The following is a 72,089-nucleotide window of genomic DNA, read 5'->3' as shown; positions in this document are numbered from 1 at the left end:
GCCCTGCCCACAGCTTCTCTCTGGGCCTAAAATATTTCCTCCCAGGCACAAGCATATCTTGAACTCAGTCATTGTCTGTATAAACTTCCAGATCAACTCCCTGGATCCAGAAAGCATTCAGGTGCTCAGAAACTCTATCTAGGACCAGACTTCCTACCTCCAGAACCATGCTCCTCCACCCTATGAGTTCTTGGGTTGCTGACTCACATTGATGCCCTACTCCCCCACCACCCCGGGGTTTTCTCCTCTTTGAATTCTGCCCTTACCCTAGATTTCTTTTTCCTTCACATTTCCTTTTCTTCCCATTGTTTTTAATCATTAAATTCTAACTTATCTTCTATTTCTCTTTCCCCCTCTCTATTTTTGTTTATTGAATTATTTTTTTCTTATTCTTTTTCCTCTTCCTTTGGTTTTATTTTCACTTCCTTTTTTCTTAGGGGGAATTAGTTTCTTTTTATTGTCATTGTTTGCCCGACTCCCTTGCTTCATTTTCATTACTATATTCTTTTTCATTGTTTTTTATTTTGTTATCTTACTAAATGGGAGAGGCAACTGTACCCACACAGGCAAGCCGTATCCATACTTCCTGCAGACCCATCTACTAGACAAGGACCTACTCCTGTACCACATGATCCCAAATCAACAGTAACCAACACCAGTCAAACGCACCCTTAACTGTGCCCAATGAACAGCAAGCACAGAAATTCACAAACATCATATTCTTTAGGACATCCACCAGGACACAGGGTAACTAAGATCACATCAACATACAATCGTCAAATAAATCCAAGTGCAATAATACCACGTTATTTTAGAAACAGTTTCAGTTCACAACATGGCTCAGACTACTGCAGAGTCAGAAGATTATTTCTCAGTATAAAAGCATTGGGACTACTGGATAAAGGATTCAATAGAATAGTATTCAGAATTTATCAACATATTGACAGAAAGACCAAGAAAGCTGCAGAAGAAGTAATGAAAACAGAAAAAGGAAGGAAAAAGAAGAAAAAACCTTAGAAGAAGTTGATAAAACACCAAAGGAAAAAATTAGCAAAACATATGAAAAATTCAAAATGCTACAAAAAGAGGAACCACAAATGCAGAATATTAATAGTAATATTTCAAAGAAATTTTATTACATTGAAAGGGCAAAGGAAAAGAGCAGAATCAATAGAAGTTTAAATGGTAAGTATGAAGACAAATATCTCAGTATTAATCTGCCAGAGGAACTATCACACAAAAAGAAGAAAAATCTAAAGAGAGCCTAAGAATGATGTAGGATGCTATCAAGAAAAATAAATTACATGTGATCAGAGTTACAGAATAGGAAGTTATCCCCCCCAAAAAAAGCACAGAGAAAATGGTCAGACTTGTGGGGATAGAGCTTCCCTGAAAATATGAAAGGTGAGCAGTGTGGTAGGCAGGGTTCTCTAGAAAAGCAAAACCAGAGCACTTATGATTTTACAGAGGGCTCAGATCAACTCACTTTCATAGAACAGTTAATACACTGAAGGTCCTTCAATTCATGATAGTTGCCAAAACCAGGTCAATGAAGAAGATAGTTCAGTCTTCTCTCAGGCAGCAGACAGCAGAGTGGGGCAACAACAGTCAGTAGGGCAAGAGCTTAGCAAAGCAGGCCCTGATGGGATCTTGAACTCAAACAATGCAAGGCAATATTGCCTTGATCCACCTGCCTCAAGCATGGTGAAGCAGGTCTCAAAGGAGCCTCAAGCTCTAGCAACACGACTCTTGGGTTGGCTCAGTCCACAAGTAGTGCAGCACACAGTTGATGAAAAGAACTTACTCATGCAGCAACAAGCTGGTCTGTTCACCAAGGAGGAAGTGAGGTGATGCTGGCCAAGGAAGGTATTTATCTCAGTTGCCCTCCAATCAAGCTGCAACCAGATTAACCTACACCCACATAATCCCATGGAGGCTTAGTTGGCACAATAAACCTAACTATCACAAGTAGATATCCATTCAAGAGGATGAATAAATGATAAACTGTATAGACCACAAAATAAAATAACCAAGACATATAATAATCAAACTGTCCAAAACCAAAGACAAGGAAGTAATACTGACAGAAGTTGGCAAAAACAAAAAGTATCTACAATGGAGAGTCAATAAAACTAAGCTATGATTGCTCAGCAGAAGCCAAAGACAAGAAGGCAATTGAATCACAATATAAACCCTGTAAGGAAAAAAATCTAACAAAGAATCAAATACACAGTGTTAGGCCGGGTTGATGAGAGAAAAAATCCAAGAATACTCATGTATGTAATAAAGAGCTTTATATCAAAGATTAATTGGGTCTCAGGAAAATATCCCAGCCCAGTCAAAGTCAAGTGCATAAGTCCCCTACTAGTCCATAAATCCCTCTTTAGACTCATGCGGCTACATGCAATGATGGAGAATGCAGGAAGATCACAGTCAGAATCTTGTGGATCCAATGGTGGGGAAATCATCAAAAGGCTCTGGCAGATATCAGCCACATGTCTCGCCAACAGGAAGGTAAAGCAGAAATAGAGTGTGGCCCACCTCCAGAGAGAGAGAGAGGCCAGTCTCAGACAACCACTTATCTTGGTCACCCTCCAATCAAACTGTGACCTGATTGGCAGGCTAAACTCCACCCACATGTTCCTATAGGAGCCAGGTTGGCACAAAAAAAAAACCTAACTATTAAACACACACTTAAAATTATCACTCAATTATGATGACAAATTAGAACATATCCTGATAAACAGAAATTAAAGACATTTGTGAAAACTAAGTCAACCTTTGGACAGAGTAACAATAACACTAGACAAAAGTTTGATATTAACATACATGACATCACTGCCCAGAAGTCAATACAGATATACCCAGATGCAAACCCACTGTTTTAGGTCAATTCTGACTCATAGAGACCCTATAGAGTTTTCCATGACTAAAAATCTATACAGGAGCAGATACCCTCATCTTTCTCCAATGGGTTTGAACCACTGACCTTGTAGTCAGCAGTCCAGTGGCTGCCCAACAATTCCACCAAGGCTTCTTCAACACAGATATCAGAGTAAACAATTCTACGAAACTGAAAAGAGAGACCAAAGATACCAATTTGTAATGGAAACAATTATAAAGTAGACAAAGGGATTAGTGGAATTACAGAAGTTATAGGTGGAGATAAGATCAAAGAAATTTCAAGATAAAATAGATGTTTAAACTTTGGAGGGTTAGAGGGAATTTATAAACTACAGGGTAACCCAAAGAAAATAAGTACACTTTGTCATCAAAAAATAAATAAATCTAATAAACCATAAGAATCAGTACTCAATAAAACAATAGCAACAGAGAAAATGGCAAGAAAGCCCACAAATAAAATTAATTATACATTGAAACAAAGAGACCAAAAGCACAACACACGCACATTGAGTAAAATGGCAGTAACAAATTCATACTTACTGTGCTAGTCTGGGTTGACTATAAAAACAAATGCAGGACACTCATAGGTGTATAAGAGAAAACATTATATCAAAGAACAATTGTATATTAAGAAAACATCCCAGACCAGTCCAGATCAAGTTCATAAGTCTGATATCATATATTGATACTAGTCCATACATTCCTCTTTAGACACATGCAGCTATGCAATGACACCAAATGCAGGAAGACCACAGGCCAGTGGGTGGAAAGTCTTGTGGATCCAGTGGTGGTGGACACATCTCAGCCCTAGCAAGTTAAACTCTACCCATGCACAAGTTGACAGAGGAGAAAGGAGGATATTATAATCTACTTAGAAAAAAATCAACTGATAGGTCATTACCTGTCATAAGAAAATGTTAGCTTTCTAGAAAAAAATTAGAATTTTAGAAAACTTGTCTGTTACTGCACATTTCTTAGCTTTCTAATATTTTTGGAGATTGGTAATGACAATAGTGAGTGTATTTTTGTGGTTAAAATTAATTGTTCAAAGTGTACGGGTAGGTCAACAAAATGTAATGTGACAGAGAAAGTGTAATATGGTTTTAGATTCCATATTGCAACTAAACTTTACAAAATTTCCACTCGATGTGAAATAAAACACAATAACTATAAATATCTGAAAAAGCTATTAAAGTCCTCTATTCTTAACTACTTGTCTATGGAGGTCAAATTTTCCTCGGCTACTTCAGCCAAGACAAGGCATCCTAAAAGAGAGAATGCAGAATCAGACGAATCTAATTGTCTTCTCCTAAGCCAGACACTGCAGAGACTAGAGTAATACAACACTCAACATTAATTCTATTTTGCTTTGGCCAATATAATTATATTTTAGTACAATGTGTTATTTATGTTAACATATCATGGATTCATCACATCACTGTTTTAAAGAAATTAAATAAATGTTTGCAATCTCTCTATTTTAATTTTTTTTCTATTTTAATTTTTAACATGATAAATATCCTCAGAGCAAGGTTGAACAGAACCTACATCTAAAAAGTTCTCTGAGGGGTACTACAAATCTTGCAGAGTGCAAAGTTATCTTGAGGGCAAAAGATTAGAGAACTTAAGTGTATATTCAATCAATGTTTTTCCTGAGGAATTGTGGCAGTTACATAATCTATTGTCAACTTGAATGAAGGAGTGGAGTCTAGCCTGTCAATCAGGTCATCGCCAATAAAGGCCTCTGGGTGGTCATGGCCTTCTCCTGAGGATTCTGTGAACTCCTATCTTCCTCCTGGGAGGTGGGACACACACTTTCCCTGCAAGATATTCCTGTTGACAGCCACATGGAGGTACAGTGATGGAACCAGAGCCCTGGTGCTGGAGGAGCCACACGGAGACCCACGCCAGTGCTGAGATGCTTTCATTGCCACTGGATCCACAAGACTGTCTACTTAGTGGCTTGTGATCTTCCTGCATTTGGTGTCATTGCATGAGGTTAAAGAGGAATTTATAGATTGGTATTGGACATAAAGACTAATATCAGACTTATGGACTTGATCTGAACTACGCTGGGATGTTTACTTAATATACAATAACTCTTTATATAAACTCTTATACACATGAGTGTCTATGAATTTGTTTCTCCAGTCAACCCAGACTAACACAGGAACCAAGGGCAAGGTATAAGTGGTATACATACTACATCTGGATGTAGGAGACTTAGTGTCCTGCCTTTGCACAAATCTTTTATTCTTTCTACGGTCACTAAAAGACCCTACTTAAACTAATGAATTACTCCATTTACCATGAAAATGTGTGCCCATTTCCTTCCAAAATTGTTTGTTGCTATACTGTATCTACTATATGAGCAGTGACGGGTGTGGGAGTGCTATATGCAGAATGAAGGCTACATTTAAACTGTAGTGTAAAAAAATGAAGTCAAATAATAAATCTCCAGCATTGGAAGGAGTTTGGAGTTCATGGAACCTACATCTATTTTCTTTCAAGGTTTGAAACAGATTCATAAAATTAAAGTTTTAAGGGTCCGCAATGGCATGATGGTTAAACACTTACCTACTAGCTCAAAGGTTGAGGGTAAGAAGTCACCAGGCACTGCTCAGGAAAAAAGTTACAACGGTCTGCTTCTATAGATATGACTCACTGCCACAGAGTTGATCCTGACTCATAGTGACTCTGTGTAGGTTTCCAAGATTGTAAATCATCCTGAGAGCAAACAACTCTTCCTCTTTCTTCTGAGGAGCAATTAGTGGGTTTAAAAAGTTCACCTTGAATCCAGGGCAGATGATACCTTCAGGACCAGGAGTATGAGGGGCAATACTGGGAGGGTAGAGGGTGAGTGGGTTGGAAAGAGGGAACCGATTACAATTATCTTCATGTGACCTCCTCTCTGGGGAACGGACAACAGAAAAGGGGGGGGGGGGTGAAGGGAGACGCCGGACAGGGAAAGATATGACAAAATAATAATTTATAAATTATCAAGGGCTCATGAGGGATGGGGGAGCGGGGAGGGAAGGGCAAAAAGAGGACCTGATGCAAAGGGCTTAAGTGGAGAGCAAATGCTGTGAAAGTGATGAGGGCAAAGAATGTACAGATGTGCTTTATACAATTGATGTATGCATGGATTGTGATAAGAGTTGTATGAGTCCCTAATAAAATGTTTTAAATAAACAAGCAAAGAAATAAATAAAATGTCCACCTTGCTCTAAGCAGTCCAGTGTCCTCCCTGTAAAGCTTATTGTCTTGGCAGTCTAAGGGAGGCAGTTGTACTCTGTCCCGTAGGGTTGTTAGGATCAGAACCTGCTATAAATCTTTAGAAAAACAGATTTTCAAATATTTCTCCTAAGGAGCTACTGTTGGGTTCAAGCCTTTCACTTACCAGCCAGTGATTGACCCATGTACCACCGACAGGCCTCGAAATATTCACTAGCAGGCAGTGACTTCATTTGACAACCGTGGTTGACCATCATTTCATTCCAAACAAAAACTTTTTCAAGAGCATAAAAACCATGTACATCTGTAGAACTCAAAGCCAAATAAAATGTAACTTGGTTGGCATAAATATATAAACACTGTGAACACATAAAACAAAAAATACTTATGTCCACAGATATGTGTGATATATATACTTTTATAAATACCTTAACTATCTCTTTTTCTAATACCATATCATTGATTTTTAAAGAAAATATGTTTTCTAGTGTTATGCTTTTTATTTTCCTATAATTGCCTGAAATTAAATTTAAAAGATGTTTTACTTACGATATTTGACACTGTTAATACTTTCCATCGACTCTTTTCTACAGAAGAGAGAAATTGTGCTTGGGAAAAGAGCCCATTCACATGTGCTGAAGAGCCTAGCATTCTGGGGCCAGTATTTCACAAGTAGTATAACTTCACCTCCATTGAGAGTAATATCAACCTTACAAAGACAAGAGGATAACTTGCCCTCAATTGCCCTGAATTTCAGGAACTCTTATTCTGTCCCTCCTCCAGATATGTGACTCCATATCAAACAAAGAGCCATGCCCTCCCAGATCTCATGTGCCCTTGTATAAATCCATACCCATGTGGTGTTATTAGTCCTATTGACAAAACAGGTGTGGCTTCTTCCAGGATCTTTGCAGCCAAACATCGACCATCATGCTTGGATGCTTGGGACTGAGTGGCCAAGGAGGTGGCCGTTTGCATAGAGAGAAGATGGCCAGAGCCGTCATGCACACACTCGTATGAGCTTGAAGCCTCTTTGGAACAAGTAGGTACCAGGAGTGGAGGAGAAAAGGGTGGACAAGGGCTTTCCAGATCTATCTGTCAATATTTTATAGAACATTTATTTTATCAGCAGGATTTACAACTTAAATACTTAGAAGTGCTTTCTGTAGTTTCTCTTTGTACTCTTATCCCGGACACCACAAATGTTGGGAATAGATGGCCAGCTTCAGCGTGTACTTCTCTGGCAATGTTTTTATAAACCAACTTGCCAGATGAGCTATCTTTATTTATAATATCTTAAAGTGATTTGTCAGTTTTAAATGCTGAAAATCCTGGACCTGCATTCAAGTACAGTGTGGTTGAACTATGTCTTTCCATTGATTCAAACGCATTCAGAATTAAGAAAATTGCTTAATAAAGGTCTGATACCATACGGGGATAAAACAAGTTGCTGTCTAGTTCCTTCCAATCCATGGCTACCCCATGTGTCAGACTAGAACCGTGGTCCATAGTTTTCAAAGGTTAACATTTGGAAGTAGATCACAAAGTTCCCTTTCAAGATGCGTCTGAATAGACCAGCACTATCACCCCATCAGCCAGCAGCCGAGGGTGCTGATGGCGTGCACCATCCAGGGCCTCCTCCCGGGTAGGATAGTCAAGTTGATTTATGGCAAAACTAAATTAAAAACACACCATGGCAGAAAGCAGATTCAAAAACAGTGTTTTCTGTCATGTGGTTCAGTTATCCTGATGGATCATATGGCAAAAATATCTTCATTTGTGACAAGAGCTTTTGTTTTAATTGATCAAATACCGCAGCTTATTTGAACACAAGTACAAATTGGGGATGCACCACAGGTTCTTCCAAGAGCATTTCTGCAGCATAAGAGTATACATTTGGTAGGAACAAGATTTTTACCATCGAACTGTGCTCCACTAAAATTTTTTAGTTATGTTACCACCTCAGCAACAGGCTTACCATTAGAGCACATTCAGCCTAGCCCCCATTGCTAAAAGGCAGAGGGATATGTTTTCCCAGGAGAGGGTGGCAAAAGGCCAGGACTGTCACCTCCCAAGGCTAACCACATATCCGAATGAGAACTCGGCTCACCGTACATGTATCTCACACGCCGAAAACCAGTCAAACTAAACCCGTTGCTATTGATTCATTCCCAACTCATAGATATCATTTGCTGGGAGCGGCAAGACCACAGCACAAGCTGAAAGGATAAAATAGAGATTTAGAAAATCTATCCAGGCTGATTTTAAAGTGACTGTTAATACTACCCCATGGCATGGAAAATACAAGAACAATGCTAAACTAAATAGGACAACAGGGCCAATAAAATACAAACTGGGACTCTTCCAGGCAAACTGGCACTCATTCATTAGTTCTATCATCTTTTCTCCAGTAACCATATACATATGAATATTTTCATTCGTTTTTATTTCATATAGCATAAGTCTAATTTATCCCTAAATAAACAATGGCTGCAATTAATCGTTGTATACAATTGATTAATTTATATTTTAAGTTCTGAGAATTGTTATAATTAAAATGTTAAATGTTACTGGGCTCGCAATTCGTATTGAGATGGATGCTAATTTATTTTTCCCCAAAACAGTTTTCTTAATGACTGCTTTATTTCCAGAATGAGACCTCAAGTTCATTGCTATTTTCTTTTCTTTGTATGCACTGAGAAAACTTGTTCACATACAAGTGGAGATGGGAATTTAAGAGTGTTGGCACAGCTGTGTCACTCAATTCTTTAACCTTCTTCCAAGTTAAACCCTAAAAAATATTTCGTGTTTTACAATCACTAATTAATTTTTAATCATTTTTCAGTTGACATCTCCTTCAATTTTGAGGAAAATAAACAATGAAAACTACCTAGCTTTTGGAATAAGCTGTATCTTTGTCAATGTCTGGGAAGTAGATCAAAAGGTTTTACCAAAATACATCATGTCCTAATTATATCTGTTCTTCCATTTAGAGACATTTTGTTGATTACAAATCATTACATAACAGCAACTTATTTATCTGTGCCAACATTCTGTTTCCTGTTCATCTCAAAGCAATATACAAAGACATGCTGACAGAAAGAATGGTACCTGGAAATTATAATATAATGTCGTGTTAGCAATTAGTTTTCATATCTGTAAATGACTAACTTTGTAACTAGACCTTTAACAGAATTAGGATTGGGATGATAACATACGAGGAAAATCTTAATGAAGTGAACTCGGCATGCTAAACTTCAGAGTAATCTAGATTATATTTTAGGAGCATTTTGTCCATTCCCAGGCTTTCAAGAGTTCAGTTTAATCTACCATGTAGAAATTAACAGCAAGAGAAGGGTAAAACTTATCAAATGAATTATGTTATTTAAATATATGATTAATAGTAAAACTCACCAAAAACCTGATGAAAAAAGACATCTACTCCCATAAAGTTTAATAATAATATAGAACTAAATCAACAAGCAAAAAAAATAATGAGTGATAAACAACAGAGCACATTAAAGATTAGTATCTACATTTAAAAACAAGTGAGTATGTTTACTTCTGTGTATAAAAACCCAAAATAACTGAAAGTAGACATGCAAATGTTGGAGCAGTATTCACAATGATCAAACAGTGGAACCGGCCTAAATGTCCATCACAGATTAATGTTAAGCAAAAAAGAGGTGCACTCATATATATCAAAGGAGAAAGACTGGGTTTTCTATTCCCGTAAAGACTTACAGTCGTGGAAACCCACAGGGGGTTGCTATGAGCCAGCATTGACTCCACGGCCATGAGTTTGGTTTCATTTTTTGGTATACAGTGGGATAATATGCTCACTGCTATCGAGTGCATTGATTCTGACTTGTAGCAATCCTATAAGACAGGGTAGCAATCCTATAAGAAGCCCTTTGGGCTTCAGAGACTGTAACTTTTATGGGAGTGGAAAGCCTCATCTATCTCTCCAGGTGTGGTTGGTGGTTTCAAACAGTTGACCTTGCAGTTAGTAGCCCAGTAACTAACCCACTACGTCACCAAAGATCCTTCCATATTCCCTTAATTCTCACATGAATTTGGATCAATCAGAGGTAGACCATAGTTGCTGGAATATGGGAATCTGTGGGATATTAAACACAGGGCACAGGAATGGAGATGACTATAGAGAGGTCAGAGTTCATGGGCCCCATCCAAGTGCTTCAGGAACCTGTAGGTGGCTAGGCCTGGCCTGGAGCTGCCCCTGAGGATGTAGAAAGCTGGTCAAGCCTGCACAAGGAGGACCTACCCAGGTAGACTTCATCCTTCAGTTTAATATCCCAAGATCCTGTGCAGGACATCTCCCTAAGGAGACCACAGAGGATGCTGGTTGGCCTCATGGAAACCCAATGCAAATCGTGCAGACTCACCAACATGTCTTAACATTGTCTCCACTGCTACTTTATGACCCTCATTCCAAGTTTCTTAAAAATTGCTTTTGAAGACACTGTATTTCTGTTCCTCATATTCAGGTGTACCTCATGTCCAAGGCATACTTATTGGGAATTCCAGATTTCCTGTCATTTCAAGGTTCAAATAGCTGGTCTGAGCACTTCCATTGTCCCTGAGTTCCTTTTTCCTCCTTTACTTCCCGGGGATTTCTAGTAATTTCCCTCTGAGGTATCACGTCCTTGTATTTCACATGAGTTTGGGATCCAGATTCATAATTGTTCATATGTTCAGGATCCAGATTAGTCACAGGTTGACAACAGCTGATGAGATTCAGGGCCTCCGGGACAAACACAGAACCCAGGCATGGACTAATACTCAATCACAAAGAGAAATGAAGACTTGATGTATACATATCACAACCTGGATAAATCATGCTGAATGAAACAAGTCAGAGAGAGAAATAACAAATACTATATTATCCCACTTAGATAAAATATGTAAAATAAAGAAGTATATATACAAATCTGAGTTCATTAGTGATCACTAGGGACAGAAGGGAGGGAAGGGGAGAGAAGTCAATACTAAGGAGGACTGAACTCCTGTTCAAAGAAGCACCTAGAAACAGATGTTTAAACAAGATGAATCTAATATATATGTAAAAAAATTGAAGTTGCAAGTGGTTTGATACATGTATATTAAATACACACACGCATGCGCACAACACACCCCTGAATATGCATCGCCCTGAGTCAAGTGTAACATCGAGATGACCCCCACATGGCCTCTGGCTATTCATGGCCTGTGGAACCTCCTCAGAAATTGTACCAAAGTGGATCCATAGAACCAATAAAATACAGTAGAAATGATCATATGTGACCACTAAGGTTAGGTTATAATAGATATTGTCACTTCTACATAGCTCTCTAAGATGACTCACTCAGGGAATCCAATGGGCATGTTATAAAGACATGGCAGCAGCCCTATGGAGCTGGCTTCCAGTCAATAGCTAGCACCAACTTACCAACCATACGAGGCAGAACTCTTGGAAGAACATCATCTAGACCCAGTAAAGATGTCTTAAGATGTCAGCAGCCCTAGCCAGGACCTTGACCCCCAACCTCACGGAGTCCCTAAAACAGAACAACTCCAAAGATATTCCCGAATTATTGATCCATAAAAACTGTGTGAAATAATTAACATCTTGATGTTGAAGTCACTTTGTTTTGTGATATTTTTTACACAACAATAAATAAATAATATGATACACATTTAATAGTCTTTTAGCAAAAGTAAGTGAAAATGTTCTACACCGAAATCTTTAAGATTAACTTAGAAATAATTATTTATTTACAGATACTATTTAAGTAAAGCAACGCAATGATTTATTTCTTGTTCTTAGTTAAGACATGAAATTGGTCTATTTGAATAAATGCAGGACTTTAAAGCTGAGCTTGTTTTTGTTTTGTTTTTCTTAGTAATTCAAAATATGGAACGCAGATCAGACACAGAAATGAGAAAAATTTACCAGTAATACTGGAAACAGAAAAACGCAAAATGACCATGCACTAACATACAGTAATATTTCTTCAGCAGGCAGATTGCTAATCTTGAATATTCTGATTCTAAAATAAATGGCAGAGGTAGAGGGAGGGAGGGAAGGAAAGACACAGGGCCTGACCATTTATTTTCCAGGAGAAGAAATAAAATCTTATTACCTTCCCTTTTTCTTATTTCTCTCTGTGCTTTGCTCTGCGAGACTCTCCTGGAGGAGTAATAAATTCTTCGACAATTTTCAGAGGGAGCAAGCAACAAACTCATTAAAGATTTCCATCACTCCTGCCACCTTACTCTAAAATATACCAGGATTCTGAATATCCCAATACAACCCAAAATATCCTATTTCTAGTATCATGTTTTATGCATAACAAAAATATGTACAGTCAGGAAAAGACATTAAGTGCTTCTAGGGGCTTATGGGGGCTTGGATTATAAGATTATAAGAGGTTTTGAACACCAACCCTGGATTTTACATTGTCCTATTGATTAGCATCCTGAGGGGGCCTACATGACAGGGCAAGATACTTCTGTAAGATTCCATCCAGAAGGATGAGAGGTGCACCTCTCCTTCCTTAACTGAGAGGATGTGGACTAGATGGGAGGTGAAGAAGGAGAATCAGCAAGACCTCTAGGCAGTCAACTTTCCAGGCAGATGGTTTTAGAACAGTGGTTCTCAACCTTCCTAATGTCGTGACCCTTTAATACAGTTCCTCATGTTGTGGTGACCCCTAACCATAAAATTATTTTCATTGCTGCTTCATAACTATAATTTTGCTACTGTTATGAATCATAATGTAAATATCTGATATGCAGGATATACTATTTTCATTGTTACAAATTGAACATAATTAAACATAAGGCATAGTGATTAATCACAAAACAATATGTAATTATACATTGTGAAATATTTGTTTGTTTTCCAATAGTCTTAGGCGACCCCTGTGAAAGTGTCGTTTGATTCCCAAAGGGGTCGCGACCTACAGGTTGAGAACAGCTGTTTTAGAAGAATGGTTAGGAAAGTTAGGAATTACAAAATGAATTGCCTTGAAGCCATTCATTCCTGGCATCTCTTGGAAAGTTTTCATGTACACCACAGATAATAATTCTTAAATTGAAGACTAATGACTCAAGGCATAATCAAGTGGATCCCACCCGATTTTTCCCCCTCAGCAAGCATTGTTTTCATAATATCAATCTTTATTCATTCCTTTTTCTTATACAAATGTGTCAATGGCTAAATACAGCCAAATCATTAACCTCACTCTCTAAATGTATATGTATACTCAGTGCCATTATCCTATTTTATATTATTTTATTTTTATTAATTGGGATTTAATGGCTATATCACATCTTTCTATAGGTCAATCACATCCAGTAGAAATGTACAATTGCTACTACAATCCGTTTCCAAACATTCTTTTTCTTAATGGACTCCTTCGGGTTATCTCCCTATTATCCCACCACCACCACTGTACCCGCTCCTCCTGGAACCTTATTCTACTTGCTGTCCCCATGGTAAGTGACAAAATAGTTGACGAGGGCCGACTAGACATAAGACACTTCTGTGGATCAAACAAATTCATCAAAAGAATTGAAAAAGAGCCAATGGAGTGGGGAGGCGGGGCACAGAAAATCTTTGACAATGACACAATGGACAAGGGTCTAATTTCTAAAATCTATAGAAAACTGCAACACCCCAATAAGAAAAAGACTAGCAACCCAAAGGAGTTAAAGCACTTACTGATGAATTTCAAGAATGTCAGGCTTCAGTAGAAACTGTTGTGAATCAAGGTAAAGAAAACCAAAATCCTCACAAGTGGAGCAATAAGCAAGTACATGATAAATGGAGAAAAGATAGAAGTTGTCAAGGATTTCATCTTGCTTGGATCCACAATCGATGCTCGTGAAAGCAGCAGTCAAGAGCTCAGAAGACAAGTTGCATTAGGTCAATCTGCTGCACAAGATGTCTTGGAGTATTGAAAAGCAAGGATGGTACTTTGTGCACTAAGCTGCGCCTGACCCAAACCATGGTATTTTTCGATTGTCTCATATGCATGTGAAAGTTGGACGTTGAATAAGAAAGATTGAAGGAGAATTGATGTGTCTGTCTTGTGGTTCTGGAGAATATTGAAAGTACCATGGAGTGCTAAAAGAGCAGACCCATCTGTCTTGGAAGAAGTAAGGCCAAAGTGCTGCTTAGAAGCAAAGATGGCAAGACTTCATCTTGCATTCTTTGGACATCTTTTCAGGAGAGATGAGTCTCTGGAGAAGGACATCACGCTTGGTAAAGTGGAGGGCAGAGAAAGAGAGGAAGGCCCTCGGCGAGATGGGCTGACACAGAGGAACAAGTGTGAGGGCAGAGTGAGACAGCCATGTTGTGTTCTGTTGTGCATGGGACCACTGTGGGTTGGAATGGACTTGGTGACACCTAACAATAACAGTCACCCTCATTCAAACTGGGCAAAGGACATGAACAGACAGTTCACCAAAGAGGACATCCTAATTCCCAACAAAGCTATGAAGAAACGCTCTTTAGCATTAGCCATCCAGGAGAAGCAGATCCAAGCAGGGAAGAGAGCCCACCTTTTAAATAAAACAGAAAACAACTAATATTGGGGAGGGCGCGGAGAGATCGGAGCCATCATATACTGCTGGAGGGACGGTGTACAGCCACTGTGGATAGTGATGTAGTGCTACTTCAAACGCCTGGGAATGAAAACCCCACAGGATCCAGCAAACCCTCTGCTGGGTATGTAACCTCAAGAAGTAAGTCACAATATCAACAGACGTACGCACACCTATGTTCACTGCAGCACTGCACACAAAAGCAAGAAGATGTCTGTTGCTGCTGCTGTTGATTCCCTGTCCAAAGAGCTCTCCTTAGTAATTTGTGTATGTTTGCTTTTGTCTTACAAATTCCCTTAATGTCTCCTTATTTGGAAGAGCTCTTTGTAGACAACTTTTCTTGTTCTCTAAGCTTCCCTCGGGGTTCTTTCCTTGCCCTTAATATTGGAACGTTTGACTAAGACAGGTCATGGTAATTTGGCGGGCGGGGGGGGGGGGGGGGGGGCGGGGGTGAGGGGCCCATATCCTGTGTGGGATTCTTTCAGCTTCTTGATTGGTTACTTTCTCCTGGTGTGATGTTAAGTTAATAGTATAGCTATTACATTTTGGCCTGCTAACCACGGGCTAGTCGTTTGAAACATCAGCTTCTCTGTGGAGAAAAGATTGGGCTTTCCACTTCTGCAGGGTTTCAGTCTCAAAAGCCCACAGAGGAGTTCGATACTTTTCTATAGGGTCGCTATGAGTTGGAATCAACTCAATAACAGTGTTTGAGTTTTATGATATGAGGGAAATTTTCTTCTAGTCATTCTTAGACTATCTTCTCTATGATTTTTTATTACTTCCTGCTCTGGAATGTCTATCACATGTAATGTAGTCCACTTGATAGTGTCCCACATAATTCTTAGACTTCTTTTGCTCTTACTGATTTTTCTTCTTATAGGTTGCTATGGAAAGATTTGTTTTGAGCTCCCTAATTCAGCTTTCCATTGCTTCAATTCTATTGCTTTGCTCTTTGAAAATGTTGTCTAATTCTAACGTCATAATAGTAATCTTCTGGACTTCTATTTGGAGTTCTGTATGGTTTCTAATTTTTTATCTATTTTGTCAGAGAGCTCTTGTAATGTTTTCCTCAATTCTTCAATAATATTTTCTGGGTGTTTCCCCATAGCTCTCTTGATCTTTTTGTCCATCCATTGTAATTGCTTAAGAATGATTCATCTGAGTTCTTTTTCTTGAAGTCAAATGCCTTATCTCCTTCAGTAAAATATTTTGAATCTAAAAAAAATTATTTTGACTCTATAGATTGGCCATTTGTTGGCACCTTCTCTCTTCCTTGTATTGGTGCAAATGCCTGTTGCCCCAGGCATCATGGGTTTGGTTTTTTGTTTTACTTTGCTTTCTTTTGTTCATCAAGTGCTTATTATATTGGGTGAAGGTGTTAGTGGTGCAAGGGTGGCTGGGTCCTGTGCAGATAGTTGTCTCTGTCAGGGACAGTGATAAAAGAATGATGATTCTTTTTTTTTAAAGGCAAATCTACAACTTAGCCAACAAAGAAACATGCCAATGAAAAGCAAGAATTTTAAGAGAAAAGCAAAAATCGACTTGAAATTTAAAAAATTAAAAATAATAAAGTAGATCTAAATCCAAATAAAAAAAGATCCAGGCCAGTTACAGCAGCGACTTCCTGTTTTCCATCACCAGTATCTGCTTATTAAAATCCCTTTCTCATTTTCACTGTAGAAATGTAGCCTGTAAGTATGCCTGCCCCTCTGCTCGGCTGGTTTAAAAGTATCCTGAACTAGCACGCTCACGCCCAGAGCCTCCTCATCCATGAAGGTGTGTACTACTATTCTACAGCTTAAAGAAATTTAAAGACCTAAACTGGTCGGCTCAGGCCCAGGGCCCCAAGCCCTCAAATATGTGATCCCTAAGTGCTCTGCCACTTTGAAACAAGACTCTAGGCCAGCTGGTGCAGGGGCGCATGCAGATTTGTGCAACTCAGCTGACACCCCACTTTCCAAGATGGCTGTAGGCCAACGACTGAGGCCAGTGCTGGGGAACCTGCAAGTGGGTGCACCTGGCTGCTCCACACTTCCAAACATAGCTCTAAGCAGTCACTCTGGGCCCAGGGCGCTGGTAGCCTCTTCCAGCTCCCTCCTCCCCGAGCATGGCCCTGCAGTCACTGCTGGTGTGTGAACATGACTTTGAGATCCCTCTCTGCACCAAGGCGCTGTGGAGAACTGAGATGAGTCCGTTCATCCTGCAAAAACTTCCTGCGCCACAGGTGTTTAGTTCACCCAGCTTTTAATTTCTTTCTTCTTTCTGGATTTCAGGGCTCTAGATTTTTCTTCTCTATCTTTTTTTGAATCCCCTTTTCATTAAAGAGGGATCATTCATCTGAGTGTGTGTGCAAAGCATGTCTGCGTGCATTGCCTTCTTTACCAAAAGTCTACACTGCCTTTTGAAGAGCAAATTTTCTATCATGAAAAATGGCCTGTTTCTAGGAGAATCTAGTGAACAATTTTAAGGATACTTATCAAATATATAATGAAATTCTTCAAATTAGTGATTTTTTTCCTGTTCACTTCCTACAAGAGCATAGGAATCTGAGAGAGTTCAAAATGAATTACTCTTCTTATGTTTTCTAGAAATTATTTCATAGGGTAGAAATGGAAGATCAATATCCAGGAGTATAAAGTTGCATCAATGAACACTGCTTTCCTTCTGAATTTGCATTCTCGGTAAACAAGCAGAAACAGATGATGTTAATGGTATTTGTAGTTTGGGCCGTCTCCTTTATATCAGCAAGCAAGGTTTTCGCATCATAGATTCGCAGATGATTCACATTCTTGTGACTCATAACTCCAAAGTCTCGGTGTATCTTTGAGTTTGCATTGTCCTCCTGGCCACCCCCATATTGGAATGGAGGCACAGAGTTCTAAAGGGATTTAGTCAAGTCATTTCCTAGCAGAGCTGAGTGTAGAATTAGTCCCCTGACTGTCATTATATAGCTGTTCTCCTTTTTGCTGCTTCTCTGTCTATTTAGAAACACAGACGGAATGTAGAGATTATTCAAGCAGTAGCATTTTCCTGAGCAACATTTATGTAGCAAAAGAGCTTGCATTTAGTAATACTGGAATTTATCTGGCTCTGAAGATTTGACTTCACAATTGGTTCCATACGGCCACAAAAGTACAAGATTTCAACAACTTTTCTCTCTAATTCAATGTTTCACTTATCATTGCCAAAGCTGAGTACTCATTACCCATCACTGAATCAAACACTTCAGCCACACTCAAGATATTCAGCAATTAAAATGATCTTCTTAAAAGCAGTGTGGGCATTTGAAATGATTATGCCCATCTAAGAGCACAAAATATCTTACTAAGGGAGACATTAATAAAAACATCTGGTACTAATAAGTGAATTTCAATCAGAGAAAATAAATTTGAACAACTTAATATATGTGTCAGAGATTATATAATTTTCTAAATTTATAATATCTCATTTTAAGATTTATAGCTATTACCAGGCAATACAAGGAAAGTTTACTCTTACTGTTGATGAAACCCACCCATGTTTAGGGTCTGAACAGTGGTTGGGGACTAGCTGACTTGGCTTCAATAGACAAAGATACCTTGACAAAGAGTGGCATCCAGGAAAATTGGAATGATGGGTCACGTACAATCTGTAAAATACAAAATGCCTGATCTGTAAAAAAAATAAATAATAGAAAAAGAAGAGTTACCTACTGAAGTTAGAAAATTAAAACCATTTCTCTTGTTTTGATCTGCTGACTCATGGCAACCCCATGTGTTACAGAACAGGACTCCACAGGGTTCTCGTGATGGCAATAGTTACAGAAGCAAGTCATCATGTCTTTCTTCAGTAGCAACACTAGACGGGAAGAACCACCAATCTTTTTGATAGTATCTGACTGAGTGAGAACCATCTACATTTCCCATGCACCTACTGACAAGAAGCACAAATAAACTGCATTTGGCCAGACTTGAGAGACCATCATTTGCTGTTTCAAAAATTATCACTGAAATGGTTAAACAAGATGATAAACGTAAGTACTGCCATTGAACTTTATGTTGAAGAACATCAAAATGGCAATCGTTACCACAATTTTTAAGAAGCAAAAAATTACTGAATGTTAGACTTCGTGGATAATAAAAAAGGAGTAAATACTTTAGTAAATTACCATTTACACTTATCATATTGGATTGGAAATACAGACTTTATAAGACCCTCTCTTGATAGGGTTGAGGCAGACCAACATTCACTGATGAAGGATGTATAACTCGATGTAACTGTTTCAGCATACAACATGGGAATATCTGGAACAATTTTACATGACATACACCTTGACCCAGAATTTTACTTCTAAGAATTTCTTCCATGTGCATATTCCCACGGATAAATTTTTAAAGCATATATGCAGATATAAATGATAACAATGTTTGTAAGTGCAAACACAGGAAACAGTATATTTATTTTTTAATCGAGCCAGCTAAACCATGAAATATCTTTCCACCATATACATATGAGGGGGTAGCCCCCCAAAATGGATTTTCCCCCCAAAGCAATGTATTTAAATTTTTTACAAAACGACCATATCTCCATTACACTTAATACACTTGTCAAATCTGCTATTCCATTCTTGGAAACATTTTTCAAATTTATCTATTTGGATGGCTGACAGCACCTCCTTGTTTTTTTCTTCACCTCTTCTCTGTTGTCAAATCCCTGTCCTTTCATGTCCCTCTACACTCACGGAAACAAAAAGAAGTCACACAGAGTGAGGGCAGGTGAATGAGGTGAATGAGGCAAGAGCAGCTTGCTGTTTTTGTGAAAAAACAGCACACTGAAATGGTTGCGTGAGAAGGTGCACTGTTGTGGTGGCAAAACCAGTCCCCCATCTGCCATAAATCAGGCTTTTTTTGTCGCACATTGTTACATAATCTTTTCAGAACCTCTAAAAAGAAACCTTGACTACCAGTCTGATCTCGTGGAACACACTCCAAATGCACTACTAGTAAACATTGCCATCTCTTCAGGAGGTTGACAGATGTCCGAAACAAAGTTTGTCATCAATCGACTTTTTACCTTTTTTGAAATGTGAAAACCACATGTACAGTTAAGTTTTTCCAACAACTTTGTCCTTGTAAGCTGTGCTCAGCATCACAACAGTTTCTGTGGCAGAACACAAAATTTCACAGGCTCACGCTGTGTTCTTAAATTGGCCATCACAAAAAAATGAGGTTTCAGCAAAATTGCTTTCCTGAAAAAAAAATTCACTCTGACCAGAGAGAACCTTCCCAGGCAATGTCACTGGGTGCACTATCTCTGAGTAATTTGCTTGATGCTCACCTAGTGGGAAAAATGCATACTACAAAAGATCCACTCAACAGTGCTTTTTCCCAGTGTTGAGTGAGTCCTCCCTGATATATTAATATGTATTATTATGGTAAAATATTTAAGATTCTTTATTAAGTTAAAAAGTAGATGTAAATACTATAATTGGTTGCTCCAATTTAGATTGATATGTGACTTTGGTATTTTACATATAATACATCTCATGTACATGTATATTTAATAATCTGAGGAGCAGGATAATATGAAGAAAATTGTGGCATCAATATTAAAAGAAGGCTTCTTAACAACCTTCCATATGCAAATGACATTACCTTGCTTGCTGAAAGTGAGGAGAACTTGAAGCACCTGCTGATGAAGATCTAGTATTGTAGTCTTCAGTGTGCATTATATAACTAAATAGAAAGAAAACCAAAATTCTCACAATTAGACCAGGAGACAACATCATGATAAATGGAGAAAAGATTAAATTTGTCAAGTAATTCACTTTGCTTGGATCCACAATGGATCGATGCTCCTGGAAGTAGCAGTCAACCGATGCATTGCATTGACTCGATCTACTGCACAGACCTCTTTAAAGTGTTGGAGATCAAGGATTCTTTGAGAACTAATGTGCACATACTCAAGGCATAGTATTTTTCAATCATGTTCTATGTATGTGCAAGTTAGATACGGAATAAGGAATACCAAGAAGAATCGATGCATTTGCATTACGGTGCTTAGTCAATATTCAGTAGGAATATTGAAAGTGCCATGGATGGCCAAAACAAGAACAAACAGGTCTGTCTTGAAGGAAGTACCATAGAAGGGATGATGGGAAGACTTTGTCTCTTTTACTTTGGACATATTATCAAGAGAGGTCAGTCACTGGAAAAAGGACATCAAGCTTGATAAAGTAGAAGGGCAGCAAAAGAGAGGAAAAATCTTGACCGATGAGATGGATTGACACAGTGGCTTCAACAATGGGCTCAAACATACAATTGTGAGCATAGTGCAGGAACAGGCAGTGTTTTGTTCCAGAGTATGTAGGTTCTCCGTGCATCAGGACCAACTCAACAGCATCTAATAACAATACAACATTACATTTGACACCCACTTGTCTGTCAGTGTGTCACACTGAGGTGTTCTAACACAAAAAGAGAATACTGTGTGGCTTAAAATCAGGAAGGTTGAGAGCTGTAAGAGTCCCCAACAAAATGATCTTAAATACACATAGATATAATGTCTGATACACAGTGGTAGAAGTAGTAGTGATAATAAATGTTATGTCATTCTTTAAGATAAAATAAAACCAGGAAGGTGTGCATCAGAATTGTATCCTTTCACCTACCATACATACTTGAATATAAGCCGACCCGAGTATAAGCCACGGTACCTAATTATTACCTGGGGAACCAGAAAACTGATTGACTTGAGTATAAGCCTAGGGTGGGAAACGCAGGATGTGAATTAACACAGAGACCAGAGGGGAGAGACGGAGCGCAGCCACAGACACATCCTTACCAGTTCAGCTGCCAGCCTAAGTGAATCACTACAGGTGCTTCTGTGAATTGGATCCGTCCAAGTCATAGGACGGCTCTGATTGGTTAGATGTGAGTAAACAAACATTCAAAGCCCTGCAGTGTCAGCGGGGCTTTGAATGAACAGAGGGGGAACGGCAATCACCTTTGAGATGTTACACTTCGCTGGGGTACCACTGACCCGTGTATAAGCCAAACCCCAGTTTTTCAGCACATTTTTTGTGCTGAAAAACTCGGCTTATACATGAGTTTATATGGTATTTATTCAATTTATATGCTGAGCAAATAATCCAAGAAGTGGAACTATATGGATACGATGTGGCACCTGGATTGGAGACTGGCTTTTTAAACCCCTTCCATATCCAAATGACAGCAGAAATTGAGATGGACTTGAAGCGTTTGCTAATGAATATTAAAGATTGTAGTCATTAATAGGGATCACGACTCAATGTAAAAAAAATCCTCACAAATGGACCAATAGACACCATCATGATCAATGGAGAAAAGATTGAAGTTGTGTCAATGATTTCATCTTGCTTGGATACACAATCAATGCTCATGGAAGCAGCAGTCCAAAAATCAAACCATGTATAGCATTGTCCAAATATATCATATGAAAATAAAATTTGATGAAGATCATCCAACAGTTGTAGCAATACATGCACAGAAAATGGTCAGAGGTTCAGACTGGGTTCAGAAGAGGACGAGGAACAAGAGATATTATCGTTGATGTCAGATCTTGGATGGAAGCAGAGACTACCAGAATGCTGTTCCCTTGTGTTTTATTGGCTATGCGTAGCCTTCAACTGTAGATCATTAAAAAAAATACATGGATGGCCTTGTATAACCTGGACATGGATCAAGTGGCAGTTGTGTGAACAGAACAAGGACATACTGCGTGGTTTAAAATCAGGAAGTGTGTGCATCAAAGTTGTCTCCTGTCAACATACTTAACAAATCATTGGGCTGAGCAAATAATCAGAGATGTTGTATTCTATGAAGAAAAATGTGGCATCGGGATTGATGGAAAGCTTATTAACAACTTAAGGTGTGAAGATGATACAACCATCCCTGAGGAGGACATGAAGTACTTGCTAATGAACATCCAGGATAGCAGCCTTTAGGATGGATGACAACTCAACGTAAAGAAGACCAAAATCTTCACAACTGGGCCAGTAGGTGACATCATGGCAGAAGAAGAAAAGATCGAAGTCGTGAAGGATGTCGTCTTGCTTAGATCAACAACCAGTGCTCATGGAAGCAGTAGTCAGCAGATCAAATGTCGCATTATATTGGGTAAATTTCCCACACAAGACCTCTCGAAGTGTTGAAACGCAAGGAGAGTACTTTGAGGGCGAAGGCGCGCCTGACCCAAGCCATGGTATTTTCAATCGCCTCATCTCCATGACCACTTGTCTGGCAATTTGTCATACTGTGGTGGTTTATGTGTGATTGTGATGGTAGAAGCTGGGCCACTGATATCTCAAACGCTACCAGAACCCCCCAAAGTGAGCAGGTGTTAGCAGAGGTTTCAGATGACAAACAGATTAAGAAGAAGGAATCGGCTTCCCACACAGAGGAAGTAGCCTCTGAAAACCTTATGAATAGAATCAAAACATTGTCAGATGCTGAGACTTCATGAACAAAAGCAGAGCATTGTCAGAGGGAATGCTGGAGGACGGGTCCATGGGGTCAGAAGACACTGTCAATGTGACGGACGAGGAGCTGCTTTCTCAAAGCGCCATGGTGATGTGAATGGAATAAGGTCTACGTGACTGGAGCCTTCTGGACCTTCATTTGCTGTTGAGCACGACTGGATATTAAAAAATATAGCTGAAAAATTCTACTAGTAATCAGAATATGGAATGTATGAAGTACGAATCTAGGAAAATTCGAAGTCATCAAAAATGAAATGGAGTCCATAAAGGTCAATATCCTAGGCATTTGTGAGCTGAAATGAACTGGCATGGGCCATCTTGGATCAGAAAAGTGTGTGGTTTACTTTGCTGTGAATGACACGGTCACAAGAAATGGCATTGCACCCACTGTCAGAAAGAACATCTCAAGATCTTTTCTGAAGCACATGCTGCTTGTGATTGTATGATATCTGTCCAGGTGCAGGTTATTTGCTCAGTTTACAAATTGAATAACTCAGATGCACACCTTTCCAAATTTTAAGTCAAACAGTATTCCTTTGTTCTGACACTCTTGTTTGTGTGCAGATTTCACGTGTGCCCAATGAAGTGTTCTGAGATGTTTATTTTTCTCAACCTCACCCATAGTTTGCTATCGTCCATGTATTCAAAAGCCTCTGCATGGTCAATAAAACATAAGCAGACATCTTTCTGATATTCTCTGCTTTCAGCCAAGATGCATCTGACATCAGCACATCCTCTTCTGAGTCTGGCCTGAACTTCGGGCAACTCCCTGTCAATATACTGTTTGCAACCATTGTTGGATGATCCTCAGCAAAATTTCTCTTCCGTGTTATGTCAATGCTGTTGTTCTATCGTTTCAGCATTCAGATGGGTCACTTTGCTTGGGAATGGGTACAAATATAGATCTCTTCCAGTCAGTTGGCCAAATAACTCTTCCCAATTTTCTGGCACAGACAAGTAAATGCTTCCAGTGCTTCATTGACTTGTTGAAACATTGCATTGGGCATTCTGTCAGTTCCTGGAGCCTTATTTTTGGTTCATACCTTCAGTACCATTGACTCTTGGTCACATGATACCACTTGAATGTGGTATCACATGTTGACCAATTAAATGTTCATCAAAATTGTCTTGGTACAAAATTGTCTTGGTACAGTACTCTTTGTATTTCTTCAATCTTTTTTAGTTTATTTTATTAAAATTTCATTTTATTGGGGGCTCTTACAGCTCTTACACCAATCCACACATCAGTTGTATCAAGCATATGTGTACATATGTTGCCATCATTATTTTCTAGACATTTACTTTCTTGCTTTAAAAAAATCATTTTATTGGGGCTCATACAACTCTTATCAGAACCCATACATACATCCATTATGTCAAACACTTTTGTATATTTGTTTCTCTCATCATTCTCAAAACATTTGCTTTCTACTTGAGCCCTAGGTGTCAGCTCCTCATTTTCCCCCTCCCTCCCTGTTCCCCCCTCCCCCATGAATCCTTGATAATTTATAAATTATTATTTTGTCATATCTTACACCATCCGGCATCTCCCTTCACCCACTTCTCCACTGTCCATCCCCAGGGAGGAGGTTATATGTAGATCCTTGTAATATGTTCCCCTTTTCTCCATCACCTTGAGGGTGGAGACATTTACTTTCTATTGAGCCCTTGGTATCAGCTCCTCCTTTTTCCCTCCCTCCCACCCCAAGACTCATGAGCCCTTAATAAATGATAAATTATTTTCATATCTTACACCTACTGCTGTCTCCCTTACGCTAAGGTTTCTGTTGTTCACCCCCCTGGAGTTGGAGGGTAGGGGTAGTTATGTGTCAATCATTGCAATCAGTTCTCCCTTCCTCCCCTACCGTTCCCCAACCCTTCTGGTACCGCTACTCACATTCCTGTTCTTGGATTCCGTGTGTCTTGAGTTCTTATCTCTTATCTGTACCTGTGCATACACTCCGGTCTAGCCTTCAGTGAAAGGCAGGACTGGGGTCATGATAGTGGGGTGAGGTAACCTCAAGGAACCAGAGGAATAATGTGTGTTTCTTCGGTTCTTTACTGTGTCCTGGTTGACTCATTCCTTTGTTGTGACCCTTTTGTGAGGGGATGGCCCTTTGAATACAGGTGGGTTTTGGGTCTCTGCTCTGACCCCCCTCATTCTCAACAATATGGTTTTGTTTGTTTGTTAGTTTGTCACTTCGTTTGTTTGGGGTTTTTGATGTTGGTTTCCTAGCCTCAATGACACCTCCTCATGATCACACAGGCCAGTATGCTTCTTCCATGTGAGCTTGTTTCTTCTCTACTAGATACCTGGTTGTTTAGCTTCAAGCCTTTTAGACCCCAGATGCTATACCTTTTGGTAGCCAGGCACCATCAGCTTGCTTCACCACATTTTCTTATGCACCTATTTTGTCTTCAGTGATTGTGCTGGGAGGGTGAGCAACACAGAATGCCAGTTTGTTAGAACAGTGTTCTTGCACTGATGAGGGTATGAGCAGAGGCCTGAAGCCCATTCGGTACTTCAGTACATAGCCATGTAAATATATGTACCAAGGCCAATATCTGTGTATATGATGATGTTACTCTACTGTTCTCCTCTTCATGGTTTCTGCTGATAGATGTGAGCATATTCTTACCTGAGCTCCATTGTATGTGACCGGCTTTTTTCCTCTTGCTGCTCTTAAAATTTTCTCTTTTTCCTCAAAGTTGGATAATTTAACTATTATATGATTTGGTGAGTTCTTCCTGGAGTTTTGTCTCATTGGTGTCCTCTCTTCTTCCTGTATGAGTATTTGATTCTCATTCATTTAGGTGGGGAAATTTGCTTCCAGAAATTCCCTTGCTAATTTAGCTGTTGACTGCTTCATTGTGACTTGTTCCAGTAGACCTATTATTCAAATATTGCTCCTATTCATAGTATCTGTCATTGATCTCAGGTTTTCTTCCCCGGCTCTGATTATCTTGTTTGACTGTCTTTCCCATTTTTTGAAGTCTGCCTGATTGTCTTCAAGATCGCTGGTATGATTCTCTGACCCTTTCTTTTCTGTTTATGAGATCTGTGGTCTTCTGTTTTGCTTCTGTTACCTCCTCCATTAGCTCTTGTATTTCCTTTGGTGTGTGGACTTCATCCCTCTATCATTGCATCCTTATTCTGTGTTGCTTCCGTCATTTCCTGTGTTACTCCAATCAGCCTTCTGAAGATATCTTTTTGTGGCAAATCCATGTCTGGTTCTTCTATAAACATTGTAGAGTTTTGTTTTTCTTGTTTTCTTGTTGAGGGTGTTGCAGTATGTTGCTGTCTGTATGTCACTTTGGGAAGAATTGGGCATTGTGTTTCTGGGAGAACAAGGGGCCTGAGCTCTTTCTCTGTGTGAGTGTTTTTGAGGACGGCCTGTGGCCTACTATGGTGGTGGGTCAGACTGATATGTAGGCAGGCTGCCATGAAGACTCGTTTGCTGGTAGCAGTGGGGGGCCTCAGAGACTTGGGTGTGGCTGATGACTATAGGTTTGCCCCTGTGCCTAGTTGAGGAAGGCTTGTAGCTTGGGCCCAGGTCTGATTGGGACTGTCAGGCCACATTTTGCAGTCTTTCAAAGAGTGTTTTGGCCTGTTGGCTTATCCCATTTTGTTATGTCAAAAACTCTAGACTATACTTCTGAAATTGGCTCTGGCTACCTTGTTATGTTCATGGATGGTAATGGACAGAGTTCTGCAGGCTTACATTCAAAATTACACAAAGGACCACACTCTGGAATTGAGAACATTTCTACAAAGAAAATTTTGTTCACTGTTTATAATGGGCTTGTGGGGTGCCCTGGTAATGGGGCTATTCCACGCTGTCCCCCAGGGTAGGAGGACCAGCGCAAAGTGAGTTTGTGGCTGACTGGATCTTAATTCACCCCCAGCTTCCCTTTTGTGTCCCTCCAGCTATATCCTGTCTATACTGCCAGGTGTTCTCTGTGGAACTGAGTTTTGTCACAGGTAAATATCCCATTTTGGGGGATATTTGAATTGCAATTGCAAAAGTGGCTCTGTAATTACAACAAATTATTGTCTAATTACCTATTGTTACCCACACTATCAGGTGTGGAACTGGGGAGAGTTGAAAGGGGATGGCTGATGTAGTCACTCTGTTCCTGGCTGGGGAGGGGTGTTGCAAGCCCTAGACTGGGCGTCTAGCAGTGCAGGGAACTCTGGTGGGAGGTCTGTGGCTAGCTTTCAGAGGCTCTCTGCTAGCCTGTGATTATGACCACTTTTAGGCAGCAGTTGGAGGCATTACTGCTCACCATGGGACTAGGGCACAGGAAGGGGTGACAGACATTCCTAGGAGTTAGCAGAGTGCACAGGCAGACCCAACACACTTAGAGAATTTCAGTGTATTCTAGAATCACTTCGTGGATAAAAACCAAAAGGGGAGGTCTGAACCAGAACTTAGTGCACTGAATCTGTTTTTAACACCCACCCTTCCAGTATTGACCTCCTTACCTCTTAATTTTCTGGTCTGACAGCAACAGTGCTAGGCAGGTGATTCTACCTGGATGCCATCTTGACTCCAAAAGCCCCTCTTCGATCGTTTTTTGATGTTGCCCACATTGTTCACCATTTTGCTCTTGAATCTTTCAATATTTCAACTGGAGCCTTGAAAATTTTATACAGTTCTTTAGACTTGAGGTCTTCTGAGTATTTTTCCTTTTTGATTTTCTAACCCCAGTTCTTTGCACCTTTCATTAATATTTTCATATAAATTACTTTAAGTTACAGTAGTTATTAGACCCAAATCTAATCTTGATATTTAATGTGTTAGTAAAGAACCACATAAATTATGCACTCACAAATCTGTTTCATATTTTACTAACTTTTTAATTTTAATATTTCAATATCATTTTTAAAAACATCTGTACATTTTGTTTTGTGAGTTTTAAACTTTATTCTGAGAAGAGTCCATGGGCATCACCAAACTATCAAAAAGTTTATGGAACAAAAAACGGTAAGAATTTCATATAACCACACCAAACTCACTGTCATCAAGTAGATTCCAGCTCAAGCACAGAGTAGAACTGACCTCTGTGGGCTTCCAAGACTGTAACTCTTTATGGGGGTGGAAAGCCTCATCTTTTGTCCATAGATTGCCTAATGGTTTCAAACAGCTGACCTTGGGGCTAGCAATCTATCTTGTAATCACTATGCCACCAGGGCCCCTACTCTCTAGCAATTATTTGGCTCTGATCTCATGTTATTTCCAGTAACCACATGACTCCCCTTGACTGACCTTCATTTGTCCTGAGCACCCCAAACCATTTAGCAAATCAGTAGTATTTTAGCATTCCATACGAGTTTCACATAAACTACAATTTAATAGGTCGATTTTATTTAGGCATCATTTTGTATCCTGTTATTTACTAGTCATGCACAATCAATGAAAGGGCTAAATGAATGGGTAAGTGGTGATCTGAAACACTCAAACCAGGAGTCTTAACCAATAATTGTACCAATCCATTTCAGATAGGTCAAATTTTTCTTTTTAAAAATGAATGTTTGCAACTTCAGAATAAACCAAATGTTTTACTTATGGATTAATTGTCATGCACACAGTTTTATTTAATGATTGACTTTCATTTTAGAAATAACAATGGGACTGTGTATAACACTGATATGGTAAGTTTTTAGTATCAAATCCTTCTGATAAATGAATGGTGACCCCTTCCCATGACATCTCACTAGCCATCAAGGCAACCCAATGGACGCAACTGAGCTTTAGTCTCAGCGTGGGTGCTCATTTTTCTGCTTCATTCTCAGGCTGTCTCAGTGGTAAACTGGTTGAAGAGAATGCTTCATAAGTGTTTTTACAAAGCTTTTGTCATTCTCACTCACTGCCACCGAGTCAGTGCTGATTCTAAGCAAACTCCTGTGGGTTTCTGAGACTGTAACTGTTTACAGGAGTAGAAAGCCCAGTCTTTCTCCCGAGGAGCTGTTGGTGGCTTCCAACTGCTGACCATGCAGATCGCAGGCCAACGTGTAACCAGTACACCACCAGAGCTTTAGTTGAAATAAACCACTATTGCTATCTAGTTGCCATACAATTAAGAGACAAGAGACCTGATATAAAAGCAAGTTCTGCCATTTCTTCAATAATTGTTGTCAAAGTCTGCTCTGTCTTTATTAAACATTCTAGTCTCATTCTTGGATATCAATTATCTCTTCAAGCTCTATACTGGAATTGAACAAAGAATTCTGTCAAAGCTCTCACTATAAAGCAGTGGTTTCCAAGCTTCCTAATGCCATGACCCTTTAATACAGTTCCTCACATTGTGGTGACCCCTCCCAACCATAAAATTATTTTCATTGCTACTTTTTAACTGTAAATTTACTACTGTTATGAATTGGGTGACTCATGTGAAAGGGTATTTCGACCCCCAAAGGGGTCACAACTCACTGGTTGAGAACAATTACTCTAAAGGCATATGTGATAGGTAGGTTTATTGTGCCAACATGGCCAGTGAACACATGAAGCATTAATTGAAGGGTGGAGACGTAAATGGCTCGGTGAGCCTCATCTTTCTTGTCTCTTGCTCTTTGATGATCAGACCAGTATGCAATTGCCTTAGCTTGATTTCTGTCTCAATTTGCAAGTTACACTACCTGTGGGACACCGAACCCATGGACTATGTCACTGTAGTTTGAGGTTCCTTCAAGACCTGCTTTGCCATGTTATTGAAGCATACATCACTTTAGATGGGGACTGCTGGACCCTGTCATTTGGCTGACTATTGGTGACCTGCCTGCCTATGCCAGGATAGCCTGAATTGCTCTTCAGAGGACTACCCAGCAGCCCCCAAGACTTGAAGGACTGCCAGTGTATTAGCTCACTCACGGGAGTGAGTTGCACTGAGCCATTTGTACTGCTTTATAAATTAACTGTTTATTTCTTATGTTATATATATATATGATTATTAGTGTCCTGGTTCTGTTTCTCTAGAGAACCCTGTCTAACATAGCATATATTTTCTTTGTTGTTGTTTTTGTTTTCTCCACACTTGCTGCTTTCTGTCTTTGGTATCTGGCTGACAGGTACTGAACTAGGCTTCCACATACATACATCACATCCTGGGCCTTCCATCTGCTTAGATCCATGTGATAGCTGACAGACATTTATGTTGTTGGAAAAAAGATTATTGCAGAGAAGAAGTCACTGGTCTTGCAAAATCCTATTATGTGATCTATCACTGAAACCATGTTTTCCAACTACTGATCCTTCCTCTTTTTTCTAAATTACATATTCCAGTTACCAATTATTATCAATGCATCTTGATGGCATGCTTGATCAATTTCAGATGAAAGATATTAGTAGAATTCTTCCATTTGTATCACTAGTTTAGTGGTTTCTGTGTAAATTTAAATAACAGTTGTATTAACTTGACTTCCTTGTACAAGTATAGATATTATTGTATCACAGATAGCATTGCACCTCAGGCCAGATCTTGAAATGTTCTTATTGACGATGATTGTCCACCATTCCTCCTGAATTTGACATTCTTGGCACAGTACATGGTATAATTTTCCCAAATGACCGACAGCAGTCCATTTCAATTCACTAATACCTAAGCTCTTGTTCCATATAGGTTCCAGCACATTGTTTATGACTTCCAGTTTTTCTAGAGTCATACATCACACATCACAGATTCTGACTATTCATGGGTGTTTGCAGCTGTTTCCTCTCATTTTAAGTCGTGCTTCTTCTGCAAATTAAGGTCTTGAAAGCTTTCCTCCATCCAAGTTGACTCTACTTTGAGGAGGTAGCTCTTTCCAAGTCATACTTTGAGTGCCTTCCAACCTGAGGGACTCATCTGCTGGTACTATAGTTGACAAGCTTCCTTTGCTATTCATAGATTCTGAGTTTCTAATCCCTCCGAAGTGGACAGCTCATTCCTTTTTCCTAGTCCACGATTAGTCTGGAAGCTTCTTTGAAACATATTCAGCATGGTGACCATTACGGTATTTACAGCAACATGCAGCCACTCAGTCGAGCAGACAGATGAGTAGAGGGTCTCATTTCTCCAACTGTGTTTCCCCATGGGTCCTGAGGACCCAGGAACTGTACTTGGAAATATACAAATTCTCCACAAGAATTTTATTTCAGTACAGGGAGATTTTAAAATTTACCCTTGTGCTTTCATGTTAATGAAAATCCAAAGCATTACTGACAGTTACCATGATAAGTATCCATTTCTGAGTGCTTTCAATGTGCCAGGCATGGTTCTAAATGATTCACAGAGAATAGTACACATTTAGTCCTTCCGTCAATATATGTCCCAGGCCCTGTGGTGGTCATGAAAGTGTTCTCATTTCTCCAGCTGCAGGGACATAGCTGATTGGCAGTCCTGGTTGATGGCCTCTGGATCCACCAGTGTGTTTGCACTAGAACCACATTTCCCAGGACATTCCCAACCAATAGCTTGGCATCTCAAGGGCACCAGTACCAGTGCAGCCCTGTTCCTGCAGGACATGGGACTTCCCTGCCATTTACACTTAGCTTGGGGCCTCTCCCTAGGCCTGCCTCAAGCTTTGTTAGCAATACATTCTAGTCAGACAATTTCGTCCCTAGACTCCTTCATTCCCCTCTTTTTATGAATGCACTTCTACATCCCTGCCTGCCCCTGGGCCTTCCATTTTTCCTTGCTAAGAAATCTCCTCCATATCTAATCTTCTTAGTGTTTGCTTATCAAAGGACCAAACTAACATAATACCATTACTATCTAGATTTTAAATGTGATAAAAACGGAGTGCAGAGAAATGAAGAAATTTATCCAAATTGACAGAAGAAAACCTGCTGCAGGGCTTGAGTGTATATAACCACTGTCTAGCTCCAGACAGGTAACAGGTTTATACTGCAAAAGATTATTCCCTTTCAGCAAAACAATAGCATGTGTCACATAAACTAATGTTAATTTGAATTCCATTGGGTCTGTGTATATATATAATTTGTACATTTATTTCAGTCACAGGTTAATAAGCATAAGAAATGTTATATTACTTATATAGGACCACACTAAGTTCTTATTGTTAGGCGTCATCATCAGTCAATTCTGATTCATAATGGTCCTTTGCACAATAGAATGAAATACCACCTGGCCCTGCACTATCCTCACAATTGTCGTTAGATCTGAACCCACTGTAACAGCCACTGTGTCAAACTGTCTTGTTGAAATGCAATTGAAAGCTATTGTTATATCATATTTACCAATGGAAATTTTAAGAATTCAACATTTGTAATCTACTTCATATGATTTTCCAGACAGTAGCTGAAAGATAAGTGGATGCTCATCAAAATAGCTCATTCCAGTAACCTGTATTATAAAACTATGCTAATATGGAGCGATAGGCCCACCTTACTTATTTTAATTACTTTTCTTTCTCACAAGGCAGAATGTGCTCCTTAGGCAGAACAAGTCTCTGAACATGTGATCTGGCACGTATCAGAACAATAAATAAAGTATTTCTGGATAACCACATCAAACATATGAAGCATATGGTGCCCATGCGTGTGAATTTTAGGATAGAGAATGAAGTAGTTCCGCAGGAAGGGTGCAAGGGATCGTCTGGTGGGATATTGCTTAGCTCTGAATCTAGGGCTTTGACTCATCAAGTAAACATTCATGCCTACTATCTCTCAGCTGGCTGTTCCCATGGCCAAAGCCGGATCACTTTTTATCCTTTTATCCCCTAGTCATGCCCCATCTCTGGAATCTTAAACAGCTCCATATGAATCTCTAATCACACTCCCCCAATTATTTGCTTCTTATCTTCTAGTGCATCAAGTACATTCTATCTATTTATCACTCACCTCTTATGGTTTCTATCCTCACAAACACAGATTCCATGGAATCGTGTGACACTATTTAACCATTCTCTTTACTGGTTCCGAGTTGGGAGTCATCAAGTAGATGAGGCAGAAGGGAAAACTGCAGACACTGTGCTCCCTTGTTTCTTTCCATCTCAGGGCATAACACCGGCTAGATGCTGAAAAAATGTGCTGACTTAATGATCTGATGAGTAAATGCTTTTAATACATCAGCATCATTTTATAATAATTCCTTTTTCCACAAATGCTTTGATTTTCAATCCTTCTTCAACAATCACTTATTAAATGCCATATAGTGACTACATGTACATTTTCTTATTTGCATCATTACATCCATTTTGGAAAACACACTTCTTACATGAAGGTAGCTAATCAAAATGAATGAAATATCAACTAACGTGGTCACAAAAATCCGATTCTTCTTTTTTAATGTGTAACCTCTGGACTTTGTCTTTCTTTAGACTTGCTCCCTTCCCAGTAACCTCTCCACTTCCGATATCAGTAGACTGTCTTGATGCATGCCTTGGGACCTTCCATTTGAGGTGAATTACACAGGCTGGGGGTGGGGGTGGGAAATGAAGGAGAGCAAGTATTTGGCAGCATCTGTTAAGCTGTTTTCAGCTCTTCCTGACACTTACAATGTATGGGAAGCCCAGGGAATTGAAGTGGGAGCTATCAAAGAAGGCCCGGGGTGACCTTTGCTCTCCTCTAGCCCCTGGGAAAGAAGCCGTCTATTCTCTTCACACAGAACTCCAATTGGTGCTAGAGAGAGCTAGAGGGGCATTCAGAGTGTGTTCTTTGGTGCCTTCTAGGCCCAGCCCTTTGAACTACTCTGTGGTTTTCATCCTTTATTGTCTACAGCAAGGAAGGAAGCCGCCCTTCAAAAGCATCAGAGAACTTCTGGGTTCGTGCAAGAGAAACTAGTCATTTGGAAATAAGTAAATCTTCAGAAAATGGGCAAAATCACATATGGAACTAATTTTATTGCAGTCAAGGCCATGAAAGATATATGGCTGGAAAAGAAAAAACCGACCCACAGCTCTGAGGAAAATCAATACTCCACATGTCGCCGTGTTCGGAGCGAATACACTCGCACATTTTGTCACTGGCATAAACGAACTCTAGCTTTTTCTCCCAGTTTCTCTCTCCTCCCCTACGAATACACAAACACAGGCATTTGCCTTCTTTTCAATGTTTGGTTTCTGAGGGGCATCTTTCTGTGCCTCATTTCACCCTTCCCCTCAAATAACAAATGTATTGGTACATAAGCACATAAAATTTTGATTCCTCTCCCCGGGGGCACACTCCCATTCGCCTCTAGTTGGCTCCGACCAAGAGGTCTATCCATTAGCACAGCCTGGCCCATAGCACTAGCTGGCAATAAACAAGTTAATCAGTAAAGAGACAGAACTCACCCAACAGGTAGTGTTACCTTAAAATCAGTGAAGCAATTGCCAGCTAAACAGAGCTCTGCCAAGAGTCAGCATAGCAAAGCAGGACATGCAGCACACATGTGACTTTCCATAGCAACATTGGATCAGCCAAAAACTCTGGGCAAACCTAGATTGTCTTTCTTTTTTTGAAAAAAGCATCAGTTATTTGAATGCATAACAATTTCTTATTTTTAAAACCCCATTGGCATAAAGGATTTCTGGTCAGTAACATGATGCCTACGTGGCTTTCCAAGTGTGGAGTGATGGTTGAAAGGCAGCCTGCACCTTGCCCTGCTCTTTGCACGTTTATCACACAGTTCAGGGTTGTCCGTGAGTTCAACAAGGAGTTGAGGCCCTAGATCACAAGCTTCGGATTCTCACTGCCTCCAGAGTCTGGCCTCCTTGACAAGCACAAGAGATCCAAGCTCTTTCTTCAAGTCAATTGAGGCATGAATCACCCCTGATATAGAAAACCTCTCAAAAGAGTGAAGTGGTGGACGAGCCCCCTCTTCAGAGGACGTGGCACACAGTTTGATTTTAGAGGTGCCCGGTCTATTTTATCCCCAAATCCTAGCCAACAACGTGCAGGTGTTCAAGGGAGAGGTGACAAACCCAACTGAGGGAAGGATCTAGGGGGAGGGATGCCAGCCTAGAATAGCCTCTGCTCAGCTCTTGACCTGATGGACAGATTTTGAAAACAAACAAATAATGTGAAAGCTCTCGAGTTTTCAAACATGAACAACTAATTTCAAGGTTTTAAAAAAATTATGTGAATTCAAACAAACAAAACCCAATGTTCACTTCTTTAATGTTTAGGTTTGCAAGTCCTCAGTTAAGGCTCTGAGACTTGCATAACATCCATGTTCTGAGAGAGCAACATTTTATACAAGTATTGGCCAGCCATATGTCTCTTAGTCTATTGTACAAAGATCTAAGTGGTGGACAAGGTGAGGCTCCACAGGGATCCCCCTTCTTTAGCTCATGCGCCCAACAACGAAGATTAGAGAATGTTCCTGGTGGGCTCTCAGATGCCTCTCCCACTAGAATTGCCTTGGCCCACTGGTAATCTCCACACCTAAGTTTACGTTCCCTTTATTGGGTCCCCTCCCCAAGACCACCGCCTTGTTAATAAGGCAGGGCAAAGCCCTAATCCCTCTGCCCAGTTTGGATCTCTGAAATGCCATGGCAGCTACAGTGCTCCCAGCTGAGCCAGTTGATAGCTGAGTCCCCATCCTGACTTCACTGCCAAGGCCACCTCCCCAAACACCTTCTGATAGTCAGTTTCCATCTCAGAGTTGGTTTCCAGGGACCCAATGTAAGACTGTCCTGGAATCTGATTTTTTTATGTGCTATCTATCTGACTGTTAAGAAGTCAGCCTATTTGAGCCTCAATTTTCTCATTTGTAAAGTTTGGATCATAGTTTGTAACATGCTAACTGTTCTAAGGCCTTGGCATTGCAAAGCGTTTTCCTCTACGAACTTACATTTTCAAACCAACTTTTGAATCAGACCTATTTTAATATGCAAGACAAGTCCACTTACCCAATTTCACAGATAGTAAATGGCTAGCCATGATTTGTACTCATGAAGTTTGACTCTGGAGCCCCTAAGAACAGACTTCATACAGTTGATGTGAAGATGGAGACAGTGTAAGTATATTGTGTAGCGCTCAAACTCACTGCCATCAAGTCAATTCTGACTCATAGCGGCCTTGCAGAGCAGGGTGGAACTGCCTCTGTGGGTTCCTGAGACTATAACTCCTCACCGTGCAGTGTCTGGTGATTTTGTACTGCTGACCTTGGCATTAGCAGCCAAAAGCCTAACCCGCTGAGCCAGATAGCAGCACAATGGTTTGCACAGTGCCTAGCAAATACTAACTTCTCAGTGTTAACTCCCACCGCCATGATTTTTAGTACAAACTGATTTATTTAAGTGGTAAAAGGACACATCTTGAGGAAAGGGGACCCGAGTCAAGTAAGTGATGACGAGACAAGGGACCCATCTGTGGGTCCTTGTGTGTTTGAGCAGCTGGATAGCGATATGAGAGCAGGGCCCCCTGGAGGAGGCGAGAGGGTGCAAAGGGAGATGGAGGAGGGCCAAATATAAGTGCACCACTTGTTCAATATTCTCTTTTGAAAGTCTTGAGCACAGCGCGCCTAGGATGGCCCACTTCATGGTCCCTCCTCAGGTACTCAGATGGACCAACTCACCAAAAACCACTGTCTCTTCCTCAAGCAAGAGAATGGAGAGGGTAGGATGCGTCCTCTGAGTGCACCATGACCTTCACCGAAGGCATGAGAGCAGATGGAAGAGTGGGGAAGCAGAACACTGAATTACATGGGGCATGGCGGTGAAATTCAACCTGCCCCCACTTCCTTATTCCCTCAGCCATGTGTGTGCCCTGCCACGTCGATCCATGCGCCGTGAATCATCTGCACCCATGAAGATGACAGCCGAGGAAACCGTGCAGGCCTTTCTATTCCATCATATAAAGTCACAAGGAGATGGGATCGACTCAAGGGTGTGCAACAAGCGCAGCAACACATCTGGTTTGCACATGCACGGGACTCGGAGTTTACATTGCCTCAGCCAAAGGAACTGGAAAGGAAATTTCCAATTTGGAAGTCCAAAGCCAAGCATCTCCTTCATTATTCAGTGGCTCACTCCCACTCTCACTTTCTCCCTTTGTCTCATCAGCTAGTTCAAAAAAAAATCAAGTCTAAAGAACATAAGTTTTCCCATTTTATATTACATAAGCAACCTCTTACAAGGACATCTTTGTAGTACTAAGAAAGATGAATAAAAATCAAGCAAACCTGGCAGTTTAGAATGGAAAGATGGGACAGGGAAGAGTGTTCACAACCATTCAAAAGGCACTGTGGGAGAAAATGGTTAACATGGGTTAGCAGAAGCATTGTTGTTCATGAAGGCAGCTCACCATCTGAGATGAAGACCCCGGGGAAGAGCAGGACAAAAAGAGGTCGAGTCTCTTCCTATCAGGTATTAGGTATAGTTGTCTGTCAAAAACAAAACACGCCCAAAAACCAACTATCCATTTCATCAAACTGCAGGTGAAGAGGCATCCCCAAAGTCTCTTCATGCAGCTGATATTCATGTAAAAGAGCTTCGAGAAGCTAACTGGTGAATTTCACTTTCTCATTCTTCCTAGTATCTTCGTGCCCCAGTTGACCAATGGCTTTAGACTGGCCTGGGCATAAAAATAGCAATGGCTTATCCCTCTCCTTCCTCTTCCTCCCACTGCATGTTGCAGTCCACAGGGGCGCCATTATTGTAGACAGTGTCTGGGCACAAACATGGGGAGGAAATGAAATTGTGAAAATAAATAGATAGATAAACTTATCTGGGTCGCAGGTGACAATTTAACTACGTAAACCACAATGGGGCCCTTGTGTACCTGGTTTATTGAGTCCCTCAGACCCGATCCTGGAGAGAGGGAAAGCAGAAGAAATATATTGAGGGAAGTGGAGAATAAGAGAAATAAGATGGACTAACTGACCTCAGAAGCTAACTTCAGCTTGAGGGCCACTTTGTCCCACACTGTTTGTCCTTCACCCAATTCCCTTAACTGTCTCATTTCATCTTCATAGATGTTCCGATCTTCTTCTGATTATAAGCTCATGTGTGTCAATATTCATATACACTCTTTTAGATAAATGCAGTTAATCTTAGAAGAATTTTTATTTAATAGGGAAAGAACTAGAGTTTTGGAAGATTATTTTAGGGACAATAGCAGGTTTAGGTTGACTATCTAAGGAACACTAAAAGTAAACCTAGAATCAAGAACCTAAATTCACAGGAAAGAATGAAGGTGATATGTGTGATAAGGAAGACTATGGGAGGCCCCAGCCAAACTAATCAATATGACTCTTTAGCAAGACAAATATTATTGTCCTCTTTCTCCTCTCTTATGTCATATAGACTTGAACTTGAGGTAATTCTATGGTTCAGCAATGTTGTGTATTAATAATCCATTGTTGAATAGTTTGGGAAACTTACCTCATTTGTATTAGTGTTTATTTATGGGGGGAAAACAGTTAATATCAAGAAAAATTTACTAATGAACTTTCAGAATGCAAATATTTCAGAAGAATTCAAAAGTCGAATTTTATTTTACATTCATTATTAATGTACTGAAATAAACTAAAATAAACTAACCAGACATGGGCATGCTACTAATTGAAAAACATTTTCAATTTTCACTGAAAAAAATTTATTACAAGCAATCAAAAACCTAGTCTTATAACTAGATAAATGCTCAGAGTTATATTTGGAGGAAGCACATCCTAAGATATTTCCCTTATGATCTCATTTTTACTCATAATAATTTTGTAATTAGAGATTCATTCTTGTCACACTTTGATCTTTCACAGTCAGTTGGTAGAATGCATTACCCCTCAGGTGACCTTTGTAATTTAGAACTTTAGGATCTCAGATACTTTTGAATCAAAATATGAACTATAATTTAAAAATAAAAATTTTTCAAAGAGGTTAGTTACCAGGAAGTTCTGATAAGAACTCTAAGAGAAGGAACTGAATTAATGTATGCCAGAGAGTTAATAACATTAGTGGCGGGAAGGACACATAGAATAATTATTATAAGGCTAATTCATGCAGGATAGTCTTGATGAAGAAATACACAAATTGACCAACAGTAGGGAAAGAGGATGAGACAGTTAGTATTTATGTCAACTTGGCTGGGCCCGGAATCTCAGAGTTTTGGCATTTACGGCCTAATAATCCCCCATGATGTGACCTAACACTTCGTACTCAGCCCCTGTGGTAGTTACATTATCTGGTGTCAACTAGAGGCTATTAAGAGTGGAGTTTAGCCTGTCAATCAGGTCTCAGTTTGATGACCTCGTTTGGAGGTACGATGGAGATAAATAGCTCACTGGAGGCCAGACCCACTCTCTCTGCTGTCCCTTTCCTGCTTTCGAGACACTCAAGAGAGCGGGAGGAGCTACATAGAGACCTGCGCCAGTGATGAGATGCTTCCACTGCCACTGGACCCACAAGACTTTCCACCCACTGGCCCGTGATCGTCCTGCATTCGGCATCATTACATGTGCTGCATGAGTCTAGCGAGATGTTTTCTTAATATTCAATTACTTTTAGATATAAAACTCTTACACACATTTGAGTGTCTCTGGATTTGTTTTTCAACAACACAACTCAATAATGAGAGCTGTGATGAGCAGTCAATTAGTTGTAAGGAGATTAGGGTGGAATACAATCCCCTTACTCAGATCACAGCCTTCATTCAATTGAACAGAAGTTTCCTAGGAGGAGTGACCTATTTCCTATCTAAGTTGATGCTGTGGAAAATCATGCTTGCTTTGTGCTGGATCCTGCCTTTGGCTTACCAACCTCCAATTCTTTGGACTTGAGTCAACAGCCATGTTGCCTGTCAATCCAAGGAGCCATCAGGGTCTGTCATCTGACCTGTCATTGTGGATTCATTTGCCTCTCTCGTGACAAGCCTCCTTTATTGACTTTGTATTCATCCACTTCTGCAACTACCAGCCTGTGGTGTTGCTGCTGAGCTTGGGTTCATCAGCCTTTCTACACAAGTCAAGAGAAGCCTTTAGCTTAACAATTGATCCACAGGCCTGGAAGCTGCCTGAACTTGGACTAAACTTGCCTGCTTTTACAACTTTGTGAACCATTTTCTTGATATAAATTTCCCTATCTACCATCTATCTATTGCTAGTTTTGTTTCTCCAGAGAACCTAGTCCAAGATGGGGAGTAGAGACAGAAACAGTTGTTTAGGATATACTCACACATATGTGAAAAGCTGATTTAGATGAATTGGCACTGGAGATAAGGAATAGGGACAAATCTTTGGATACCATATAAATAGTCAGACATTAATGTCAGTTGCTACCATTTAAATACCAGTCCCAAAAGGAAAAAAGAAAGAAAAAAACACATACCAGAGTTCAAAAGTATATTACCTTCAGTGTATAAATAACTATGTAAATAGCACGTCATGATCAGTGACTTCTTTTAAAATCTGTTATTCACTTTAAACCACGCCATAGGGCATGTAGTCTTGTTGGCCCCTTGTTTTCCACACATGAAATTTTACAAAAATGGATCATAGAGGACACTGGCCATGCAAGAAACAAAAAGTGAAAATGCTGGGAGAAAATTTCAAATCAGATGTATATGAAATTTTTGGAGAACTATGGGGATGTGACAGTGCTGTCACTCGAGACACTCTAGATAGGTGGCCAGAGGGGGGTGGTAAAGGTAAACTTAATGACAGCTGTGGCAGTGTGGTTGTGATGAAAAGGTGACCTAGAGGAGGGGACAACGAAAGAAATAATTCACATTCAGGAATTCTCAGAGGTATTTCTGAACATTGAGAGTGCAAAGGAGAGAATGTGAGAAACTGATCCAAACTTAGAAAAGAGTTTGCAAGAAAACCAAAACATCAAACAGACCCCAGCCCTTGAGTTGAATCTGCCTCAGCCAAGTGGAGAAGAACTGCTTTTTGGGTTTTCTGAGGCTACAATTTTTTAAAATTATTTTATTGGGGCTCATACAGCTCTTATCACAATCCACACATACATCAATTGTGTGAAGCACACTTATACATTTGTTGCACTCATCATTCTCAAAACACTCGCTTTCCACTTGGGCTCCTGAAATCAGCTCCTCATTTTTCCTCCCCCCCTCCCTCCCCACTCTGAGGCTACAATCTTGTACAGCAACGGGGTACAGCAGAGGGACTCTTGCTGGACTCGGCAGGGTTTCGTTCTGTTGTGCATGAGGTCACTATGGGTCGGAACGGGCTCGAGGGCGCCTAACAGCAGCCACCGCCGCAGCAAGTCTTTTCCAAAGCAGACCTGCTTCACCTTTCTTCTGTGGAGCACCTGGTAGGCTCAACCTGCCACCATTTCAGTTCACAAATCAACACTTAGTATGCTGTGCATATCAGGACTCCAATTTGCCAAGGCCTAGGGGAACAAAAGGCTCACTTCATATCATAAATTATATGATGAAAAGACAGCTGTAAGAACTGTTTAAGCAACTCGGTAAGTTTTATTTTAAAAATACACTTTAATTCTCAGTGTTTCTAATGTTTTAAATGACTATGTACTAAATAAGTACTTTTATTTTCTTTTAAAAAAATTCTCTACACATCTATATCCAGAAGTAAGAGTTGTTGATGTTCTGGCAATGACTTTTAAAGGTTAATGAACAAACAATCATAATACTCTCATTCATTATGAAGATTGCTTTGCATAGTTTCCCGTGAATAGTTATGGTCACTCATGACTATACAAAGTGAGGACAGATGGAGGTCCACAAATTGTGTGTCTGAATAATTAAAAATTTATAAATCGAGCTAACAAACTTCCCAATAAAAGGCATTCTGGTCATTCTGTTATTATACATTATCAAATATACCTTGGTAATAACAAAACTTTAAGTGAATGACTGTGATTTTTTTTACTATACCTGACAGTCCACAAAATATTGAAAAACATTACATTCATTATCATGAATATATTTTCTGTTGATGGGCCAACAATGCCTGGTTAAGAGCTAAAATACAGTAGTACATAATTCATAAGTCATATTTATTCCTTGAAATTAATTTTTATTAGTCATTCAGCAAAATCACTATGTAGTTACGATCAAGTTGTCACGCATGTATATTCTATTGCCATCAGTGGCTTAACAAACTTACAAACAAAATCTAATTACATTCACATTATAGAAAGTTTGAATGTATTATCATTTAAAATGATAAGGTAAATCGTTTCTGAAATGAAGAATTTAAACTTCCATATATTTTCTAAGGTAATTATAGCTGCTGTTCCTCAAAATTACCTACAAAAGCGAAAGTCACCATATGAACTTATAAAAATCAGAATTTTTCAATGTAATTATTCAAAGCTAAAATTTTATTGCCATTTGTGAAATTTTATGAGCATTTTAGTAAGTGAACAATTCTATCATTCAAATCCATCTGGTCACATATGCTGTCTGGAACTCCATATATAAAAATTTAGGAATAAAACAAATTGTTTCCTGGTTGCCATTTGTAGAAGTCGCAAACTTCTACAAATACCAAACTAATACGACAGTAGCTACAGAGCCACAAAGGGAAACTTAAAGAGCAGCAACAAAATGCAAGTTCATCATTACTGAGAAAAAATAGCTTGTATTACAAAAGTAGAGGTTGTCTTTCCAGGCTAGAGATTGTCATTCCTCTTACTGCAGCACTTCTGTCCCTTCAGCCCTCCCCACTCTCAAGCACTGGCCTCTTCTGACATCAGCAGTGGCATAACTCATAAGCCTCAGTTACATTTGGTTTCAAGGGCATAAAGCAAGACATGTGGAGATATATCACCTTAGGACCTGCACAGCGTTACTCACAAAAGTAGGCGCTTAGAATAACAAGTGACTCAATGTCAGTGCTGTGCATAGATGATACGTGGCAGAGGACACTCTGTACGCTTTAATACAACCCCAAACCAAACTCACTGCCATCAAGTTAGTTCCAACTCCACTGTGGGTTTCTTAGACTGTAACTCTTTATGTGAGTGGAAAGCCTCATTTTTCTCCTGAGGAGTGGCTGATGGTTTTGAACTGCTCACCTTGGGGTTAACAACCACTACATAACCATTAAGCCACCAGAGGACCTTGTGTACTCTTTAATAGATTCGTTTATAAAGTGACGAATCCTGACTAGCAAAATCTAAAAGCAGCACTGACATTAATAAAAAAAATAGGGCAACTGTCACTACAATTAGATAAATGCGTAGAAAATGCAACTTGGTTTCCCATGAGCCTGCTTACATAGTTTTATCCTAAACTAGCTGGTATTGATGGAGCATAGTTAATGACACATCGGGCTGCTAACTGTAAGGTCAGCAGTTCAAGTCCACTGACTGACATTCAGGATAAGGATGAGGCTCTCTACTTTCATAAAAAGTTAGTCCGGAAACCCACAGCACAGTTCTGGTCTGTTCTATAGGGTCATTATGAATCAAAATGGACGAGATGTCAGTGAGTTTGTTTTTACGAGCCTATATTAAAGGATCTCTGGTACCACAGTGTTTAAGGACTTGGCTTCTAAACAACAGGTCAGAAGTTCAGATGCATCAGCTGTTCCATGGGGGAAAACAGATCAAGCGCTGTGCTTTTATGACCATTAACCACAAAATTCAAACCCACTGACAGCAAGTGGATTCCGACTCATAGTGACCCTATACAGCTGTTAAGAAGTGATAAAGTCAGTCTGACCCCAAGATGCTGGCGCGAGGCACTTAGGGCATGAAGCAGAGCAGCAGGGGTGATGAAAACCCCAGGGAATACCAAATATAGACTTTGGAGACAGAGTGTGACTCAAGTACTACCTTAACACAAGAACACTTTGTTCTAACAATCTTCATTTTATGATGCTTACTTTCCCAACATGATCATTGAAGACAAATGGGTGCATAAGCAAATGTGGTGAAGAAAGCTGATGGTGCCCAGCTATCCAAAGATATAGCATCTGGGGTCTTAAAGACTTGAAGATAAGTGGCCATCTAGCTCAGAAGCAACAACCACAGGTAAGAAGCACACCAGCCTGTGTGATCATGAGATGTCGATGGGATCAGGTATCAGGCATCTAAGACCCAGAATAAAACCATACCCAAGGTGAATGGGGGGGCCATAGAGGGGAGACCTAATGCCCATCTGTAGACAGTTGGACATCCCTCACAGAGGGGTGACAGGGAAGAGACAAGTTAATCAGGGTGCAGTATAGCACCGATGAAACACACAACTTTTCTCTAGTTCTTTGGTGCTTCCTTCACCCCACTACCATGACCTCAATTCTACCTTACAAATCAGATTCGACGAGAGCATGCACACTGCTACAAATATGAGCCCGCAACACAGGGAATCCAGGAGAGATAAACCCCTCAGGGCCAACAATGAGAGTAGAGATACAGGGAGGATTAGGGGAGGGTGGGGGAGAAAAGGGAACTCAATCACAAGGATCAACCTAGAGCCCCCTCCCAGGGGGACGAATAATGGAAAAGTGGGTAAGGGGCAACAGAGGACAATGTAAGATATGGAAATAATAATCTATAACTTATCAAGCGTTCGTGAGGGAGGGCAGGCGGGGAGGCAGGGGAAAGAAATGGGGAGCTGATATCAGGGCTTCAAGTGGGAAGAAAATGCTTTGAAAATAATGATGGCAGTGAGTTAGTTAAAGTTTATTGTGCCCCCCTGGCTGATAAACACATGTGGGCTTAAATGAAGAGCGGAGAGATAAATGGCTCCATGAGCTGCGCCTTTCGAGTTCTTGAGTCTCTTGCTTTCTGATAGTTGCACCAGGGTGCAGCTGCCTTAGCCAGTTCTCTGCTTCAGCCAGCAAGGCTCACTTCCTGCAAGACATCCCTGAGGAGAAGCCACATGGACCTACCCTGATGCAGCCCTGGGTGCTGGAGCAGCCGTGTGGAGATCCCTGCCAGCACTGAGATGCCACCTATAGCCAGCCACGCATGTGTGAGGGAGAAAGGATTGAGTCAAATAGACTAACTCTTCAGTTTATTGAAAAGAACTTTCTGAAATACTTGATCCACCTGAGGAATACTTTGGGTGTTCAGATGGGTGACATGAGCACTCTCTGGAGAATGTCACTCAAAGGTGAACACTCTTTCTCCACGGTGTCACTTCATGAAAGCATAAAGATACCAAACTATGAAGTCATTGATGTTTGTCGGTGTTGATTCTTCTCAGCTTGGCAGCCCCCCACCTTTTATCAATATTATCCTCTTTCCTTCTACCCCTTACCCCTCTCTTATTATTAAACAAGGAACTATTTTGATGTCATTTCCAACATGGTTCCTAGTACTAGCATTGTTGAGCTTGCTGTATTTAATCAGAGCAAAAAGCTTGGACGCTACATTGCTCACAATACGTGAGATCTTTTTAATGAGATGTGGGTAAAAAGGCCTTCTTGTCCTGTACCTTTAAGTGATTATGTCAGATTTAAATTTGCTTTTTCCAAATGGGGTGGAGTGGCTTCTGATATGGAGGGAGAGGAGGCGGAGTTAGGATTAAAGAAAGTAAAATGGACTGGCTCAATTCATAAGAGTAAGGAAGCAGAGTTGGTCCCATTTCTTCCTAGCCCTATAACAAAAGATGCGGGACATTTGCTTCCCTAACTCTACCCTGTCCCTACCACATCCTGGTTGAGGAGGCAGGTCTTGAGGAGCTTGACACAGGGAATGGAGCAGAGGTGAGTGCGTCCAGGGTTAAGAACAAAAGCCAGGTCTTCTGAAATTAAGAGGAATATGAGGAAGATCTGAGGTGGCACAGAAAGAGTACTGTTTGGAGAATTAGGATATTCAGACTCCCTCTGGCACCAGCAGTGTTATCTTGATAAGTCTTTGGAGCTTGGTTTCCTTGGGTACAAAATGAGTGATCTGGTATGTGGTTATGAAGTCTTGGATCAACCTCTAAATTTACACAATTAACATGGTGGCTTCACTAACCATTTTTTGCATTGGACTATCCAACACCCAGTCTCTGTCTTTTGACATTGGACCCAAATTTCCTGTGAAAAACCCCAACTTCATGAACATTATAATTGAACCCAGTGACCCATATCTGTCAAATAAGGAATCCCACTTCAGTGAGCCTTGTTGGTCAAATGCCATGGTCCAGATAGGTCTTGGATCCCAGAACTAGATTCGGAGGCAAATCATTTAAGTTCCTATATCAGACATTTAGTTACACGAGCCAACAACTTTTCTTTGTTTTACTAAAGCAAGCTTCACCTACATGAAAGAAAACAGTCTTGTGGATACAGACCTGAACATTTATGTTTAATTCTATAAGACTTCAGGAAGTATTAGGGTATAATATCTACCAAAAGTCCATATATGTCCACATATTTAGAAGTACATTATATCTGTTGCATGGAGCTGCTCTAGGTCAGAAATCAACTCAACAATAACTAATAACGAACTATAGTTAAACACATTATTTATACATTTAATTAATGATGGCCACAGATGATCAATTACCCAATGTTGGAAAATGTGTTCTGATATTACAGAAATAACTTCAAGGCAGGTCTCAATGAGGTTGAGATGAAAGATTTTTCAAATGTCCGAATTTTCTAAAATGCTATTCCACTGGAAGCACTCGCTCGTCTGTGCCAAGAAATTTGGAAGGCAGCTACTTGGCAAACTGACCAGCAGAGGTCCATATTTGTACCCATTCCAGAGAAAAGTGACCCAACAGGATGCCCAAATTATAGAATGGCATCATTAATATCCTAAGCAAGTACAATTTTGCTGAAGAGCCTCCAACAATGGCTGCAGCAGTACATTGGCAAGGAGCTGTCAGAGATTCAGGCCAGATTCAGAAGGGGACATGGAACAAGGGGTATCATTGCTGATGTCAAATGAATCTTGGCTGAAAGAAGAGAACACCAGAAAGATGTTTACTTGTATTTGTTGACTATTAATAATTGACTGTGTGTATCATAACAAATGATGGCTAATCTTGAGAATAAGGAGAATTCCAGAGTACTTAATTGTGTTCATGCAGAGCCTACAATAGATCAAGAGGTAGTTGTGCAAAGAGAACAATGGAGTCTAGCATGGGTTAAAATCAAGAAAGATGTGTCGGGTTGTATCCTCTCACCATACTTATTCAATCTGTATGCTGAGTAAATAGTCAGAGAAGCAAATAATTGGAAGGTGAATGTCATATCAAAATTTGGCGGGGGCTTATTAACAAACTACGATATGCAGATGACACAACCTTGCTTGCTGAAAGTGAGGAGGACTTGAAGCACTCAAAGTAAAGGAAACCAAAATCGTCACTACTGGACCAATACATAATGATAAACAGAGAAAAGGTTGACATTAAGGATTTCATCTTGCTTCAATCCACAACCAGTGCTCATGGCAGCAGCAGTCAAGAGATCAAAAGATGCGTTGCATTGGGTAAGTGTGCTGCACAAGACCTCTTTCAAGTGTTGAAAAGTGAAGATGTTACTTTGAGGACTAAGATGCATCTGATTCAGGCCATGGTATTACAATCGCTTCATATGCATGTAGAAGTTGAGCATTGAATAAGGAAAGGCAAAGAAAAATCTATGTATTTGGATTATAGTGCTGGCAAAAAATATTGAAAGTAGCATGGCTTGCCAAAAGCAAAACAAAACACAGACCTGTCTGGAAAGAAGTACAGCCAGAATGCTCCTTAGAAGCAAGGATGGCAAGAGTCCATCTCTCATACTTTGGACATGTTATCAAGAGAGATCAGTCCCTGGCAAAGGATACCATGCTTAGTAAAGCAGAGGGGCAGTGAAAAAGAGGACGGTCCTTGACAAGATGGACTGGCATAGTGGCTACAACAATGGGCTCAAACAGGACAATTCTGAGGATGGCAAAGGACCAGGCAGAGTTCCTTCTGGTGTACATGGGGTCACTTGGTATCTGTCAGACCTTACTCAGCAACACCTAACAACAATAATATGCCACTTCATTAGTCATGATGTCAATCACCACTCCTCCCCTTTGTTTAGTCCCTCACATTTTCACCCTCCACTGCAATCAAGTTCATGCTGACTCAGATGGCTAAGGTCTCCAAAACCAAGTCTTTATCAGAGCAGAGAGCCTCATTTTTCTACTGCAGAGAAGCTGATGCGTTTGAACTGCCAATTTTATGGTTAGCAGTCAAGGGCTTGCTCAACTGCACTACCAGAGACCTTTCTGTCATATCCCAAGTTTCCAAAATTACTGCCATATCGCACAGACCTCCCAGAACATTAAGGAAATGGCTCACACAGTGGTGGAGACTGGCAAGTCCCAAATCTGAAGCTCAGACCTGTGTCTGGAAGATCCTGCTCATTTACCCCAATTCAGCGCTGTTGACGCATAAGGCTATGCCAACTGGTGATAGGCTGCTGGCTCAAGTCACAAAAAAGCAGGTCAGACAGAAGCGAGTCAGATACAGGATCCAGAGCAAAAGAGCGAACTGCCAAAACTGCCCAGCTCAGCTACAGCAACATGAAATGTTGACACTGAGGCAACGTCAGGCTACCCAAGTCCTAAGCCAACAGTATTTTGGAATAGTAACTGGCATTTTGATTGGTGTGTGTCCCTGGTAATTTAGCATTAATCTTCTGCATATGCTAAGTCAGAACAAAACAGTCTCAAAGATGGTGTCTTACCCACATCTGGGGCTTTGAAAGAGGATGGGTTTTACCTTCTGGTGTCAAAAGTTTAGGTAGAAGATAACATTGATCATGTCTGTGCACTAGGTTGGCCCAGGTCTAGTCCTAGCCTGTTCCGTGACCACAGTCCCCTTCTTTACTTAACTGAGCAGGCAACTACTGGTTGACTTCCTAAGGGAACAACTCAAAACTGTGGAAATTAGCTTTCATTTTAAGACAGACTATAATCACAGGTCTAGGGGCTAGAATTTACAACATATTACTGAATGGAGGACTAGGGTAAGCTACATTAGGCCACGTTACCTAAGTAACTACATCACAGATATTTGTTTGGCACAAAATCATTCCACCCACTCTTTGGCTGTGTTCCTTTATAGTCATGTGACCACACAAAATACTTTCCTGGGAGAGACAGTTACTTCATCGCACAAACAGTGTCACTGCCAAAGATTCGCTTCCAAAAAAAACCCAACTCACTGTCTTCAAGTCAATGTTGTCTGTAACTCTTTGCAGGCGTAGAAAGCCCAGTCTTTTTCCCACAAAGCTACTCCTGGTTTCAAACTGTCAACCATGCAGACAACAGCCCAACGCATATCCACTACACCATCCATACTCCTAGGGTTCACCTAAGGGATCTTTATCCCCAGCCCCAATGATCACCATAAACATACATTCCGCCACCCCCAAAACAAAGGCAACCCCCAAATAGCATTGCTGTCTAAGTGGAGCTGATGCTCTTTCTTTGAAACATAGCTTCAAGGCAAGTCCCAGCAACCTTTCTAAAGAAGCACAGCCTCTGAGCCTCCTACATGGAAATTCCATGTTGTCACTCGTTCTTTCAAGTGTAACACTCCTGTAATGGACTCTCTGGCCTAATTGTCTGCTAATGTCCCAGAAACTTCCAACAATATTTGTTCTTCAGATACCTATATTGGAGTGAAAAATTTTTGAGGGGCAAAAGAAGTCTGAAAATTCTGCTCTCAGTTCTTTGGTTTGGCTCTTCCCCGCTTGAGGAGATTCCCAGTTTCTCTACAACTCGAGGGGTTAGTTAAAGGAACCTCAGGACACAGAGATTTCCAGTTGGTAGAATGTAAACAAATCATCAAATACAGTCAGTGACAGAAATAGCCATCCTGTAATTTTTAAAATTATGTGGGTTTTGTTTGTTTTGTTTGGGGGATGGGTGTTTGCGAATGTGTGTGTCAAAAGTTTTAGTAAATGACAAATAAAGTAAATGTCTTGAGGAGCATCTATTACAAAACACTTAGAAGTTGTGCCTTTCCTGATTACCTATAAATATAAACCAAGTCTTATAAACCAGTACCATCTTTTCTTACTATATACATACACCCCTCAGACACTGGCACATCTGTCTTTCATTATCAGTAGCTTATTATGGAGATGAAATGATGACATTGTCAGCATTATCATTATCTATCATAAGCTTGGTCCCTAAGTCCTGCGCGTGTCTCTTGCAATACAGTCGACATTTAACACAGGTGAAATAGTTTGTTTTTAAATGTCCAACATTGGGACTGTGGGTTAGGCACGCAACTACTAATCTCAAGGACAGCAGTTCAAACCCATCTGCCACTCAATGGGAGAAAGGGAGGCTATCTGCTCCCATGTGTCAAATCGACTCCGTGGAAGCAGGTTTGGTTTGGTTTGGCGCGCGCGCGCGCGCACACACACACACACACACACACACTTCAAAACTATTTTTAGGGCAATGGATTTAAATGATTAAAGGATTTTCCATGAACTTTTTTAAAACTCCCAGTATAGGAAGGTAAATTTGAAATGTTTAAGATATATAAATGTATGACTTTTAATGTATCACTTTTTATAAAAGCGATTCTATAAATGTATGACTCTAGCTCTTCAGAGCTATTAAAGGGAACTCTGTCACAAAAACAAACTCTGAACTATAACATCATTACTATGACATTAACTCATCATGAACCAGAAAACCTTCCAAACCTCTGTGTCATTTACTAAAGTTGTCTATTTTCTGGCTAAGAGTATCATGGGGACCGGGCAGCTGGCCTGAGCAGTTGTTTTACTAAGGAGCTGCGAGGGCTCAGCAGCAGCTGAGAGATACTCCTTCGCATTCCCCCAGCAGGAGGAGTCCTGCTCCCCCTGATTCTCAGCTCAGGGGACGACGTTCTCTCTAAGGTTCATCTTCTGATCGGCGTTACTATAAGAGACATGATTACAAGGTGGGGTAAGAAAAAGATACAAAGATTACCAATGGATGTGCAGTTTTTTCTGGGAATATAGTGGGGTTTTTTTTATAATGGGGTTATTATAGACTATCTCAGGAAGATGAAGATTTCTACTCCCATAAAGAGCTATAGTCTTAAAAACCCACAGGAGTAGTTCTACACGATCCTACAGGGTTACTATGAGTCAGGATCAACTAGATGACAGAGAGAAAGAGAGAGAGAGAGAGAGAATGAATGAATATACCAAGCAGTCATCTCTCCCGATAGAAGCTTAAGGAAAAAAGGGAACTGCTGTATCTACCCTGAAAAAGAAAGCATGTAAGTGAGATATGAGAAAGTGTCACTGAGGATTAGAATGGATTTGGGGTTTCTGGAATCTGACAAGGAAGAAGACTCAAGCCAGAGAAAGTAGGTGACTAGGTCTGCTTGATGTTTTTTTCTGTAAATATATTATTTTGATGGATGAGAAAAGAATATATTCCTAATTTCCATTTCTTTCCTTCCCATACTCAGAAAATATTTGCCTGGGATCAGCAATTACAACCAAGGTACCCACCTGACAGCCAACATGCCATTAGAAACCTATGACTATGCGAAGGAAACTCTGTGCATATACATGTGCATGCACGGATGTATCTGGAGGCATATGTGCATACATGTTTGTGGGTGCCACATAGCTAATAAATCACAAAACAGCCCTGCTGGGCACAGGCATTAAAGTGTCCAGCTGAGGTCAAAGAGTCAAGCCCACCAACTGCTTCCCAGGAGAAAGATGTAGCAAACTGCATCCAGAAATATTTACAGCCTTAGAAGCCCTATGACACAGTTCTCCTCGATCCTGCAGAATTTTCTCAGCAGCAATGTGTTTAGACATCTGCCATGCATGTGACTTGAGTTCAATTCCTGGCCCAGGAACCTCATATACCACCACCACCTCTCTGTTAGCAGAGATTTATGTGTTGCTATGATGTGGAAACTGAGCCGACAGATTGCAATTTTTTATAAAGAAAAGTAGAAAAGAAGTCAATTAAAATAATCTAGGTTGCATTGATCTGATCTGCAGTCTATGATGGGGATGCTGCCGAACCGGATGGCATTTCAGTCATGCATGGGGTGCCTGGGAGCCAGAGGCCTACTGCACAGCAACTTAGAGTAACACGTGTCCAGAACGAAAACACTAAGTCAGGCGGGTGTGCTCTGGGGCTGCACGTCAAAGAGAAAGGATCCCTCACTGCCTAGAGTTCAAAATTTAAAAAGAAAGTCTGCAGAAAAATCAGTCCAAAAAGAAGGATATTTAATGCAAAAATAAGAATAAGACTAAATTTTAAAACAACAAAATTAATTTTTTAAAGGTACAAACAATGCATACCTTGAAGAAATTGGGGAAGAGTTTAGGGAAGGAAAATTTAAGTATTTCTCATGTTTTCACATGAAATATTTCTCATGTTTTCACATGAAAGTCTTACGTGAGAGAAAAGAGACCACAAACCACTACAAGACTCGGGGCAGATGGACTCAGAGTTGCTCTCAAACGCCTTGGAAAGCATGCGTTACAGTGTAGAACGGGGTCCTCTGGCTGCGGCTCATCCAGTCTCTCTTCTAGGTCACCATCGGGTGAGCTTGCAAGCCATTTGTGTCACTTGGGATCTAGAGCAATTCTCAAGGGGCATTAAATAAGGCTGATCCTGCTAATCCCAGAGCTTGTTCCATAGAATTTGGGGACTGCATGATTGAAAGTTGTTGGGGTCTTATCTCTCTCTCTCTCTCACACACACACACACACACACACAAACACACACACACACACACTGCAGCTTCTGTATGAGTTGGGAAATCGACAGAGAATCAAGGATAACACCGGCACCTTTCCTGGTGTAAAGGTAGAATTCAGCCTGGTTTTAGAGCCCGAAGGGTCTTGCCACTCTTTATCCACTAAATTGAGAATTCGGGAGCTAGTTGCAAGTGATGGAAGGAGGAGTGTGGCCCACTTCAAGTCCCAGGAGAAGGCAAACAGCATAAGACAAAGGTCTCAGGGTTCAGTGCGCGTGGCTTCAAGAAGAATTCTTTCTTAGGAGAGGAATGTAGGCAAGGGCATCAGCCACTCGGCACAGCATCCGTTAAACAGGCCACTCTTCGTCTCTTGGGGTAGAGAACTAAGGGGGAGGAAAAAGTCAGTCCATACGCAGAGTGATTCTAGAAGATGGCTTGTTATAGCTGCTGTCAAGTCAGACACTGGCTCACGGGATCCCAGGCACAGCAGAATCAGACCAGTACAGTCCATAGGGTTTTAATTGGCTGGTTTGGGGAAATAGGCCATACCCACCCACCCACCCTTTTTATTCTAGTTCATCTGAGTTTGGAAGTTCCACCGAAACTTTTTCAGTGCCGTAGCAATATGCCAGCCTCTCCTGACAATGTGTGGTGCCTTTGAATAAGGTGCAGTGGTGAGAATCACAGTGTGCCTTGCACACGAACGTGGAGAATTCTGCCACTGAACTACAGCTGCTATATACGACAGTGGTAGGAAGAGGAAATGCATGAAGTCTGGATGCCAGTGGTGTTGAAGAAAAGATTCGATGTACATGTCCTTGCAATATGCCGGGATCACTGGCTGCTCCTCTTTACCGCTCTCCCTTCCTGTCCACTCTATCCCAGGCCCGTGTGCTTGTTTGTTCTTCTTAAGAGAAGTCTTGCCATCATGATCCCCTTCAAGGTTGAACTTGATTTTCAGATTCACCAGATTTTAGGTGCAGGCATCTCACACTTAAGTTAGTCATCTATCCTTGAATATCAGCCATGCTACAAAATAGTAACCAGGATCCTATCCCCCATTTATTTTAAGTAAGAGAACAAAATGGTACTGCCTGCAGCCCCAAACACCAAAGCAATTTCTTAAAATGTAATTATTGCTGTTATTAGGTTTCATCAATGAGGTTATGATTCAGTGACAGTGCAGTAGAGACACTGCCTGGCCCTATGGCACACTCAGAGCTGTTGCTATGTTTGAGTTCATTGTTGCAACCACGGTGCCAGTCCAACTCACTGAGAGTTTGTCTCTTTTTTTTTACCTCGTACTTTACCAAACATGATGGCCTTCTCCAGGGACTGATCCCTTCTGATAAAATATATTTAAAACACAGTAAACTATTGAATTAGGATGTTATACATGTAGAAGGTTGTCTTTTATTCTCAGAGAAACAAATGCAATTGTTAAACAAATGCTCTACACAGTTTCCTTAGGCCAACAAAATCCAAGTCTTCAGATGTCAAAAAGTAATTCTAATTTTTGACCAATTGTATTTAAAATGTCACTGGAAACTCCCTCCACCTTTCTTGTATTACTACGTTGCAAACATTGCATGAATCTGGGGCCCACAAATAAACATTTTTCCTACGTGATTCTCTGCCCAAAATCTTTGGTTGGAGAAAGGCATACCTTCTATGAGGTTTAGGCTTCAAAAACCTAGAGACCTTGTGCTAAAAACAGTCACATGTGGATGGAGGTGGGGACGTTGTTCAGAAATTGGGGCAGGATGACGGGATGGGGTAACAGAGAACTGTGTAGTTTTCACTGGTCCTGTATCTATTCCATTTCCAGATACCCATCACCAGCCAAAAATGATCATCAATGGGCCAGAGTTTACCCAGAAAAGAATAGCAAACACAATTCATCTTGGGCCACGGACTGATAGAGTGAAACAAGATAAACTAGAAATTATTGTACCTCTCTCTCAACAGGACAAAGGAATTTCTGAATTGGAATGATTTTGATTTATGAGGAGTTGTTATAGAACTGTCAGCAAAAGGATGTGGGGAATATGGTGTTGGTGCCTGACCTCAGAAAGCCCCCATGAGCCTTCTAATGAACCTGAAAAATGGGAATGTTCATTCAGCAAGTGCTCTATGTACGTAGGACATAACCGCACCCAATCTACCTTTTCACATTAGTTTTCAAGTCCTTACGAAAGCTTCCCTGCTTTTTTAGCTGATGCCATTGAAAGTGAAATCATCAATTAATTCCACTGGGTAAAAGAGAGCTTCCCGGAAGGGAAACTAATGAAGATCACAAAGAAGCTTTCAAAGACTCACGTGATCTTGAGGGGCATTCCAGAAAGCATGAGTGTCTCCTGTACAGAATAGATAGAAAAGTAGATAAAAGTGGAAGAATGATGAATTCGGTGTGTTGTCAGAGAGGATTGTGATCACCAGACCCTTCTGGATCCTCAGGACTTGAGGTGTAGGCAGAGGTCATAACACAAGGGAACTGTCAGCCTACCAGGAAAATTTTCAGCTGATGGGTCAGTCTTCCAGTCAGCCAGAGAGAAGGCTGCTGAGCCCCTTGAATTGTGTGGCCTAATGCCAGTGAAAATCACAACTAGCAACTACTGGGATTCCCTGTGCAGAGGAAGGCCAAGCAAACAGCATCACGATGTCAGGCCAGGCCACAAAGATAACTGGTTGAACGCTGCAGTAAGCCCATGAGAGGCCTTGAAGGATGCAAATCTGTCCTTGCATTGCTGATCAAGTGCAATCTTTTACAACATGTAAGACTGCATGAAGTTAATAGGATTTTGAAAAATGGCCAGCCAGTGTTCTGGTCATCATGAATAAATATTTATCACACATATAATGTGTTCATTGAAGTACAAAATCACCAATGCTAGTCCCTGCCCTGGATAGAGATGCATTATCATTTATTATCCCCTTCTAAAGTCACCACCCTGCAGAAACTAATGGAGTACTTTTGTTACTGGAAAACAGGGCTGTTGCTCAGGGTCAAAATCATTCATTCTTCCTTTATGACTGGGCTTCTTTATACTATTGAAGCCGGAGCAGTGCCTTTATTTTTTAATTTTTGAAATAGTTTTCTTACATATAATTCACACACTACACAATTCAATGGATTCAACATATTAAAAAGAGTTGTGCGATCATTACCACATTCGATTTTAAAACATTTTCTTCATTCTTGTATTTATTGTTATTATATCCCCATTTCCCTGCAAACTTCCCAGCCTACTTCTTATTGATCCAGTTACTGTCTCCATAGATTTATCTATCCTAGATTTTATGTAAAGAAAAACCCACCCCCTAAAATAGCAAAATAAAATGCAAAAAAATTCCAAAAGAAGGCAGAAAATATTAAAAACTAAAACAGATTTCTCTACCATGAACAAAGATGTCTCTAAAGTGAACCAGAGCTAAACAGAAAATCTAGATTTAGGAATGGATTTTGGGCTCACACTTAATCCTACTTCCAATTTGAGACTAATCAGTTCTTGTGCCATGGACTTTCCCCATATGCACCCTCATGAAGGAAGAAATGATTGCGACAGCAAAGGGCGGTGAAGAAATTAGATGGTGCCCAGCTATCAGAAAGACCAGCATCTGGGGTCTTAAAGGCTTGTTTTCAAACAAGCAGCCATCTAAGTGAGGCATCAACTAAACTCACATGGAAGAAGCACACCAACATAAGGTGATCCATGGATTATACATTATACAATCCAAATCTTAAGGAGGGAGTGGTATCAGAGCTCAAATTGTGAAATTCTGGTTGGCAGAAGATTATGGATGAAAGTGGAAGTCCAAAACACCTTTGCAGGAGCTACACATGGAATAAGCCTTTGGTGACTTCCCCTTGATCATAATTGAGGGTTAGGAATAACCTGGTGATCAGGTACTGAGTATTGTAGGGATGATTATAGAGTCTTAAAGTGATAAATCTGACTCAAATAGTAAAAACCTTGACATTAGAGCTCCTTTTTTGATACACAGTGAGCTAGATCTGGTTTTTAATATTTTCTCTTTTGTTTCAAATTTAGGCTCATCACTGTTGTATTTTGGTATTGTTGGTAGCATTCTTGACTGGGTTCTGTATTTTGCTGTTCCTGGTTGATGGTCAGAGGAAGTTCAATGGAGGTATAATCCTCATGCTCGTGTTCAGTGCTGTCAAGTTGGTTCAGACTCATAGTGATGTGAGCTACAACGGAACAAAATGCTGCCCATTCTTAGACATCCTCACAAGTGTTGGATGTTTGAGCCTGTTGTTGCAGCCGCTGTGTCAATTCATCTTGTCCAGGTCTTCCTCTTCATCGCTGCCCCTCTACTTGATCAGGCGTGATGTCCTTCAACAGGGAATGGGCGCTCCTGAAAACACATCTAAAATATGTGGGATGCGGTCCTCTGTCCCTTGCCTTTAAGGAGCATTCTGGCTGTACTTCTTCAAGGACAGATCTACTTGTTCTTCAGGCAGTCTGTGGTATTCAATATTCTTTTCCAGCACCACAATTCAAATGGACTGATTCTTCTTCAATCATCTTTATTCGATGTGCAACTTTCAATATCCACACGGGGACCATGCAAACGGCTTTGGGCTTTCACTGTCTGTCATCCATGGTTTTCTCCAAACTACGTGCAGGATGGAAGCTCTAAGACAGCTCCGTCCCGGCCACTGAATGAAGACGAGCACAGAAGAGGTGCTGCATGTGAAGCACGGTGCTGAAGAAGACTCTGGAAAGCGCCATGGACTGCTGAAAGCAAACCGATTTATCTTGGAAGACACGCAGCCGGGTGCTCCTTAGAAGCAAGGATAGTCAGACTGTGTCTTATATATGTGGGGCGTGTTGTCAGGAGCTCTTAGTCCCTAGAGAAGGACATCGTGTTTGGTAAAGTAGAGGGGCAGCAAAGGAGAGGCAGGCCCTTAAGGAGATGGATTGACACTGACTGCAGCAATGGGCTGCAGGACAGCAACAGTTATGAAGACGGCACAGCACTTGGCAGTGTTTCATTCTGTTGTACACTATGGGTTAGAACGAACTTGATAGCACCTAACAACAGCCATCAAAGTCACACTCTTGAGAAAAAAAGCAAGAGATGTGGATAAATGAGTGTTGTCAAATAAATAGAAAAAAAGTAACACATGGGAAGGAGCCAGTAGCAAATCCACATCAACCAAAATCTTTCTGTGTTTCTTTCTCCATCCCTGCACTCTTTGAATCACCTAGGAAGGAATAACTGACCTGATGACAAAATACATATTTGGGCACATTTCAGGGATGCATCTGGCTATGTATGTAGTTAAATCTAGATATGACCCAGGTTGTCTGGGTCAAATTTCACCTGGCAGATTTCTTCTAATAACAAACCTGCGGTGAATAGTAAATGGACTTTGTGCAACCCCCCTCCCTCCAGTGATTTAAGTAGGTCTTAGTGCCAATCTGAAATGTTTCTCATTGGATGGAAGCCTTCTCTACCAGAAAAATGACCACCACTTCGTGGCGAAGACATTATCATACCTACTTCCTACCGATGGAGTTTCAAATCTCATCCATAGGAACAGACACCCATTTCAATGGCCAGGAAAGTGGAATAAGTGTGTAAGAGATTTCCTATTATTTAGAGAGCCCGTTGTGTTTATCACCCACAATCTTTTGGCCTTCTTAAAAATTAAAACTTTAGAAACTTAATTAGCCAATCTTTCTGCTTTCCTACACTTATTTTGAATTCAAGTAGTTCCTCTCTTCGTGTTAAGTTTAAAAGCAATGCCCTTTAGAATACGTAAGTCAATAGCTTATGAAATTGTTGCTGGAAGGCTCTTAACCTTCCCTTACCAGTTAGCTAGAGCGATTTTAGTCTAACTCACACTAGACATTCAGAATATTGTGAAGCTTTAATTCACTGTACTAAGACCCACAGTTTCTTAGTCAAAAAGGCTTTGATGAAAGAAAACCTGCTACTTTCCTGGAAAAGACAGCAACTAAAAGACTATCTCCAGCCTCATTGCCAAGAGCCTCACTGACTACCTTCACTAATCCCTGTGCCACTTCTACAGGAGTTAGGGGAGAAGAGATGCCTCTTCCAATTAACGATAACCGCAGTTCACAAACAGACAGCATGCCCTGGGAAAGCTTAATCTTACATTCACCCAGCCTAATGGCCAGGGGCTAACAACCGAGTGAAAGTTAGACAACTCACCCCAAGTTCACAAAACAAAATCACATAAGTAAATAGAAAATCCTTGAACTTTGTATGATGCTTTATGTTGTATTTTCCATCCTATTCCTATTAAAAGTCTTAGGTTTGGTAGACTTATTCTCTTCCACTGGTAGACGAAAATTATTCAAGTTACAGGTTGTTGTGGTTTTTTACATTTTTATAATTAATACTAAGTACCTTTAAAATTGCTCCATTTGACCAATTAGGCCTTACTCAATGGTAAACCTTTATGTGTGGCCACAATATTTTAAATTCCCATTTCCCCCAGCACAGCTACCATCTTTTCTACTGTTCTTAAGAGCCATTTTTAATTGTTTCCTGTGTGAGAACCCCGGGAATTTTTTATTGTCATCATTTGTATGCAAATTGCCTCGATCTATTTTGGGAGGTGGGGAAGGAGAAAGCAAATTTCCTTCATTATGAAGCCCTTAGTAAGTCTACTTTTATTATTATCCATAAGCGCAATTAAGGCTGGTCATGAAAGACTTCTGTTAAATTAGCCCCATCCAAGGGCTGCCATCCATAATTGGAACTGTCATCCAATACTGTGAACAGTTCCTGGAAATTCAGATCCACTGGCTACTCAGGATTTGGTTACCCTTTGGTGCCCAATGCACCTTAAACAAACAAAAATATTCTCAGAGTAACTCTATAACACAGACTAGAACTGCCTTCTGGTTTCCTGCGATTGTAAATCTCAAAAGGGCCAGTCAGCCGCCTCTTTCACGGAACAGCTGGTTGGTTCGAGCTACTGACCTTGTGGTTAGTACCCCAATATGTAATCCATTACACACCAGGGCTCCTTAGTGTTCCTTAATAGCACCTTCAAATGACCTATACATGTCATGATTGAATTCAAGCCCAAAGGTACTCTGGTACCTGAAACCAACTTCCCCTTCGCTTGACTCTTGTCCATTCTATATCTCAAAATATTAAAGATTAACCACCCACAATAATACCAGGAAGAAATCCCTTAGGAACAGAAATGGGAATAGCGATACCAGGAGGGCAGGGGAAGTGGGAGGAGGAGGAAGGGGAAAACCGATTGCAATGATTGAAACATAATCCTCCCTCCCCCCAAAAGAATGAACAACGGAAACATGGGTGAAGGGAAACAGTGGTCGGTGTAATATATGAAAACAATAATAATTTATAATTTATCAAGGGGTCACGAGGATGGGGACAGGAGAGGGAGGGGGGAAAGGAGCTGAAACCAAGGGCTCAAATAGAAAGTAAATGTTTAGAAAATTATGATGGCAACATATATTCAAATATGCTTGTTAAAACTGATGTAGGGAATGTTATAATATCTATAAGAGCCCACAATAAAATGATTTTAAAAAACAATATGAAGAAGATAAGAAATTATTACCCACAATATTATTTAACCTTATTGAAATTTTCTACTTCTGGATCTCCCCAGAGGATGGGCAATGTATCCTTTTTTATCCATATATTAAAAGGAAACTGGCTTGAACTGTAGTAGTTAACCATTCTATTCCCTTCACAGATATGAAGAGTATGATTTTTTGCAACTTTGTGGTGCATTTTTTCCCATACAGAATTTCCCACACGGTGAGAGCCTAACCCAACAAGCAGATTTCTTGCCTTGGCTTTCCCTTACCTAGGTGGGTGGGTCATGACCGCCACACGCTGAGACCTTTGGGGGTTTCCCTCAACACTCATATCAACAAGGAACGTTTCCACTAGACAAATAATCTGAAACTCTTAAAAAGAAAAAAGAAGTAAGCAGTCAAGCCATGAACAAAGACAACAAACTGGAATACTTTAAAACAAAATCCTAACTTCGGCTAGTCTTTTTTGAGAACCTTCATTCCTTGGTGTGGAATGGCTGGTTTAGAATATGTAATTCAGAACGTAAGGAGCCCTGGTGGTATCGTGAGTTACACACTGGCCTGCCAACTGCAAGGTCAGCAGTTCAAAACCACCAGCTTCTCTGCGAGAGGCAGATGAGCTTTCTACTCCTGTAAAGGCTGACAGTCTCAGAAAGCCCCAAGGGCAGTCCCACTCTGTCCATGAATAGGCAGCAAATCAATGGAGGTAAGTGAGTGAATTCAGAATGCAGCTCCTACTGGGGAAAACTATAGCTGTTGACATTGCTAACTCACTACAAGTCCAACAAAAATCTTTAAGTCCCCATGTTCGGCTGGGTTGTCTAGAGAAACAAAACCAGTGACACTCCAATATGTATAAGAAAGAACTTGCTATCAAGAAGTAATTGTATATCAAGACGGCACCGCAGCCCTGTCCACCTCAAGTCCATGAGTCTGTTTTAAGCCAGAGCCCTCTTCACACTCCTGAGACCAACGGTCAAAAGATGAAGGGATGCAGGGTGATCGCAGGTCCGGGATGCAGAGTTATGTGGCTCCACGGTCAGTGGAGACATGGCAGGAGACAGAGAGCTCTGAGGGTTACTCCCACAGACAGAAGCCCACCTGGAGCCACCCCGGAAGGGGGACGCAGAGTGCCAGCAAGGATGAAGGAGAAGGACAAGAGAGGAAGAAGTTCTCGCTGTATCACTTATAGAAAAGGCCACACCCCCAAGGAGGCCTCATCAGGCTGTCCTGATTGACAGCTAGACTCCACCCCCTCCAGATTCATACAAATTCAAGTTGACATAAATCTAACTACCACAGTTCCATTCCACCAGTTGTCCTAAACCAAAGAATTTCTCTGGATTTTGAATTAGGATAGCAAGGTGGAAGAGAAGCTATCGTTTATACTTCCTGTCGCCCTTGGGTGAAAACCGAAGGTGCTGTACCAGAAGACAGCCAAGGGATCTGTCAGTAAAATCCATGGGCTTTCACATTCCTGCCCTTCCAGGTTCCTCTTCCTTTGACATTTTTTATGGCAACCAAAGGGTATAGGGTCTTGGATGAGATCACAGGTTCCCCAATTTATTTGGCCTACCTTCGTTTCAGAACAAAATTACTCGCTTCCCTCCTAGCACTTAAAAACTTTGCTTTGTAGTTCATAACAGAGGATATGAAATGGGACCCTGCACAGTCACACAACCACCCTCACAATTGTTCTTGTGTTAGAGGCTGTGGGGGCAGCCACTGGTCCATCCTTCTCATGTAGGGTCTCACTTTCGTTCCTGGATCCTGTTTTTCTCCAGAGGCTGCCTCGCCTGACCACATGTCCACAGGATATAAGATGAAATCTCACCATCCTTATCTTGAAGGAGCACTCTGGCCGTATTTGTTTCAAGACAGACCTGTTGGCCATTTTGGCAGTCCACAGTACTTTCAATATTTGCTGCCGGCAAAATTCAGATGCATCGATTCTTCTTTAGTGTCCCTTAATCAATGTCTCACTTAACATGCATCTGAGGCGATTGCAAATACCATGGCTCGAGCTAGGTGCAACTTAGTAACACCCCTGTTTTTCAACACTGTTTTTCAAAGTAACACCCCTGTTTTTCAACACTGTAAAGAGGACTTATACAGCAGATTTACGTAATGCAATACATCTTTTGACCTCTTGACTGCTTGTTCCATGAGTGTTGATTGTAGAACCAATCAAGACAAAATCCTTAACAATTGCAACTTTTTCTCCATTTTGCGAGGATTTTGTCTTATTTACATTGAGTTGTAATCCATACTGAAGGCTGCATCCTTAACCTTAATTAGCAAGTGTTTCAAGTCCTCCTCACTTTCGGCCAGCAAGGGTGTGTCATCTGCAGATCACCGGTTGTTAATAAGACGTCCTCCAATCCCGAAGCCACATTCCTCCTCATACAATCCAGTTTCTTCCATGACTTCCTCAGCATGCAGATTGAGTAAATATGGTGAGAAGTTACAGTCATGACCCACACCTTTCCTGATTTTAAACTACACGGTATTCTGTGCAAACAACTGCCTTTCGATCCATGTAGAAGTTCTGCATAAACCCAGTGAAGTGTCCTGAAACTCCCATTCTTCTCAAGTTTATTCATAGTTTTGTATGATCCACACAGTTGAATGCCTTGTTGTCAATATATCACAAGTAAACATCTTTCTGGAATTCTCTGCTTTCAGCCCAGATCCATCTGACATCAGCAGTGGTATCCCTTGTTTCATGTCCTCTTCTGAAACCAGCTTAAACCTCTGACAGCTCCCTGTCAATGGCCTGCTGCAGCCACTGTTGGGTGATCTCCCACAAAATTTTACATGCATGTGATCGCAATTATATTGCTCTATAATTTGAGCAATCTGTTGGGTCACCTTTCTTTGGAATTGGTCCATTTATGGATTTCTTCCAGTTAGTTGGCTAAGCAGCTGTCTTCCAAATCTCCTGACATAGAAAAGTAAGTGCTTCCAGTGCTCCATCGGCTTGTGGAAACAATTCAGTTCAAAGTTCGTCAGTCCCTGAAGCCTAGTTTTGGGCCATTGCTTTCACTGCAGCTTGAACGTCTTCCTTCAGTGTCATTGATTCTTGCTCATATGCTGCCTCGTGAAATGGCAGGATGTTGACTCGCTCTTTTTTGGTACAGTGACTGTGAGTTCCTTCCATCTTTTTTTCATACTCCCTGAATTATTCAATATTTTGCCCATAGACTCTTTCAAGATTGCCGCTCAAGGCTTAAATTTTTTCTCGATTTTTTTTCTTCAGTTCCAGATACGCTGAATGTATTCTTCCTTTTTGGTTTTCTAATTCTATATCTTTGCACATTTCCTTCTAATATTTCACTTTGTCTTTTGAGCTGCCCTTTGAAAATTTTTATTCAGCTCTTTGACTTAATCATTTCTTCCCTTTGCTTTAGTTACTCTATGATTAAGAGCAAGTTTTAGGGTCTTCTCTGGCATCTATTTTGGTCTTTTCTTTCTTATATGTCTTTTAAATCATCTTTTGTTTTCTTCATGAATTAGGCTCTTGATGGGCTCACACAGCTCATTTCAGGTCTCTGTCATTAGAATTTGATGCAGCAAATGTGTTTTTGAGATAGCCTTGAAATTCAGGTAGGATAGCCTCAAGGTCATCTCTGGCTCTCGTGGACTTGTTTTCATTTTCCTCAACTTTAACCTAGCTATCCTCCATTGTGTAACCTAACACAACATACTCACCTGCATAATGGGATCTGCTATGAGCAGCCAATCAGATGTAAGAAGACTAAGGTGAAATTCAACAGCCCTGATACAACCAATTGAAAGGAAGGTTTAGCAGTGATGTACCATGCTTCCAATGTAAGCAGATGCTTGGGAAGGCTTGCTTGGATTCTGCATCTGAATCATCAACCTCCACTTATTTGAATTTGAATTTCTCATCAGCTACACAGGTCAGGAGAAACCTGCAGACTAACATCTGATCCACAGACTTGGAGCCTGCTTGCACATAGATTTGCCCACTTTTTCAACTCCATGAGTATATATACATATAATTTTTATTTATATATATAATGTATTTCATATTTTAATGGAATATATATATATCACTGGTTTTGCTTCTCTGGAAAAACTAGTGTAAGGAATTGACCCACCACGTAGTTCCTCAAATATGACCCTATTCTGAAAGGATCACTGAAGACTGAGTGCTAGAACTTGGATATGGTAAAGACAGCAGAGAAAGTGGTGTGTGCTTTCTTAACAGTATGAATTATACAGGTGTTCATTAAAAATAAAATTTGAATGAAAGAATCTATGCAGAATAATGTATGTTATCTGTGTGTGATCAAAGAATTCCAGCAACATTCTTTATCAAAGTAGGAAAGAATATATATATATATTAGGAGATTCTGAAATCAGAGGTACTTCACGTGTGTAAATCAAAATGCTTGATGGTGAACGCTTCACTCTACTTTAGGTCTGGACATGAGTTTCTGAACCATGTTGAATTCTAAAACTGTCTTCCTCTGACAGTAACTTCTCTATCCTTTGTGCTGACCTCAATTCTATACCCTGAAAGAACTCTTTGTCTTCTCTGTGGCCTGGCAATTGAGGAATGTCATAAACTAGTCTTCAGGGTCTTTCTTCTATGCTCTATGGATTCTATATATCTAAAGGGTCTTAATGCACAGTATTATTGATAAATCTTATCTTCTATAGACTCAGAAACAAATATACTAAGGGAAAAAATTAATAACAAGTTCCTAGAAAAGACTGCATTGTCCTGTGACCATCCTGTAATTAGCTGAAGAACACGTGAACTGGCAATTATTTGCCTTTACCATGTATATAATCTATAGGTTACCTACCAGTTCCCACTAAGTCACTGCTCTCATATATCCCTGCCTTCAACATCCATGACTGACTTTTCGTTTCTCCTGATTTTGTAACTTACCCCTGTATAAGTGGACAGGATTCTTTCTTGGGCAATGGAGTGGTCATCTTCATTCTGTGAATTTGGACAATTTTCTCAATCAGGACCATCTCAAGACTTTCAGTAAATCTTTTAATTTTAATTTTACAGACTATGAATCTTCACTTTAAGATTAGTTTAAGCTACCCATGACAAAATGGGGAAAAGCACTAGACTCAGAGCCAAAAGCTGTGAGAACCTTTAGTTTTGCTTTGTTTTCATCCCCATAAACTGAGGGAATTGGATCAGATATGATTTGAAAGTAATTCTAAAATGTCATCATGCTATAATCGTTGAGAAACAAGTAGGCTCTTTCTTACTGATTAAGTGGTCTCCGATGGCCTTGGACACATGACTAAAAGATTGGATGCTATCAATAATGCCCACTTACTCTGTTATTGTTATTTTTGGATCAGGTACTCTGGGAAATTCTGCTGAGTACCTTCCTCGTTTTTTCTCAATTGGGTCTATTCCAAAAGTATTTAATAAGTCTAAAGAAAATAGAATGTTCTTGTGAGCAGCAAAACTAAAAACCCTAAGCAAACATTTTCAACTCCTATTGCACATTGGTATAATTATTAATCATTTTATTGAGCCCTGTCTAATCTTCTTGGCACTGAGAAAATAGCTCCATTATTAAAATGGTGTCTAGAATCATATTTTTCGTCTTCTATATTCATGGTCTGTAATGCATTTTTAGATTGTGACAAGTTAATATAAAGTATTGTTCAATCAGTAAGAATAATGTTACATGAAATCCTGGTTTTATATGAACATCTTTTGAACAAAATATAAACTCAGCATTGCCAATGCAGTGTCCCATGCTAAAGGTTTGTGATTTCTTAGTTATGCTAGTAAATGTTAATTTACCACATACTGAATATACAAAAAGCATGAGCTAACATTTCTATGGAGAATCCACTTTTTATTTCCTAGCGTTTTCATTGAACGTTTTTATCACAAGGTGACAGTGTGAGCCAAAACTTTGATTTTGAGACAAATAAGTTAATGAGCTTTTCTCTTGTCAGTTTTATAGGTTAGAAAAAAAGATCCTCATCTGAAAAATTGAATTAAAGTTGATGTGTCCAAATTATGTGACATTACAGGATGGCACTGCCACCTATGTGTGAGTCTGTCATACCATGGTGGCTTGGGCATTGCTATGACGTTCAAACTAAACGACCACTGTTTCCAGCAGGGTCACCCTTGGGGGCAGGTTCCAGAGGAACTTTCAGACTAAGGCAAACCTGTTAACCTTCCAAAGTTAGCCAATGAAAACCTTATGAATGACAACAGAAATAATATGACCCACTTGCTCTAGACACGGCCCCAGGAGGAATCCATTGCATGTTTGGGGAAGTACAGTGCCACCAAGACAAAGGAGACCTGTGAGACGAACTGGCACAATAGCCCAAATGGTAAACTCACACATGCTGGCAAGCATGAGGCTAATCCAGGCCTGAGCAACATTTTGCTCGGCTGTATCATGGGAAGCATTGGTTGGAGTCAACTCAAAGGCAGCTAACAAATGGAAGAGTTTACAAGTCTGAATAGTTGCTAAAGGCCCCGCAAGCACATATGAAAAGAAGGTAACATCGACTGTAAGGGGAATTTCCCCAAGACCTAACCCGCATCACCTCTCATCTTACAAGAGAGAAACAGAAGAAAGTCAGCAGAGAGGAGGGGACCTCAGTAGCCCTGAGAAAGAAGAGCCAGGGGCAGAGCACAGCACTGGACCCAGGAGTGTGTGTTGTGAACCTCCTAGACCAAGGGGAAATTTTATCCCAAGACACATGCGGAGCTCCGAGAGACACTGAGTCCACAATGTTGAAGGGAGACAAGGAGCTTCCCTCAAAGCAGACCAGGAGAAAACCTTCCTCTGCATCTGGCCTGCTGATTTCAGACTCCCAGCCTCACAAACTGGAGGAGAACAAATCCTTGTTTGTTAAAGCCACCCACTTGTGGTATCTCTCTTATTGTTGCTGTAAGGTACCATCCAGTCATTTCCAAATCCCAGGAAACCCTGTGTACAACCGAAAGGAAATACGACCTGGTCCCGAAGCATCTTCACCATGGTTGTTATGCTGGAACACAGCACCACAGACACTGTGCGAGCCGTCTCCTCTTTCGCTGACTTTCCACATTACTACGATAGCCCTCTCCAAGGCTGGTCTCTCTTGAAAACACATCCGAAGTTCATGAAACAGTCCCCCCATCCTCCCTTCGAAGGATCATGCTGCTTGTACTTCTAATCTGGTCCTCTGGCAGTACATGATAGTTTCAATATTCTTTACCAGCTCTATATTTCAAATGCACCTGTTCTTTGGTCTTCTTATGCAATGTCCAACTTTCACATACTTATGAGGCGATAGAAAATACCAGGGCTTGGGTCAGGCACATCTTACTTCTGAAGATAACAGCCCTGCTTTTCAAGACTTCAAAGAGGTCATGCACAGCCGATTTTGCCCGAGGCGAAATTGTTTGGTTATGGATCCAAGCAAGATGAAATCCTGACAATTTCAGTATCTTCTCCTTTTATCACAATGTTACCTACTGATCCAGTTGTGAGAATTTTGGGTTTTTTTTTTTACATTGGCTGCAATCCATACTGAAGACTGAAATTCTTGATCTTCCACAGAAAGTGCTTCAAAGCCTCCTCGCTTTCAGCAAGCACGGTTGTGTCATCTGCACGTTGCAGGTTATTAATAAGCCCTCCAATCCTGATGCCGTTTTCTTCTGCATATAAGCCAGCTTCTTGAATGATTTGCTCAGTGTATAAAACTGACTGTCTGGGGAAAGGACACCACACATCTTTCTGGATGGCAAACCATGCAGTCTTCCCTTGTCCTTGTCCAACAGCTGCTTCCGGATCCATGGCCAGATTCCAGACGGTCTCAATGAGTCAACCCAAAGGCAAACCCACTGCCATGCAGGCCATTTAAAGTCACAGTTATCCTAGAGAGTAGAACTGCACTGGCCCCGTGAGTTTCTGGCAGCGTGGCTCTTAAGAGGACAGAAAGCAGTTGGTTTCAAACTGCTGACCTTGTGGTGAGCAGCCCAGTGCCAAAAACACTACAGCACCAGCGCTCGTACCAAGGGGCAAAGGGGAGAGTCTGGCAACACATCACCCACGCCATCACTTGGGCTCCTAAGCACAGTGAAGTGTTCTAGAATTCCTTTTTCTCCTCAGTGCCATCCACTAGCTGGTTATACACAAAGTGGAGTGCCTCTGTACAGTCAATAAAACACAAGTAAACATCTTTCTGGTGTTTTCTTTCAACCAAGATCTGCCTGAGATCAGGAATTATATCCCTTGTGCACCAATTTCCTCTTCAGAATCCACCCTGAATTTCTGGCAGCTCCCCGTTGATGCATTATTGCAACTGTAGTTGAATTATATTCAGCAAAATTCTATTTGCATGTGGAATTGTTTAATTATTTCTGTCTTGTGTTGGGTTGCTTTTCTTCAGAAAGGGTACAAACAAGGATCTCTTTCATTCAGTGGGCTGTGTTTCAGCCAGGTAATTGTCTCTCAAATTTCTTCGTCTAAAATGAGTGCTCACAGTGATACTTCAGCTTATTGAACCATTTCTCTTGGGATTCTTTCAATTCCTGGGACTTTTTTTAACGAATGTCTTCAGTGCATTGAACTTATTCCTTCAGTACCATCAGTTCTCGATGATGTTTCCTCTCGGCATGGTTGATTGCCGATCAGTTCTTGTGGGCACAGTGACTCTGTGTATTCCTCCTATATTCTCTTGATACTTCCTGCATCAATGTTTTGCCCTTGGATTTTTTTTTCAATATTGCAACTCGAGGCTTTAATTTTTCCCTTCCATTCTTTCAGCTGTAAATACTGAACATGTTCTTCCTTTCTGGCGTTGTAATTCTAGGTCTTTGCACACTTCATATTTTACATTGGCTTCTTGAGTTTTCCTTTGAACTTTTATGTTCAGCCCTTTTACTCCATCATTTCTTTCATTTGCTTTAGCTATTCTATGATCAAAAGAAAATGTCAGGGTCTCTTCTGGCATCTACTTTGATCTTTTCCTTGTTTTCTGCCTTTTTAATGATATTTTGCTTTCTTCGTGTATTCTGTTCTTAATGGCATCCTATAGTTGGTCAGGTGTTCTATCATTCATGGTCAATGACTTAGATCTATTCTTGAAATTCAGATGATATGTGTACTCAAGGTCATACTTTGGCTTTTGTTTTAATTTTCTTCAACTTCAACCTGAGAGTAAATACGAGCAATTGATGACATACTCCACAATCAGCCCCTTGCCTTTTTGGGCTACTTCTCCATCATCTCTTCCCACTCAAAACACACATTACTGCCATTGACGTCATTCTGATTCATAGTGACAATCTAGGACAGACTAGAATTGACCCCCGTGAGTTTTAGAGGCTGTAACTCTTGATGGGGGTAGAAAGCCTTGTCTTTCTCCTGTGAGGTGGCTGATGCCCTTGAACTGCCTGCCTTGTGGTTAGCAATCCAAATTTGTGTCCACTATACCAGCAATGCTCTTTATATCTTACAGATGTAGTCAGTTTGTTTTCCGTGGATTTCCTCTGGAGAGGTCCATATGGACAGTCACAGTCTATGTTGCTTAAAAAGGTACTTGCGGTGTTAAGGCAGCACTAACTAAATAAGACACCATCCAAATTGTACCTCAATTCTCTTAATAATTGAAGCAATTCCACCTTCAATTTCTATGTTATTGTCAGAGACCAGATTTCAAGCATCCGTTTACTATTGTTATTCTGAAACAAGACACCAGCAAAATAAATGAAGGTAAGGAAATTTCAATCACTTGGATTAAGTTAATGTTCCTACTTAACCAAATTCCAGGCCCCAAGGCTGTTAGATAAACACATTCATTGAAGTGGAATTCATCTAGAAAGAAGACATCTTCAATCATTCATTTTCAATTAGTTTCTTCAAAGACTTGAGCCAGAGTTTCATTAACCAAATACAACAATGTTTTCCTTTATCACAGCACAATGGCGTAGCCACGGATACTTAATGGTCTGTTGCAGGAGAATTTGAGAAAGCGCTGCTAAAGGTCATTCATTTGGTGTGAAATAGAGCAGTTGTGTTTGTTAAAATAGAGAGAAGCTGACAGGTCATTATACCCTAGGGTAGATTCGGCCTTTGTTCTCTGAAATATCTTGACCATCTTTCGTCCTAAGAGATGCTCGGATTTTAACAGGGGTGCCTGCATTTCTCAGAGTCAAGGACACTTAAAAGTTGGCCACAGGCAAGTGTTACAGGTTGACCTCCCTTTCTGGAGTAGGTTAGTCAGATTTCACTGTGAATAAGAGTACCGAGGGAGCAGGCATGGAAATTATCAAATCTATCATTTCTGACTTAAACTTGTTTGGGGGCAACCTGTAGTGCTGGGCTATCTAATAGCATTTAGTATAAAAAATCACTCTATTCGATAGCTACCGACACTTCCCATTCCCCATCACCTCTCCCTAAACCCATCATAGTATTTCTTCCCTTTGTTATCCTTGCCTCATTAAATTCGTTCCAGTACCTTTCAGAATCAAAAGAATAAGAAACATCACAGAAGCTGGTTTTAGGTTTCCTTCATCAATAGGAAGGCTTCACGTCAGTTGACGTTTTTCCCCGTCTCTTCATCCTTCTCTAAAATCGTGATTTTTTTCCCTAACTTTTTGCAGACTTGGCAACAAATCTTGGCAACAAATCTTATTAATTTTTCTGTCTCCAGACTCTCTCTCTGTGTGTGTCTTTCTGTCTCTCTGTCTCTCTCTTTCTCTCTCTGTCTCTCTCTCTTTCTCTGTCTCACACACACATATAGTAATTCAATAAATTCAGCTCACAATGAATGCTTTCTTCTCTGGAATTATGATTTTATTTGTTACTTAAAGATATACTTCCCCAAAGGCCTGCATTTTTGCCCTTAGTATTCTGCTCCTTGCTAGATCACAAAGTTCTTGAAGAGAAGAATCACATAGTATTGTTATTTGGTTCCCCCCCCCCTAAATTGTATTTCTTTGTTGTTGAGAATACACACAGCACAACATACATCACGCCCACACTTCCTAAGCATGCACTGATCACCTTCTTTAAGTTGCACAACCCTCCCTTTCTCCTGGGTTGTCCCCCCTAATTAGATTTCTACTTAATCTTCCAAGTGGCACTTGTCAATTTGGTCCCGTGGAATCAAATTCCCAACTCATTGCCATCGCATCCATGCTGACTCACACCAAACCTACAGAATATAGTAGAACTCTCTTTCCCACGTTTCCAATTCCGTAAATGTGTCCAGGAGAAGAAGGACCCATCCTTTGCTTTCGGAGTGAGGTGAGTTCAAACTGCTGGCCTTGCATAACCCACTACCCCAGTGGTCCTCAACCTGTGGGTCGCGACCCCTTTGGACGTCGAAGAACCCTTTCACAGGGGTCACCTAAGACCATCAGAAAACACATCTTTCTGATGGTCTTAAGAACCAAGACACTGCTCCTCTCTCCATCTCCAGGTGGATCCGCCCACATACAGATACACCCACCTATAAGTACCCGGTGAGAAGACTGTTACCCATGCTACACCATGCTTCAAGACAATATTTCATTTATTTGTCATTAGAAATAAATATTTCACAATGTAGAATGACATATTGTTTTGGTGATTCATCACTATGCTTTCATTACGTTCAGTTTGTAACAATGAAAATACATCTTGCCTATCAGATATTTACATGACGATTCTTGACTGTAGCAAAATGACGGCAATGAAGTAGCAACGAGAATCATTTTATGGTTGGGGTCACCACAAC

This window comes from Tenrec ecaudatus, chromosome 5 (genome assembly GCF_050624435.1).
Source record: "Tenrec ecaudatus isolate mTenEca1 chromosome 5, mTenEca1.hap1, whole genome shotgun sequence".
NCBI lineage: Eukaryota > Metazoa > Chordata > Mammalia > Afrosoricida > Tenrecidae > Tenrec > Tenrec ecaudatus.
Note: the sequence above shows the minus strand (reverse complement) of the source record.